This window comes from Moschus berezovskii, chromosome 22 (genome assembly GCF_049115385.1).
Source record: "Moschus berezovskii isolate FMDL1 chromosome 22, NW_MosBer_1.0, whole genome shotgun sequence".
NCBI classification, from domain to species: Eukaryota; Metazoa; Chordata; class Mammalia; order Artiodactyla; family Moschidae; genus Moschus; species Moschus berezovskii.
In genome coordinates, this window is record NC_142481.1 from 19,627,399 (window position 1) to 19,695,364 (window position 67,966).

At 56.0% G+C, this 67,966-nt stretch overlaps 2 protein-coding genes across 10 annotated transcripts; one reads left to right on the top strand and one right to left on the bottom strand.

The window, feature by feature from the left end:
• Nucleotides 1-26,440: 26,440 nt before the first annotated feature.
• On the top strand, nt 26,441-42,276 carry SLC7A10 (solute carrier family 7 member 10). 7 transcript variants are annotated; one of them, XM_088830260.1, is made up of 11 exons: nt 26,441-26,698; nt 35,899-36,103; nt 38,184-38,335; nt 38,794-38,919; nt 38,991-39,144; nt 39,845-39,968; nt 40,054-40,157; nt 40,498-40,594; nt 40,794-40,943; nt 41,161-41,690; nt 41,933-42,276. In XM_088830260.1, the coding sequence occupies exons 1-11, from the start codon at nt 26,548-26,550 to the stop codon at nt 42,261-42,263; spliced, it is 2,124 nt and encodes a 707-aa protein (XP_088686386.1). In that variant the 5' UTR covers nt 26,441-26,547; the 3' UTR covers nt 42,264-42,276. The 7 variants fall into 7 exon arrangements, with proteins under 7 accessions (XP_088686386.1, XP_055268283.2, XP_055268284.2 ...); XM_055412308.2 differs by having other exon boundaries at nt 41,513-41,690; nt 41,983-42,276; XM_055412309.2 differs by having other exon boundaries at nt 41,572-41,690.
• Nucleotides 42,277-43,402: 1,126 nt separating this feature from the next.
• Nucleotides 43,403-55,337, bottom strand: LRP3 (LDL receptor related protein 3). Of its 3 annotated transcripts, none has more exons than XM_088830195.1 (7): nt 55,111-55,337; nt 53,187-53,234; nt 47,719-47,857; nt 46,224-46,438; nt 44,686-45,802; nt 44,319-44,451; nt 43,403-44,052 (listed from the first exon to the last, which is right to left on the bottom strand). In XM_088830195.1, exons 1-7 carry the CDS (start codon nt 55,181-55,183, stop codon nt 43,465-43,467), a joined length of 2,313 nt encoding a protein of 770 aa, XP_088686321.1. In that variant the 5' UTR covers nt 55,184-55,337; the 3' UTR covers nt 43,403-43,464. The 3 variants fall into 3 exon arrangements, with proteins under 3 accessions (XP_088686321.1, XP_055268293.2, XP_055268294.2); XM_055412318.2 differs by having other exon boundaries at nt 47,719-47,893; XM_055412319.2 differs by lacking the exons at nt 53,187-53,234; nt 55,111-55,337 and adding an exon at nt 48,953-50,994 and having other exon boundaries at nt 47,719-47,893.
• Between the last annotated feature and the right edge of the window lie 12,629 nt (nt 55,338-67,966).

Sequence of the window (67,966 nt, forward strand, 5' to 3'; positions counted from 1 at the left end):
CAAATTAGCTATGGTGGAAGAGGGAACTGGAAAACACATCTGAAGAAATTTCATGAAATGCAGCACGGAGATATAAAAACAAGGAAAAATAAGATACAAAGTCTCTTAAAGGATAAAATAAAATGGTCCAAGAAGGTCCAAATTGCATTTAGTAGGAATTCCAGAAGGTGAAAGCAGGAAAAACTCAAGACCCAGTGGTTGAGAAATTTCTAGAATTAAAGAATAAGTCCTCACACTGAAGATGCACACTGAGTCCTAAGAAGCATAAATAAAAAGAAATTCACATAAGAGTAAAACTGCAGAACTTTAAAAACAAAAAATCTTAAAAGTACCAGAAAGAAATGAGGAATTACACAAAAGAATGACAGTTAGACTGACAACAGACTTCTCCTCAGCAGCAATGGATGCCAGAGGACTAGAGGATCAAATATTCCAGGTGCCTAGGGAGATAACTTTCCATCAAGAATCCTGTGTTCCACCAATGTCATGCCACGTATTAGTCTCTCAGTCCTGTCTGACTCTCTGCGACCCCGTGGACTGCAGCCCACCAGCTCCTCTGTCCATGGGATTCTCCAGGCAAGAATACTGGAGTGGGTTGCCCTGCCCTCCTCCAGGGGATCTTCCCAACTGAGGGACTGAACCCGGGTGTCCTGCATTGCAGGCAGATTCCTTACTGCCTGAGCCACTAAGTTGTGTCCATAGTCCACTAAACTGAAGTGAAATAAAGAACTGGGGTGCAAGCAGTGGGCTCGATCTATGGTGAAAAGACAGCATTCATGATCAGGAGTAGAACCGAGGGCCTTCAAAGCAATCGTGGTGGAGGGCAGAGTGGACAGATGGGCCAGTCTGGCCTTTTGGAGAATGGCTTACTTTTGATGGACACATGAGACAGGAAAGTGGTGAAAGGCAAGGTCAGAAACTATTCCAGGAAAGAACACGATAAAGCAGCAAGTGAAGTCCAGCAAGACAGCTGTGTATGTGGTTTTGACAAGTCATGGGGGTGAGGTCAAAAGCCACCAAGGACCCCTTTAGCGCTGGAGCCACCCTGGCTTCAGAGCGCAGCCACATCGTCCCTGTGGCTTCAGAGCGCAGCCACATCGTCCCTGCATCTCCACCTGACCTGATCTTTGTGCTCCACTCCATTGCTACCTCTGTTTCCCTGACCCCTCACCAAATGCAAATTCTCTACTCCATGAACTCCCTATGAAATATCTCGCGAGCTATGTCGATTCAGTCATGTCCGACTCTTTGCAGCCCTATGGACTGTAGCCCTCCAGGCTCCTCTGTCCATGGGGTTTTCCAGGCAAGGATACTGGAGTGGGTTACCATGTTCTCTTCCAGAGGATCTTCCCAACCCAGAGATCCAACCTGCATCTCTTATGTCTCCTGCATTGGCGGGCGGGTTCCTTACCACTAGCGCCATGTGGGGAGCTCATGAACTATTTTAGATGATTTTTTAATATTTATTTATGGCTGTGCTATACATAAATATTAAAAAAAAAAAACTGCAAGGAGATCCAACCAGTCAATCCTAAAGGAAATCAGACCCGAATATTCATTGGAAGGACTGATGCTGAAGCTGAAACACCAAATACTTTGACCACCAGATGCAAAGAACTGACTCATTGGAAAAGACCCTGATGCTGGGTCTGAAGATAGAAGGAGAAGGGGACGACAGAGGATGAGATGGTTGGATGGCATCACTGACTCGATGGACGTGAGTTTGAGTAAGCTCCGGGAGTTGGTGATGGACAGGGAAGCCTGGAGTGCTGCAGTTCATGGGGTCACAAAGAGTTGGACATGACTGAGCGACTGAACTGAACTGATGGCTGTGCTGAGTCTTTGATGCTGCGTGGGCTTTTCTCTAGTTGCAGTGAGCGGGAACTACACTCTAGTTGTTGGACGCAGGCTTCTCATTGCGTTGGCTTCTCTTGTTGTGAAACATGGGCTCTAGGGCACACAGGCTTCAGTAGTTGCGGTTCCTGAGCTCTAGAGCACAGGCTCAATAGTTGTGGTGCACAGGCTTGCTGCTCTAAGGCATGTGGGATCTTCCTGGATCTTTCTAGACATAGAACCTATGTCTTCTGCATTTGCAAGCTGATTCTTTACCACTGAGCCATCAGGGAAGCCCTATCTTAGATGACTTTTATCTGGACTTCTGTGTTCTTTCCTATGAGACACCCACCCCAGGATCAGTATAACTCACCTGTGCTTCGCACACCAGTCTTCCCTGGTTCCCTTTCCCTGGTGGGTGGCCAGGAAGTATGCCCCAGCTCACTCATCAGAAGTGGTACATAGGCTCAGCCACACCACAGCTGCCCTTGGACAGAGCAAGGCTTCAATAGAGCTAGAGGACCCGAATGCCTACAACTACCCCCCAGGACCACTCTGAGAAGCTCCCATCTCAGCACCTGTGACTCAAGGGATCAAGGGGTCTTGTAAGTCAGCCTGAAGCATAGAGGGAAATGGATAAAACCATCTATTACAGTGGAGTCATGCTCTCATCACTTCCTGTTATCCCTGGCCTGTCCTCCGGGAAGATACGGAGGAAAATTTCTAGTCCTCCACTGGTAAAAGCCAGTGGGGCCCTGGTGGCGTGGCTCCCAGGAGGAGTAGGTTTTTTCCTAGTCCTATGGGGCTCTTTCTAGGAATCCTCCAAGGCAAGAATTCACCCACTGTGAAGCCGGCACAGCTCTCCTGACCAGCAACACAGGGCTTAGAACAGATACCCACAGCCATCTGCACTGGGTGGTCAGGTCATCTGTATCGGGTGTTGGGGTGGTGGCCTACATCTTGGCACCACTGTTAACCTGGAACTGTCCTCTAAAGATTTCCAACCTGTTCCTGCCACAGGGCCTTTGCACTCCCTGTTCCTCTGCCTAGTATACCCTCTCCCCTTAGAGTCATTTTGTTGGCTCCTTCTTGTCTTACAAGTCTCAGCTCAAGGGTCACCTCCCAGGGAGGAGATCACCTCTGACCCCCTCAGCTAAAACCCCACGGCCACTCTCATCACCCTCATCACTCCGATGGGTGTCCTTCATGGCCTTTATCAAAAGCTGAAATTGCGTCATTTTCTTATTTGTTTACTGGTTGATCATTGCCTCTTCACAGAATGTCAGCTCTCCAAAGGCAGGGTTGAACACACCTTGCTCACCACTCAGTTCCCAGTGTCTGGTGCAACACAGAGCACATGGCAGATTCTCAACAGATGCTGAGCAGGAGTGACTTTAAAAACCCAGAGGGCACCGGAGGTGGACAATGCCAGCCCTGGACTCCAAGCCTAAGGCCACCCTGATGACTCTCTACCCAATAGGGCTCACTCGGCCTCACCCTCCCAGCTGCTCCCTGGCCCTGGCCTTGGAGGCTGGACCCCAAAATGGAGCCCTGGACCTAAACCATCCCAAGTTCACATCCTGGAGCTGCCAGTAGTCAGCTGTGGGACCCTGAACACGTGTCTGGGCCTTGGCTTCCTCATCTGTAACATGAGTCTGCCCAGCAGGGATCCTGGGAAGATGAACTGGAATAAAAGACTTCAACATGATTAGGTTCCTAATGGGTGCCCCAGCAGAGTGGGCCTTTGAGCCTCGGGGGAGTCCAGCTGAATGGCCGGCAGCATTTCCCAGAGGCTAGGCGCAGGGCTCCCAGCAGCTGACTGGGTGGCTGACTAAGGCCCTTCCTTCCCGGGAGCAGCCGCCCCCACATCCAGGAAGAATGGCAGGCGGGCACCCGCCTGGCACTGGAGACCACTTCCTATTTTCATCCTATCCTATGAACATGCCTCCTGCCAGAGCGGGCTGGACTGCCATCTTCCACAAGGGCCAGAGCCTGGCGCTGGGCAACGGTGGGCTGCTGCAGACCCGGATGAGGGCTGAGGTCCAATCAGATCCAGTCAGGGGGGCTTCCTGAGAGAAGGAGCCCCTCACCCTCAGCACTCCCCAGGGCTGCCTCCTCCCCTAGACCCTCTACTCAGCAGGCTGCTGGCAGTGAAGGCTAGTGGGCACTGACCGGAGCAGACAGTGATCACCCTCAGGGGTCAGTAACTGGTCCTCTGTGCGCGCGCGAGGACTCAGCACTGGCTACCCCTTTTGCTATCCTGTCACTGCCTTTCTGGGCCCCAGCCCAGGATGGGATGGCAGCCCGGAGGGTTTAGAACCCCACTGCCCACCACAACTGACCTCTGGAAAGAGCCCCACAGGACTAGGAAAAAACCTACTCCTCCTGGGAGCCACGCCACCAGGGCCCCACTGGCCTTTACCGCCCCACCCCCTCCAATCATCCGCAAATGGCCCAGGAGAGCCTTGGGCACTTTCCAGCAGAAAATCCGGCTCCAGCACTGGAATGTCAGGCAGACTCAGTGGGTCAGAGGTGTCAGAGGCCCTGCTCTTCAAGATGGGACCTCTGCTCTGATCAGCTCAGGCTCAGGGACCAAGACTGACCTGGCTTCAGGGTCTGGGAAAGTTCTCACGCCCTGGAGCGGGTAGGGGGTCGTGGCCCAGTCCAGGAGTGATACTAGAAGTCACGCCACTCGTTCAGGGCACAAGACATGGGCACCCATCCTTTTGAACTTCTGCAGAGTTCTAAGCCAGGAGGGCAGCAGGGTGGGGGCCCAGCTGACCCTGAGTCAACTGTGAAGGGGTACGGGTGGAGTCAGAGGCCAGGGCCTCTTTTGTGCCCATATACACCCCGGGGTGGCAGAAGCAGTCCCAAGGAGGGGACAGACCCTGCCCTGAGAGTGCAGGAAGCACGGAAGAGGAGGAGGGACATCCGTCAGCCTCAGGCCTCAGCATCCAGCCAGCCACCCCTGAAGGCACAACTCCCCCCACCCACAGGTCCCCGCCCTGCAGGATGTCCCTGGAAGCCCTGGCTCCCCTCTGAATTTCTCCCCTCAGGCATTTCGCCGAGAACACCCTGCCCTCTCCGGAGCTCTGGCTTCTGCCAAGTGGAGGCTGAGGAACCTCTGGGGTGGGGGAGGGCTGTGTGGCCCTCAGGCTGACATGGCTGACTCTGTGAGTCGGTGTGCCTGGTGGGGCAGGACATGTGGCAAGTAAGGGTAGGGTCGAAGCATGGTCTATGTGTGTCTGTGGGCTGTGTCGCTGAGTAGTGTGTGTGTCCGTGGGCCATATCGCTGTGGCCTGTGTGTCAGTGTGGATGGATGGCTCTGTGTGTGGTGCCTGTGTCTGTGATCTGCATCAGTATGCTATGTGTGATATGGGCATTGTGTGGTATCTGCGTTAGTGTGTGGGATAGAGGTCTATATGGTATGTGTCTGTGTGTGATGTGTGTGTCTGTGTGTGATGTGTGGGGTCTGTGTGTGATGTGTGGGGTCTGTGTGTGATGTGTGTCTGTGTGTGATGTGAGGTCTATGTGTGGTGTGGGGATCTGCAGTGCGATGGTATGTGTGGTGTGGTCTGTGTGTGGTGTGTGTGTCTGTGTGTGGTGTGGATCTGTGTGTGGTGTGTGTGTGGTGTCATGTGTCTGTGTGTGGTGTGGTGTCTGTGTGTGGTGTGGGTCTGTGTGTGGTGTGGGTCTGTGTGTGGTATGTGTCTGTGTGTAGTGTGAGGATCTGTGTGTGGTGTGGGGGTCTGTGTGTGATGGTGTGGTGTCTGTGTGTGGTGTGTATCTGTGTGTGGTGCGTGTGTCTGTGTGGTGTGGGTCTGTGTGTGGTGTGTCTATGTGTGGTGTGTCTGTGGTGTGTGGTGTGTCTGCGGTGTGTGTCTGTGTGTGGTGTGGGGATCTGTGTGTGGTGTGGGGTCTGTGTGTGATGGTGTGTGTGTCTGTGTGGTGTGGGTCTGTGTGTGGTGTGTGGTGTGTCTGTGTGTGGTGTGGTGTGTCTATGTGTGGTATATCTGTGGTGTGTGGTGTGTCTGTGGTGTGTGTCTGTGTGCGGTGTGGGGATCTGTGTGTGGTGTGGGGGTCTGGGTGTGATGGTGTGTGTGGTGTGTGTGGTCTGGGTGTGGTGTGTGTCTGTGTGTGGCGTGTGTCCGTGTGTGGTGTGTGTCCGTGTGTGGTGTGTGTCTGTGTGTGATGTGTGTCCGTGTGTGGTGTGTGTCTGTGTGTGGTGTATATCTGTGTGTGGTGTGTGTGTGTGTGTGATGTGTGTCTGTGTGTGGTGTGTGACTGTGTGTGATGTGTGTCTGTGTGTGGTGTGTGACTGTGTGTGATGTGGTCTGTGTGTGGTGTGTATCTGTGTGTGGTGTGTGCCTGTGTGTGGTGTGTGACTGTGTGTGGTGTGTGTCTGTGTGTGGTGTGGGGATCTGTGTGTGATGGGGATCTGTGTGTGATGGGGATCTGTGTGTGGTGTGTGTCTGTGTGTGGTGTGTGACTGTGTGTGATGTGGTCTGTGTGTGGTGTGTGACTGTGTGTGATGTGGTCTGTGTGTGGTGTGTGTGACTGTGTGTGATGTGGTCTGTGTGTGGTGTGTGTCTGTGTGTTGTGTGGTGTGTGACTGTGTGTGGTGTTTGTCCGTGTGTGGTGTGGGTCTGTGTGTGCTGTGTGTCTGTGTGTGATGTGGGGTCTGTGTGTGGTGTGGGGATTTGTGTATGGTATGTGTGTCTATGTGTGGTGTGAGGATCTGTGTGTGGTGTGGGGATCTGTGTGTGGTGTGTGTGTCTGTGTGTGGTGTGTGTGTCTGTGTGGTGTGTGTCCATGTGTGGTGTGTGTCTGTGTGTGATGTGTATCCGTGTGTGGTGTGTGTCCGTGTGTGGTGTGTGTCTGTGTGTGGTGTGTGTGTCTGTGTGTGGTGTGGTCTGTGTGTGGTGTGTGTGTCTGTGTGTGTGATGTGTGTCCGTGTGTGGTGTGGGTCTGTGTGTGCTGTGTGTCTCTGTGGAGTGTGCCCCGTCTGAGGGCCTGACAGCGGATGGGGTGGTGCGGTGTCTGGAGCAGAGTCTGCGATTGCACGGGGAGCCCGGGGCCCCGGGGGCGGTCACGAAGGCCCGCACGGGGTGCAGCGCAGGGCGGGCCCCAGAGGCCGCGGTGCCCGCGCTCTCTGCATCCACCCCCTGCAGATGCCGCCCGAGCCCCGGGGGCCCGGGGGCCGCTCTCTGCCCAGGCCCGCATGGCCCATGTGCCAGCCAGAGAGCGGTGGCTCTCACCGCAGGATTCCCCACTCCCTGCCTGGGGTTCGAGTCCAGCTCCGTCCCCCGGGGCGCCGCGTGAGCGCTTTTCTCTCCGAGGCCCAGCCGCAGCACCCAGGCAGGGTGAGCAGGCCCTGGAGCTCAGTGAAAGGCGCGCAGGGGTCACGCAGAGCGTGTGGCGCTGCCGCTCTTGTCCTCGCTCGTCCCTCCGGTCCAGGACCCTGTGGCCGGGTTGGGGCAGGCTGTTCCCACCGGACGGGTCGGGGCCCAAGCAGAGAAGGCAGTGCGGGCCGAACGGTGACCCCGGGCACGGCCCATGCCAGTGTGGGCAGTGGGCCTCCTGGATCCCCCCACCCCACCCACCACCCTCAGGGTTTACTGCCCACGCAGGCACCAGCCTGGGCCAGCACAGCCAGTCTTCCATCTCAAGCCTGGCCCATCCCTCCTGGCACGTGACAATGCCCCAGGGAGGCAACCTGGAGCCAGGCCCACTGGAGCCCACTGCCAGGTGCCCCTTCTCCCTGCCTCTCTGGCTCCCCAACTGCACAGGCTTCTCACCTGCGTCCCCCAGCTTAGAGGGCAGCCCCCGCTCATCCTCCCTCTCCACTCCTATCCCTCAAATTCTTTCCTCCTCACCCTCAGCTCCTGTTCTTCCTGCCCCCCTGGGGGGAGTCTCATTGCTGGAGTTCCTGGGCCATCCTTAACCCCTCCCACTACTGCAAACCCAGATGGACCCAGGACAGATGGCTGCTGGGCTCCAAGGCCCTCAGAGCAGCCATGTTGGAGGTGGGTCCCCTTCAAGAAGCAGGAGCCATTGTGGAGATACTCCAGGCGCCAAGAAAGGCAACCGGGTAAGAGTCACATGGTGAGTGACCGCCAGGTTCTGTTGTCCTGGCCAGACCCTCTGGGGGCAGAGCCTGGGGACAGCAGTGTCTGCCTGGGAGCCCAGGACTCCCCAGGGGATAGGGCTCTCAGCATCCATAGGGGGATTTCAATGGGACAGTGGGCTAAACACCCCCAGGCTGGTACAGGCTGGGTGAGGGGAACAGGGTGGCCAGGGCAGTGTCCCTCCCGGTTGAGTTGAAGGGGACTGGGCCCAGGTAGCTTGGGAGGAGCCTCTGCTCAGCCTCTACCTCATTCTTAGCTCAGGACTGAGACACAGATCTGGGACACAGATAGGTCAGGGAGATGGCTGCAGGGAGGGGACATGCTGGATAGGGAGGCTAGGGTCCCTCCATTCCCTAGAGGTTTATGGGCAGGTCCCCCAGCCATGGGGCCAACGTGGGCTACAAGCCAGCCATTGCTGCCCTTCCTGTTCCAGACCCCTTCTCAGCCAGGACCATGCTGAGCATCAGACGGTTAAAAGGTGGGGGTCTTGAGACTCAGGTCCTCCACCTGATGCACAGCAACTTGCAGGGGGCAGGGTAGGGAGATGCCTCAGATAGGAGACAGGACGCCCAGAATCCCTTCTCTGATGGCTGGACCTCCAAGGCCCCTGGGCCCCAGAAAGGAGCCTCTGACTCCTTCATCCACAGCCCTTGGCTGCTTGCCTATTGCTCCAGGGCCCAGCCGTCTTCCCCTGCCCAGCAGGGCCCCCTCCCAGAGCCGGCCACCCGCCTGCCCTGGGCCCGCCGCTGACCACAGCCTTGAGTGTGGAGTGAAAGGAAGAGGCTGAGCCTTGGAGACCCAGGGCCTCCAACTCCTGCCCCTCACAGCCAGGGTTGGAGCCAGGGGTCACCCCCTCATCCACCCCAGAGACCAGGGCAATGATTGGTAGAAAGGCTGAGAGGTTCAGGGGTCACAGTGCATCGCTGGGTCTGAGGTCAAAGATTTGCTGACAACAGCCTTGGAGGTATTGATCTGGTGGGGGAGGTGACAGAACTCTGTCCCCTGCCAAGAGCTGTGGGCATGGGCTGGTGGTCAGCAAGCTGGATGCAGCAGAGCCCACCCCAGAACAGGCTGCTGGGGACGAGGGGCAGGGGGCTACATAGCCCCTCTCATGGCGCCAAGTCCCTCAACAGGCAGGGGACCAGTGCTCATATCACAAGGGATTTCGGTTATCATGCCTGAGCTGATGGCCCAGCATGCCTGGGCCTGTGTGGCCAGGAGGACAGCAGGGACCTGGCGGCTATGTGAACACCCAGAGCTCTCACAGGTATGAGACGACAGGCCTGGGGGAGCTGGGAACCGAGGAGTCAAAAAACCCGACATCATCTTCAAGAGAACAGCAGGCCGAGGGCTGGACTGGCTTCCTGGGGGAGGGTGCACAGCTACAGTGACCCGCAAAGGTTTCCCCCAGTCTTACCTGCTCACTCGAGTCAGCTTCTAGGGGATGCAGGCATCATTCCAGCTCCGTCCCACCCCAGAACGATGTAGTGAATCCCCCTCACTCCCATTCCCAACTTGTGCCCAGAGACCACCCAGAGGTGGCCAGACACTCTGACTGCCCCTTACTCATCTGGCACACACCCACCCACCCAGCCTTGGCCCAGAAGGGGAGAGCCCCCATGACCGAGAGGGTGAAGGGGGATCTTGCCCAAATGAACTCACCCCAAACAGACTGGACCCAAAGGTGTTTCCTCTTCTTTTGGATTACATGAATATGTACCTATCTTTGTATGGAGGGGATTTTATTTATTTACTTCCTTACTTAGCTATTTATTTATTTTGGCCGCACCATGTGGCATATGGGATCTTAGTTCCCCAACCAGGAATCAAATCCATGCCTCCTGCAGTGGGAGCGTGGAGTCTTAACCACCGGACCACCAGGAAATCCCCCCAAAGGCGTCTCTGCATCTATCCTTAAGGGTGCCTGGGGAGAGAGAGGAGGGGAGTGTGCGTGCCTGTGTGTGTGTATCTGCACGTGTGTGCATCCATGGGCTTGGTGCTACGTGTGCACGTGTTTTTCCTGTGTGTGTTTGTGTGCATGGGGTGCGTGTGTGAACATGCAGTTGTGTGCATGTGTGAACTGTGTGATCATGTGCACGTGAGTGCATTGTGTGTGTATGTGTGTGCATGTACTCACATGTGTTTGGCCCAGGCCCGAGGCTGGGCTGGCCCCCTTCCAGGCACTGCCTGGAGAGACACTCCAGCTGTCCCTTGGAATGGCTTGATCAGGGTTTAGCCAGAAACCCTTACCAGTCCCTGTGGCCCTGGCCCTGGCAGCTGGCCCAGAGCTGAGGGCTTCTGATCAGCCCTGGCCAAGCTGGCAGCATGGCCAGAGGGCAGCTCTGTCCACTGGGAAGGCATGCGGTGGCCCCTGACTCAGAGCGTGCCTAGGTTCGAGGTCACTGGCACTGAGGCAGGAAGAGACACGTGGCCCCCTGGGGTCTGGAGCTCCCTGATGCAAATGCGGCCCCCTCACAGTGGCCCCTGCTGGGAACGTCAGGTATTGCAGACTGTCGTCAGGCAAAGGACCCCCTTCGCTGCAACAGATTCCGGTCCGCAAGGAGCAGTGGGTTGACATGTGGTTTTCAAACTGTGCTCTAAGGAAGCCTGGGGTTCCTCAGGTCTCTCCAGGGGCTCCCAAAAGTCAATGCTCCCAGCTTCTCACCTTCCTTCTCAAAAGAGCATTGCTTTTAAGTGTTGAGCTTTTGAAGCTATTTCTCCCAAAATACTTTAAATCTCCAGGCTAATTTTGACCTTTCAGTTCTGGGAGTCTATTTATGAGTGCGTCTCAGTCAGATCTGTGTTTAGAACAATTCATTGGGCTTTAACCCCATCATCTCCTGCCCGATTTTCAATGTCACTTTAGGTTGGGTTCTGACTTAAATACCTCTTGGAAAGCAGAAGAAGCAATAAAGAGAGGGGAGTTGACTTCAGAGGTGGGCAGCTTTGGGGGTCCCCTGGGGCCCAACCCTTTGGCAAGGGCCGAGTTCATGCCCTCCAACAAAAGGGTATGTATGTGAGGGGCTCTGAGGGAGGGGCTGCCTCACCACTCTGGCCTTGACACAGGAAGACCCTGATAAGAGGGCATCTCCACCCAACAGCCCTCTGGCTCCCCCCACCACTCCAGAGGGGCAGAACTGCCGGTTACTGCCGGTCTCCCCCTGCCACATGGCTTCTGGCATCCTCCCGCATGTCCCCAGCTCCTGCACGTAACACATGGGGCACACCACGTCGCCTGCATTCCACACCTTGCTGTGTTTGCCTGAAGCCATAAAATGTGATTTGCTAGATATAAAACATGGTTCACAGGGAGGTAAAGCAGGGCCAGAGGTGCGGTGGCCCCAGCCTGGCCCACCACTTCTAGCTTAGACTGGCCCCAGAAGCTCCCCATGGGGACCACTTCCCTGTAATTTCCTAGGGGGTGTGGTCACAACAGACCAATCAGAGCTTGACAAGGTCTGGGGACAACTGGGGCAGACACACCTTGTTCAGGTCTTTGACTTTGTTCCAGGGGGATGGGCGCTAAGGCCCAGGGTTGGCCCTCCCATTGCCAGATCAGGTTGGGATGGATGGGGGACAGCCTTGACCCACTCATCCCTATTCATTCATTAAGCAGTGGAGAGACTCCAGACAGGAACTTTGTTGCCCTTCCCTCTGCCCCACTCCCTCTGACTTTGCTCCCAGCCAAGAAGACACTATCCAGGAGCCTGGAGACAGACCAGCCCTGTCCTGCCCTGGTGAGCCCTCAACCAGCAGGGAAAGGCCCTCGAGGGTTTTAACTGCTTCTCAGCCTACAAAGATATGAGGACTGGGTCCTGATGGATCCACCACAAGCTGTGGCCTCCACTTCTCACCAGCCATTACCAGCCCCAGATAGAACAAGCCCTTCAGCCACATCCCAGCATGAAGGCTCCACTGCCTGGCCCCTGAGGGCCTCTCCATATTGCATGTCCTTGGGGAGAAGGCAGTGTAGCCTGAGGCCCTATGTAGTCTGTTTTCTCCCACCCTCCACCCTTTATCACTTCACCCATCCACACAGGCCTAGGTGTTTCACTAGTAACAGGTTCAGCTTGTTCCTGCCTCAGGACCTTTGCACATACTGTTCCAGGTACCCTGAATGCTCTTCCCTCTAGTGTTCACACGACTGATCTTCTTTATTACCTGTTCACAGAAGTGCTCCCTGGACCCTCCTTGCCCATGACCCTCCCAGTTCCTCCATGAATGATTTCCCCTGTGACAGGGTCCCCACCTCTGGTTCATTTACTGCTGACTTTAGTATCCTGTAGCTGCAGGCTCCATGGGGTAGAGTCCAGTCGCCATCTATGACCGAATCCCCAGCACTGGGCACACAGTGGGTCCCGCTCACTCTTGCTGAGCAGTGCACAAGTGAGGGCATGTCTAGAGGCTGGGAACTAGGCCCACGGGCAGCAGAGTAGGGCTGTGGGACTCTAACTGCTGAGCTGGACAGGGGCGGGCAGGTGCAAGTGGGACTCTACCCTCCTCCTTCACCTGGCAGGTAGGCCTGCCTGCTGGCAAAGTGCTCACCTGGAAGTGCCAGCAGGAAGGCGCTCCCTCCCCCGCAGCAAGGCATCTGGGCCAGGGAGGGGCCAGGTGGCCAGGAGTTAGCGCTGCCGCCCCACCACTCACTAGCTCTGTCCTCAGCCTGGATCTATATGGGCAGGAGGTGGGGATGGGCTGAATTCCACGGAGAATGTCTCCTCTTGGACAAGGCGAAGTCACCCCCATGGGCTAAACACAGCTAGTGGGTGCTCAGATGTCTTGACAGACCAGAAAGCACCCCTTGATCAAGGAAAGTGGGCCAAGCCTGGGGGGCGCGGATAAGGGGACTTCTTCTGTCCCATGGGCTCCTGATGACACCTAGTGGCCAGCATTCCTGATGCACTGTTCCCCCATTCCCTGAACTCTCTCCTGGGGGAGGTCGCAGGCAACAGGGGCACCCCAGCCCTCGGTCTCACCCACTCACGTTCTCACGATCCCTGTCTCTGGGCACACACCCACACGCTTACTCTCACACCACCCTCTCTCAAGGCTCTTCCCACCCACACACAGTCACAGAGCCACCTGGGGCCCCTAGGGTGTCCCTGGGCCCTCTAGGCAGAGGGTCTTCACCAGGGCCAGCTCCTACCCTCCAGCCTCCCCACCCCGACCTGGGTGCACCATGTTCAGCTAGTCGCCCCTGGGGAGGGAGGCCTCAAGGGGGAGGCTGCAGTGACACGCTGGGCTCCCTGCCCATCCCCTCCCCCTGATAGAAACAAACCAGCCCGGGGGCCCCAGACCAAGGTCGAGAAGCAGCAAGAACCCAGGAGGTCACCATCCTGACCAGAAGCCCAGGAAGAACCAGCCCATGAGCAAGGCCTGCATGAATGAGGGTGGTGACCCTTGAGGACACCAGGCAGGGGAAGGGACCTGGGAGCCAGGCCAGGCCCCGGAGTGGGTACGTCCACACTGGCCAAGAACAACCTCAGCTGAGCCGGGGCCAGGCTGCCTTCGTCACTGAGAGGAGCCTGAGGAACTGGGAGAAAGGCCTGGGGGGCGGGGTGTCTGAGCCCTACCAACTGAGGCATGGGGCATGCAAGGCCAGTGGTACAGGGCGGGGCCGGACCGGGCCCCGGAACCCCAGACTCGGTGGGCTGGAGGGACCCACTTCAGGTATACTGCTGGCCCTCTCCTGCAACAGCCGCCAGGAAAGGAGGGCAAAGGGCACTTTCCCCATTTTTTTTTCCCCAGTTGGGAGCACGAGACCCAATGGGAGCTGACAGAGACAGGAGTTGCTGGTGCCTCCCTTCCCAGACTGCAGAGTATCAGGCCCTTCACCTCCTATAGGGCTTTGCTGATGGCTCAGACGGCAAAGAATCTGCCTGCAGCACGGGAGATCTGGGTGTGTTCCCTGGGTCAGGAAGATCCCCTGGAGAAGGGAATGGCTACCCACTCCGGTATTCTGGCCTGGAGAATTCCATGGACAGAAGAGCCGGGTGGACCACAGTCCATAGGGTCGCAAAGAGTCAGGCACGACTGAGCCAGCAACACTTTCACCTCCCATATCCTCCCAGGATCTGGCATCCCTCAGCGCTGTGCACCCAGCTCAGCCAGCTTGGAGATGGCTTCATCCACCAGCACACCCTCCCTGAGCCCCCTCCACCCGAATCACACAGAGGAGGTGTCCTGGAAGCCAGAGCACCCCAGGGATGGGATGCAGTCTCTGCCAAGGTAGGGGTGCCCACAGCCCTTCTCTGCCCTGCCCACAGTCCTGGCCCACTTGCCAGGTACGAACCTTGCTCAGGGACAAGCAGGCTTGGGGGGAGATAAGGAGTGAGTTGAAGGCCACCCCAGGAGGTGCCCCATGCCCTGGGTACACCTTAAGGGCTGGAAGGTCTGGTTCCTCAAGGGTTAGATGACAGAAACTGAACTGGAGGCGGGGCCCTTTCCTCTGCCTCCCCAGTGCTCATCCTCAGCCCTAGCCCCACTTTGGGCCGGAGCAGACCTTCCCCAGTAGACACTTGTGGATGGAGAGATTCCAGGGTCCTGTGAAAGAAGGGGCAGAACTCTGGGCAGGGAGACTCCAGGTCCTTCCCCCACCCCACAGGCTGTAACCCACTGCCCTCCCAGAGCTGCCCCTCAACAGGCACCTCCTCCAGGCTCTGGGGGTGGCACCGGAGGCCTCAGCAGATGAACTGAGGCTTGAACTGAGTCACGGTCTCTGCCACGCCACCTTCTTGGGAGTCACACTCTGACAATGCTGGCCCTGGGGGCTGGGACCTGTGGAAGGAAATATTGGCCCAGGTGATGCTAGGGAGAAGCTCTGGTGGAGGGCTCCCTGGAGAAGACCCCTAGGCTGAGAAAGCTCCTCCAGACCAGGGAAGCGGATCGAATTCCAGGCTAATGCAGAGGAAAGGGCCCTGAGAAGAACGAGACTCCGAGCTGCTGGGAGGGAGAGATAGGAGGGGCAGGTGGGAGAGGCTGGGGCAACAGGGGTCCTGGGGGCCATGGGGTGGGATGGGTCAGCTGCCCCTGCAGGGGCCAGGGAGGCAGTGGTGACTGGGCCCGAGGGAGAAATCCGGACATAGGTCTTACAGTGTTTGCAGGAAAGTGGAAGGGGCCTCTCTTGGAAGGGGCCTGGCTGCCCTTCCAGATCACAGAACCAGCTGGGTGAGAGGCCCTTGTAGTTCTTGTGCTTGTCCCATGGGGTGTTTGAGAAACGGAGGGAGACCCTGGGTGTCATGTAATAGAGTGCTACAGGCATTGTCGGGGTGGGGGGTGGGGGTGGGGGCTGGGTGTAGGGGCCATCCTGCCCAGCGGCGAGTCGTCCTGTGCCCACACAGCGTCTGAATATCGCACGGGACACTCTGGTAGGGGTGGTTCTGCCCCTCAGGGAACCTTTGGCAATGTCTGGTCACGCTTCTGATCATCACCTGGGGTGGGAGTGCTTCTGACCTCTAGTGGAGGGAGGCCAGGGATGCTGCTAACATCCCACACACAGTGCACCATAGCACATCAGTAGCACCAGGCTGAGGAATTCCTGACGAAGGTGAAGACTCTCCTGGTAACGATGAGAAGTCTGGAACCTGGTTTCGTTTTACACGGTTTCCAAATATAGAATTTCCTAGGATGCAACAAGCATGACAATCCTGGGAAAATGTTTCCTTGTTTCGTTTGGATGTTTATCAAGAGTTCTTTGCCCTGGTGGTCCAGTGGTTAAGACTCTGACTTCCAATGCAGAGGGCACGGGTTTGATCCCTGGTCAGGGAACTAAGATCCTACATTCCATGGGATAATTGAAAAATAAACCTTAAAAACATTTAAATGAAACTGATGGGGAGCTGCTGTGCAGCACAGGGCACTCTACTCAGTGTTCTGTATAGAGCAGCAAAGAATCTAAACCAGAGTGGATACATGGGTGCGTGTGGCTGATTTGCTTTGCTGCATACCTCAAACTAACACAATACTGTAAACCAACTATACTCCAAAAAAAAATTTTTTTAATATAAAATAAAAAAAAACAGAGTTGTTTTGCCAATTTGGAAATGTGCCATCCCTAAGCTGTGGCTCCTGCAGCCATCTGAGCCTGGAAGGATGCTCCGAGCTCAGTCTGGTCTACAGCTGCCACAGCCTCCAAAACCAGTAACTGAGTCCTCTGAAGGTCATAAGCAAGCATTTTTCAAATCAACCACATGTTGTGAAGTTACAATTTACATCCCGTTTTATTTCTCTCTAGTTTTAAAGTTAGGGCATTGTGTTGATTTTTATCAAACTTGACTGTAGGTTACATTACCTATGAATTTTACTCTGGGGTGGCAAGAAGACATGATAACATTCTTTATAGAAAGGCCAGTCAATCAACAGGCTGGGCTGAATGCCAGGACGGACCCCAGGGAGCAGCTCAGGACCAGGAGGCCCATGCCTCCTGGGGGTCACAGTTTCCACATCTGACTATCCCAGCTCCCCACTTATCAGCTAGGTGACTATTTCCACTCCATGCCACAGCTCTTCCACCTTAAAAATGGGGAGACAACACAGTGCCGGGCCCACTCCCATCTCCCCACCACCAGACAACGCCCTGAACCTATCCCGTGGCCTGGCCCCCTCCCCTCCTGGCACGACTCACCCTAAGCCAGGCTGACCGAGACCCCATGGGCAGCCTAGAGTCGGCTGCGGCCCTGGGAATCCTCACTTCACACATCTTCCTCCCTGTGAGGTGGGCCCGAGGGAACGTGCCATTCTCCTCTTGGGAAAGAGTTCCAACAGATGCTGGTCCTGAGGTCCTCCGGGATGGTGCTGAGTGGGCCTGAGGCCCCAGCCCCACTGGTGACTCATGTCAGGAACAGAGTGGGCGGGGTCAGATTCAGGCCCTCCCCTAATGCAGATCTCAGTCCAGCCCACCCACAGTGGATGGTGCTTTGTGCCCAAAGGGGTGATCCCAGGAGGGCGACCCAGGGGCCAGGGGTGGGGAGATCCCTCTGACATTGAGACAGCTGCTCTCCAGATCCTTCTCTGTGGGCACCCAGGGTCCAACAGGCCCATCTGCACAGGGTCCTGGAAAAGCAGATGGACCTGCGTTTCCAGAGTGGATCACCCCTCACAACCCAGGGGAGACAGACCCCTACCCTCCTGCACAGGCAGAGCCTCCTAGGAGGGGGATACAGGTGGGGAGCACCCAGAGAGCTGTCCTGTCCAGGGTCCCATGTTTAGACTCTCTGAGGTCCCCCAGTGACATTCCACCATGTCCCCTAAGCTGCCTGCAAGACTGAGGACAGTCCCTGCCCATTAAATAATAAATTCCTGCAGTGTCCCAGGGGCTGGTGAGTCTCACATTCAGAAGTATCTGGTGATGTGCAAAGTCTTGTTTTCACGTTAAAAGCGTTAGTTTGTTTGTTACAAGTACATGCCTAGATTGCCCCAATATTTAGTAGTAACTGATTTTGACCTATCTCTGTGTTTTGAGGCACCAGGTCTCTGAAGGACCCGCTTAAGCGCCCAGGGCCACGATGCCCGCTCCCCTCCAGTGGCACCCACTCCTCCGCCCGCACCTTTCTCAGGCTCACTGCCTCCCTGCGTATTAGGCAGGTGGGTAGGCTGGGCCCACGGGGCCCACAGAGCCCCTGCCCACCAGGCTGTGGTTGGCCTGTCAGGGCAGCTCCACTCTGCTGTGAGAAAGGCCAGGGCCCATCAGATAAGGCCCTGGGCCCTTCCCACACCACCGCCACTGCAGAGGTTCTATCGCCTCCAGTCCTTCCCCAGCCCTGCCCCGAGGCAGGTGTGCTGTGCGGAATGAATTTCACTACGAGATCGTTCTGGTTTCACTATGAGTTTCCTGACCCAGGCCAGCACCCACGGCCCCTGGGGCCTCCCCTCCATGTCTAGGGCCAGGACAGGCAGCAGAAGAAGGAAGCAGGCACAGCCCTTGGGAAGGACTTCCCTGGCTCCCAGCTGACTCCAAGAGAGGCTAGGTCCTTTCCCAAGCAAGAAGCCTGGCCAGCCAGTCCCAACCCCTTAGGACAGGATTTGCCAGGGCCTGATTTACTTGATGTCTGAGAGGGAGGCAGGCTACAGGGTCCACCCCAAGGTCAGGAGGCTGCCCTCTGGTGGTGTCTTTTGGAATGGCAGGTGTCCTTGAGAGAAGGCCAGGGCGAAGGTGTCCTGGTCCAGGAAGCTCACCTGGACAAGGTTTGGGACTGGGACAACCAGGAGGGAGAGGAGAGCCCAATTCCAGAGCACAGGCCCAAGCCACAACTTCTCATGTCCTCTACTGGTCCCTGTTACCCACAGGCCTCACCACCTCCAACAGGGGGCTACACAGGGCTGTGCCTATAGGGGTCTCAGGGGAGAACACGGGTGACACAGGACGATATGAGAGTCCCAGGCTCCCCAGCAGGTCACCCTACCCCTCTTTTTCCCTCTTCCAACCAGCGGGCCCAGGAACCCCAGGCGCTGGGCAAGCTGCCCCCCAGAATAGCTGTGGCACTGGGGCATCATGACCCATTCCCACTCCCTCCCCTTCACAGAAGGTCAGTGACTCATCTAGCTTAGAAGTCAGGAGCAGGACTGGGTCTGGAAGCGGTATCTCTGAGTTCCCAGTCAGATGCTTGGGAACCCACATTGAGGACCTACTGTGTGCTGGGAATCAGGCCAGATTGCCTATGAGGAGCATCTGGCCCAGCAGGGAGGGAAGTAGTAAGCAGAAGTGCAAGGTGGGCACAGAAGAGGCACGTGGTCCCATCTGGGGACCAGGAGGTCTTCCTGGAGAAGGTGGTGAGCAACCCAGGAGCAGGAAAGTGTGCGTGAGGGGGTGTAGGCCAAGCAGACAGCATGGGCAAGGCAAGATGGGGACCGACATCTGAGCATGCAGAGCCTGGCACAGTGACTTTAAAGAAGGTGACCACACATTCAAGATTGCTCAGAAATCCAGTTAATGCCCTCTCATACTGTTTTAATTATTAATAGCACCCCCTTGCATTTTCAAAGGGTCCCAGTTTGGACTGTTAGTCAAATGGCCTCCCTGGATTTCCCTGGTGGTCCAGTAGTTAAGAATCCGCCTGCCAGGGGCAGGGGAATGGGCTCGAACCCAGGTCCAGGAAGATCCCACATGCCGTGTGCCACAACTACCGAGCCCACCTGCTGCAACTACCGAAGCCTGCTTGCCTAGAGCCTGTGCTCCTCAACAAGAGAAGCCACTGCAGTGAGAAGACTGTTCATCACAGCTGGAGAGCAGTTCCTGCTTGCTGCAACTAGAGAAAGCACAGCAATGAAGACCCAGTGAAGACAAAAATCAGCAAATAAAATTTTTTTAAAGAAAAAGAAACCTTTAAAATAAATAAATGGCCTCCCTGCTGAAACACCTCTGCAGGGGGTTGATCCATACCCCTACAGCTGCACTGAGCAGGGAGACTTTGGGATGGGGGAGAGAGATTTGATTTGCATTTTGGAGCAATCCTGGGGTGACGAAGAAGCTGCCGTCAGCCTGGAGGAAAGAGTGGGTGGTGGGGAGTACTGGCGAGGCTGGTGTGGAGGACGGAGGAGTCAGAGCTCCGGGAGTGGCAACTGAGTTAGGGATCGCAGAGTGGGCGAGGGCTTGTGTCCTGACACACCCTTCATGTGATCATTCTAGAAGCACCGAATGTGCAGGCCGAGCCCTCAGCTTTGGGCACAGGGGTCCCTGCCATGGACCCTTACACCGCAGAGAGCCAGAATGTCACCAGCCCAGAATACGAAGAGGTGGTCTTAAATTTCAGTCTCACAGAATATTTTAAAGTTTGGTGACTAGCTGAACAAAGGTGAACTGCGAGAGAGGAACAAGTGTAATACAAGGGCCCCCTCCCAAGGCCAGAGGATGTTGGGCTAAGGAGTGGTAAGTGTGTGTGTGTGTGTGTGTGTGTACCTGTGCATAGGGGGGCAGTCATAACCCCTGCCCCGGGAAACTAGAGGAGACAATGCTTTCACTTAAAGTGGGTTGCCTCAGATCACCAAGGACAGTGTCCTGGTTTCCCTCTAACTGTGCTTTCTTCATTGTCTATTCCATAGTGACCTTAGGAGCTGGGATTTAAACTAAATATTTAGGCATATGTATATGGAGCCTTTGTTTGGACTCCTGCCCTGGTCCAACCAGTGTTAGGGCTAGACATGGGCAGTGGCTGTCCAGGGAGGGTGCAGAGACTAGAGACAGAAAACATGGAGAGGCTGAGACAGCCCCGTGAGACAGAAACAGAGAGGTCCCCTAGAACCACCCACAAGGAGATGCTGGAGACTTAGGGGGTGGTTTGGGATCAGGATGGTAGAAAGCAAGGAGAAACAAGCTGCCTGAGCAGCCACCTAGGCTGGAATGTAAGTAGCAGGAGAAGAGGGATTAAGGCCAGAACAGGTATGGAGGTGCCGAGCAGGTTCAACACCCTTGAGGAGCTGGTGGAAAAAGAACTGGCCCAAGGACCCCTCAACTCAGATCCTGTCCCGTCCAGGGACGCTGCAAAGGACATGTTTAATGTCCTGTTCTTATTGAAGTGAGCAAACCTACATACAAAATATTGCACACACCCTAAGTGCTTTGCTTGATGAATTTTCTCAAACTGAATATATTCATCCAACCAGCACCCAGACCAAGAAACAGAACACAAACAACACTCCAGATTCTCGCCCTTGCCCCTCGCCAGTCACCACCTCCAAGGCACCTCTGTCTGAACTTATAGCATCATGCATTAGTTTTGCCGAGAATGTTATATCATATTCAGCTTCTTTTGTTCAATAGTATGTCTATAAGATCTATCCAGGTTGGGGCATGGTAATAATTTGTTCATTTCCTTTGCCATACAGGACTCCAGGTTTTGAACAGACTCTGACATATTTATCCATGCTACTAATAATGGTTTCCTGTCTGGAGCTACTGTGAACAGGGCTGCTATGAATAGCGTTATAGGGACTTTCCTGGCAGTCCAGTGGTTAAGACTCCACTTCTACTGCAGGGGACATGGGTTCTATCCCTGATCAGAGAAGATCCTGCATGCCCCACAGCATGGCCAAAAAATAAACACTAAGTTAGTTCTTTTAAAAATAATACCAATGTTATAAACATCTTGCAGTGCAGTTTTATCTTTGTTTCTGAAAGGTACCCGGGAGTGTATCTTTGCCTGGGCTCTCCAGAAACAGCCTGAGGCAAAAGCTTAGGTGGTACTTCTTAACCAGAGTATGAAATCACAGAGAATCAAGAGTGAGGGTAGAGACTCCCCTGGTGGGCCAGTGCTTAGGAATCCGGCTTGCAATGCAGGGGGAGTGGGTTGTAAGATACCATATGCCTCTCCGCCAAAACATAAAACAGAAGTAATACTGTAACAAATTCAATAAAAACTAAAAAATGAGGGACTTCCATGCTGGTCCAGTAGTTAAGCACCCACCGTGCAGTGCAGGAGATGTGAGTGTGATCCCTGGTTGGGGAACTAAGATCCCAGATGCCACGTAGCAATTAAGCCTGCCCTCTGCAACTACAAAATCCATACAGTGCAATGAAAGATCCCGCATGATGCAACTAAAATCCTGCGTGATGCAACTAAGATGCAGCCAAATAAATAGTTAAAAAAAAAAAAAGACTGAGGGGAAGGGAAGTGAGGCAGGGAAGGCAAGAGAGCCAATATGAGAGTGAGTTTCTGAACTGGCCACAGCTTGCCAAAAGCATCTGATTTCTGGGCCAGTGGGACCCTCTTGCAAGAGGCTTTATAATGAACGGGACTCACGCAAGTTCATCCAGGATGAGGAATGGCGGAGAATTTGTCCACTGGTTACCACCTGCCATCATCAAAAGTTAAGCCCAAATGTGTTAACTCCTCTGCATTTTGGGTTACAAATGTGTGGGTACCAGTTTCAACCCTCATGGTCTCAGACCTCAAGGGATAGCAGAGAAGACACGAGTAGGGGTAAGGGTGATGGGAGGTGTCAGTAGGTTATACTTGAAAAGAAAGTAGCCAAGGCCTTCAAAGCAAGGTGAGGCTGGAAGATCTGAGGTGGAACCTGGCAGGTGTCTGATACAGAACAGAGACGCTAGGCCATAGGGATTTAGTGCCTGCATGCGTGGGCAGTCAGTCGTGTCTGACTTTTTGTGACCCCAGGGACTGTGACCCACCAGACTCCTCTGTCCATGGAATTTTCCAAGCAAGAATACTAGAGTGGATTACCACTTCCTTCTCCAGGGGATCTTCCCAACCCAGGGATGGAGCAAACCTGCGTCTCTTGTGTCTCCTGCATTGGCAGGCAGATTCTTTACCAGCTGAGCCACCGGGGAAGCCCATAGCAGTTTAGAAATACTGCAGAAAAGGCTTCCAAGCTGGTGTACCAAGGCAGACTCCCTCCACATCCTTGGCGTCAGTGGTGTTTACTTTTAAGCACTGTGGTGGACGTGCAGCGGTAGCTCATTCTGGTTTTAATTTGCATTTCCCTGATGACTAATAAGGTTGAACACCTGTTCAAGAGTTTACCAGCTATTTGGACATCCTCCCTTGTGAAGCACCTACTTAAAGTCTTTTTCCCACTAATCTGTAGTTTGTTTTTTTTTTAAGATACAAGTCCTTTATCAGATATATGTACTGAAATAACTTCTCTCAAAGGTGGCTTACTTTTCCCTCTCTTAGTCATGACTTTTGATTAAGAGAAGGTTTTTATTTTTAAAGGACTCAAATATATCACTTCTTTACTGATCTTGCTTTTTGTGTCCTGGGTAAGGCAATGAATCTCTTCTTTCCCCTAAGTCTTCTTTTAGCAGCCCGGTTGTTTTACCTTTCACAAGTTCATTTAGCTTTCATGGGCACATCCATGGACTTGGTTTTAGGGAATAGTGTAAGGCAGAGATGAAGAGGTTTTTTGTTTGTTTTTCAATATGGATTCTTCATTGATTCAGCACCATTTACTGTAAAGTCTGTCCCACTTCTCTCCCCTGCTCTGTGATGTCAACTTTGTGGTAACAAAACAGGAGTCCAAAAATGAATGAATCTATTTCTCATTTTCTATTCTGTTCCTAGTTGATTTGTTTACCCTTGCACCTGTCTTCCTAACTGCAGTGTAAGTCCTCCAGCTTTGTTCTTCTTCATCTATGTTTTAGAATCAGCCACTTTGCTAAATTACCTGATTATCCTTAAGTTATAAACATAAATGTTTTATATAATATAAATGTTTTTGGATTCTCTATCCAACAGTGTTACATATAAATAACAGTTGTATGTTTTCCTTTCCTATCTTCATATCTTTTTTATTCTTTTCAGATTGGCTTCTTTCACTTAATAACATGCATTTAAGTTTTCTCCATGTCTTTTCATGGCTTGATAGTGCATTTCTTTTTAGTGCTAAGTATTATTCTCTCTTAGGAGAAGGCAATGGCACCCCACTACAGTACTCTTGCCTGGAAAATCCCATGGACAGAGGAGCCTGGTAGGCTGCAGTCCATGGGGTCGCTAAGAGTCGGACACAACTGGGCAACTTCACTTTCACTTTTCACTTTCACACATTGGAGAAGGAAATGGCAACCCACTCCAGTGTTCTTGCCTGGAGAATCCCAGGGACGCGGAAGCCTGGTGGGCTGCACTCTGTGGGGTCGCACAGAGTCGGACACAACTGAAGTGACTTAGCAGCAGCTTAGCAGCATTATTCTCTTAAGGGATTCCCTGTGGTTCAGACGGTAAAGAATCCACCTACAGTGCAGGAGACTTGGGTTTGATCCCTGGGTTGGGAAGATTCCCTGGAGAAGGGCATGGAAACCCACTCCAGTATTCTTGCCTGGAGAATCCTATTGACATAGGAGCCTGGTGGGCTACAGTCCGTGGCGTTGCAAAGAGTCAGGCATGACTGAGTGACTAAGCAGAGAACACATTATTCTATCATTCTAAACTGTGGATGTATCACACTTTATTTATCCATTCACCTACTGAAGGACATCTAGATTACTTCCAAGTTTTGACAGTTCTGAATAAAGCTGCTATAAACATCCATGTGAAGATTTTTGTGTGGACGTGAGTTTTCAACTCCTTTGGGTAAATATCAAGGAACACGATTGCTGGGTTGTATGATAAGAGTATGTTAGTTTTTAAAAAACTGCCAAATTATCTTCCAAAGTGGCTGTACCATTTTGCATTCCCAACAGCGACCAGTAAGAGTTACTGTAGCTATACATCCTCGACAGCATTTGGTGTTGTCAGTATTTCAGATTTTGGTCATTAAAAGGTTGTGTCTTATCACTTCTTTTTCTTGCCTTATTGCACTGGGAGGACCACCAGCCCAGTACTGTATAGAAAAGAGTGCTAACTAACATTCCTCTTCATCTCCAGTCTCATTGGGAAAGCAATCATTTCGCCATTGAGCACGAAGTTACTGAATGGGTTTTGTTTGTTGTTTTCTGTATCTTGGAGGGTTTGAGGGTTTGGTAAGATACCTTCATTATATTGAGAAAACTCTTTACTATTTCTAATTTGCTAAGAGTTTTTTGGTTTGTTTAAATCGTGGAAGATTGTTTTCTGAATCTTTTGAGAACATCCTATGATTTTCCTATTTTTTCCTCCTGTTAATGTGGGGCCTTATATACCTCTTGTCATTTGGATGGTAAACCAATCTTGCCAACTTGTTTTCCCATCAGGGTTTGCAAGTTCTGGTGTATTCCACTAAAATGACCTCCTGAACTGTGGGTCTGGAAAACAAAATGTAAATTCCATCCTGCGCAGTGTCCTAGGGTCACCCCACCACCACCACCTCCTGAAACACCGACTCCGCATTTCAGGGACCACGAGAGGCTCACCTTGGAAAACCACAGACCCCTGGCCCGTGAGGCTCATGCCAACCCCGGAGGGACCCTCTCCCAATCGTTGGACCTCATCGTTGCAAGGGCAGCTGGGTGCGGAGAGTCGAACAGGTCAGACCCCAGCCCCCATCACCCGCGACAATTAAAGAGTCCCGGAGCTCGCGCCGCTCGCCCTTACCCCACCGTCCGCGGGAGGCTCCTTTAAGAGAGTCCGCGCTGAACGCGTCTCTGGGGCGGGAGGCGGAAGGCGCCAAGAATGCGGGACTCCGACGGGAGCGCGAGGGCTGAAGCCCCGCCGGGCGGCCTCCCCGCCGCGTCCCGCCAGGGTCGTCCCACTCCTACTCCCAGGCCCCCACCCCCAGCTTCGAAGGTCCCCTCGCCGCCACCCCCGCGCGCCGCCACGCTCGCACCTCGCTGCCCCGCGCGCAGCCAGCCCGGGGCGCAGACCCCGTCGGAGGCCGCGGGCGGGGGAACACGGGTCGCCCGGCGCGGCCTCATCCACATTCAGGGGACAGCGCGTCGCGGCGGCCGCCAGGAAGGGACAAAGGCTGTTCCGCCGCCGGCCGCACCGTGCCAGACTCTCCCCTCCCGCCGCCCTGGTGGCCCCCGACGCGGCCGCCCTCGTGTCTGCTCCGCCGGGCTGGGTCCGCAGTCCTGACGGCTTCCGGGAGGAGGAGGAGGCGGCCACCTCTCTTGGACCCTGCACACCCGACCCCCGCCTGTGACCCCAGGGGCCAGGGCCCCCTTCTCCGCGTCTCCGGGGCAGTTGAAGTGGCCTCGTCTCCTGCTGCGGGCTGGACTGCGCGGGGCCTTCGCCAGAGTTCTGGTGCACCGAGCCCAAATCCTCACCTTTGGCCAGGCGTCTACGGGTAGAACCTGCCAGGCTCAGCGAAGAGCTGGGCTGGGCGGAGAGCGAGGGAAGGTGGGGTTTTGAGCCGAAGCCCTTCCAGGCCCCCCACGAGGCACTGGCTCCCCTCTGGATGGCCGTTGAGGGCTCCAAAGTCTTCACCCCGACCCCGTCTCCCCAGACTTTTGATGGTGTGGGCTTAGGGTCTCCTGACCCCCTCGAGGGGATCCCGGACACAATCTATACCCCTCGGAGAACTGTAGCTCCTACGCCCTCCACCCAGCGTCTGGAGGCCAAGGCGGCCAAGGCGGCATGGGAAAGGGTTTGCGCCTCGGCGCAAGCCACTCGGTCAGCTCCCTTTACTATCCCGGGAGCTCAGATTCCACCCGGAGAATGGGCCCAGCCTCCATCCCTCTCCTGGCACTCGCGCTCTAGGGACCCGTGCCAGGATTTAAGGGGTCCGGCAGCGCTGGCGCACAGTGGATCTCAGCACACAGACGGCTATGATGTTGGCCAGCTTTCTTCAGTCTCCTTGAGGGCAGGGACAGTCCTGCCTTTGAGCCCTGCTCCCCTACCCCCACCCCAGGAATGGCTGTAACTCAGGCAGCGGGAAGACCCACTTCTTAAGCCTTCTTGGGTCTGGGAAGTTCTTCCTAAGTCTGCCCCAAGTCCTCTCCTTCCTTCCAGGCCCGGGTTGGGAGGGGGAGAGCCATGGGGAGGGGGGGAGAGTTCCCTTTAAGGAAGGTGGGGGAGGGGGCTGCCGGCCGGCCTTGCTTCCGCCCCTCCCTGGCCCGCGCCGCCGGGGCTCAGGGCCCGGGCCCCGCGCCCGCGCATGCGCCCGCCTGTGGGCGCTGTCCCGGCTGCGAGGGCGGCGCGCACCGACAGCCGGCCTGACGGACGGACAGGCGGCCGGTCGGACCGACGGGGCAGCGCGGGGAGCGGGGACGCGGCGGGACAGCGACATGGCCGGCCACACGCAGCAGCCGAGCGGGCGCGGGAACCCGGGCCCTGCGCCCTCGCCCTCCCCCGGCCGGGGTCCCGGCCCGGGCGCCTCGGAGCGGGTGGCGCTCAAGAAGGAGATCGGGCTGGTGAGCGCCTGTACCATCATCATCGGTGAGCGGGACCGGGGCGGGCGGGTGCCTGGGGCGGTGAGGCCTGAGGCGGACAGCGGCTGGGCACAAGGAACACCCCTCTCCGGGTGCGCCTAGCGGTCCGCGACGGTGGACCATGGATGAAGGATGCACGCCCGCGGGCACATGCAGCGTCTCCCTTCACACGGCAGCCGCAGAGTTCCCAAGTGCCCTGAATTTATGCGCTCGAACGAGGTGCAGGTCCCATCCACCGCTGGAATCCTCTTGCTGTCCTTATTTCTTTACTCTAAACTTCTGCAGGGCAGTTACCCTCAGTCTTATCATCTCTAACATGTGGTCCTGCCTTGAGTGCGGGAGCCTTGCCAAGTTTGCGGACTCTGTAAACTGGCCTCCTGCTAAAGCCCCCCATTTCTGGGTCTTGTGGCTCAAGCAGAGTTCCTACGGTGTGCAGGGTCCAGGCGCCATACGGTGTGAATGATTTCTTCTTCCAAAGCAGTAGGGACTGTGGGTAGCTTGGACAGGTAGAACCAGCCCAGAGTGGAAATGGAATCAGAGTGTGTAATTAGTGCCAAGATTGGCAGCTGGACACTGGTGCAGGGGGTGGAGCAGCAGTAATGGGGCGGCTGAGTTGGGGTGGGCAGACACTGCCTGCAGAGATGCTTCCTGGGCTGGGACCCCACTGGCATCCTCTCTGGCCCAGCTTCCCCACCTGAGACTGAGTGCATACATCCTGCCCCCATATGGGGACTTCTGGGTAGGCAGAGGGCTCAGGGCCCAGTGAAAACAGTGGTGGGATTTTCTTCCTTCTGTCCCAAGTCATGAACACTGACACCTCAAGAAGTGGCTAACCCAGACCTGTGCCTGTGTCCACACAAGGTGTCCCAGACACCCTTGTGGGAGGAGTCTGTTCCACCTCCAGTGTCCCAGGAGACAAGGGCTGGAAGGATGAATGGAATGGATTGTGATTGCTCTCCCTTTATCACCTGCTCGTTCTTTCCATCCCTAGTCAGTGGGAGCTGCTTGTTCATCCTCGGATCCCTGGAGATGGAAAAAGTTGGGGGCTCAGGAGGACAGTCTAGGGTCTTCACTTCCTCCTCCTCTGCACCCCCACCCCCCGCACTGTCACTCCTGGGCCACGGCTGGGGTCTAGCTCTTGGTCAACCCCCACATTCACACTGAAAGTTGCCCCAGGACACAGCCCCTGTGCAGGTACCTCTCTGTCTCACCTCCTTGCACCTGGAAAGGTATCTTCTAGGAGCTGATCCTGACCTGGTCCAGAGCCCTTCTTGACCTCGAGTGCCCCTACCTGTCTGCTGGGAGGACAGGCTCCTTCCAGGGATTCAGTCAGGATACTGGCTAGAGCTTTGCCCTGACCCACACCCTCTCCAGGAGCTGTGCCCCCAGAAAGAGGAAGCCCACACATCATGGGTGGACCAGGGAGTCCAGAGGCTGACCAGCTACAGTGCCCAGAAGGGGCAGAGAGAGACGTGATTCTTCCTGGGCTGCCTCAGCTAAACCCAGCATCCTCGAGCGTAGACCTACTCTGCCTTCTCCCTGTATCCCATCCCCACTCCCCTAAGTCAGGCAGAGGCTGCTGGCTCATCTCACCTCCTGAGGGGGCCCTGGTGGTGATGGTGGGAGCAGATGAGGCTAACTCAGCAGGAGTTTTTCTGTGCAACACAGGTCTGCCCTCACAGCTTCCCCACCTTTTGTGCCATTTTTGCTGTTCCAGGGCCACTGTTCCCTAGGCCTCAGGCCTTGAAGACTGAGCTGGGGTTTAGGAGTGACTTAGCCAAGGTTGGCAGACTCAACAGCAGAGCCCAGATGATCTGACTGCAGCCCCAGACACTCAGGGGTGGTCCTATAACCCTATTTGGGGAGTTTTGAAGGGTTTCAGCAGGCGGGAGGCTAGACTGGGCAGAAAACAGATAAGGGGAGAATGGACCTGTTCCAGAAGGTGACAGACAAGGCAGGCGTGGGCTGAATCACTGCGCTACCATCTCCCTCCTGATACCCTGAAGGTCCCCCTCTTCACTGTTCCAGGGGCCCCATCTCCCATATCTTATCCCACTTTCCTGCTCTGGGGAGCCTGGTCAGAGTAAAAAATATCTTCAAAGTGTCCTATTTTAGCCTAAAAAGTCTTGAGAACTTTATAGCCTTCTTCGTAATCTTTCTTGTTTGTTAGCAGCTACTCTTCTTATCTCCAAAACTTCCAAATAAACTCTCTCAGAAGAACCTGTAATTCTCTCCCCTTGCAGCCCCTACCTCAGGCTGAGTAGGGCTTTGGGTTGGAAAAAGACTCCACCTAAAATGTGCTTAGGACCACTGAAGCAAGCACAGCTGGAGGGGAATGAGCCAGCCTGGAGGAAAAAGAGTCCTCTGGGGCCGGAGCTGTGCAAGACGTCACCACATCCATCTATTCAGAAAAACACGTCTGGCTACAGTATGAAAACACAGTCCCCCTTTATCTCACATGATTGCCCACCTTGCAAGATGGGAATTTTCATACCCCCTTTATAGATATAGAAACTGCTGTTGAAAGTTAAATGATGCTGCTGCAAGGGGTGGACTTGCTATTTGGAACCAGAATGGGACTCTTCTCCCAGTCCAGCACGCTTCTTCACACTGCTCTGGTGCAGAGCAAAATCGGAGCCAGATTCAGAGCCCATGATAGGGGAAGGTTGAGGATTAAGCTGGGAGCTCATCCAACCAAGATTTACTGAACTCCTCACTCTACTAAAAATAGACAAACAGGTGGAGAGAGACATCTCCTGTGACTCCTCACCCCCACCCAAGGCTGCATGTACAAGATCCCTTGTCCTGACTTAGGGACCACAAACAGCTACCTCCCCAATTAATGCCCAAGGAGGGACTGTGCCCAGGTTCAGAAGAGTGAGAATCACTTGGGCCTTCTGACCAGGCTGTCCTGGCCTCCACTGTCTCCCTTTGACTCAAATATCCAGCCTATATTTGTGGATCAGGCTGAAGTGTGTCCTGGGACTCTGGGGTCTCTTTTTGACCCCCATCTCCTTAGGAGCCAGTACCTATGCATCCAGCCGTGGCCAGGTCCCTCCGTTGTCTCCAGGGCTGAAGATTCTGGGCTGCTCAGGATAGCCTTCTTCAGAACCCTCGCCCACCAGCCTGTCTTTGCTTCACCATAGCCCCAATTTACAGATGAGGGAAGTAGGGACCTGAGGCTGCCACCAGCCCAGGGTCAGATGCTTTTGATGTCCTCCGGAACACCCTTGGGGGCTGAGGCAGCTCCAGTCACAAGGATGGGGCTGGCCAGCGCTGGTCATGTTCATGCATCTATTCAACAGTTAGGTACCAAACAGTGCAGGGACCTGTTCTCGGTGCTAGAGAGCTGAGGAGCTGACGTTCCAGCATGAGAAGTCGAAGAGTGAACAAGATAAGCCAGCTGAACGTTTAAGTGACAGGTCATGATTAAGTACTAAGGTGAGAAGATGTTAGAGAGAGATTCGTAGACAGGAGATGAGTCAGGCATGGGATGGGCTCAAGTCTGTGTGGGTCTTGCAGCCACAGTAAGGACCTTGCCTCTTTTTCTTTGTCAGATGGGAGCCCGAGGAGGGCTTTGAGCAGAAGAGGGATGGCGTGGGTTGGAGTAGGATGGAATAGAACAGGATGGCATGGCATGACATGGCCTAGGGCTTACTGTGGGGGAGAGGCTGCGGGCAACAGGGGCTGAAGCCGGAAGTCCAGTCCGGAGTCACACGGGTAAGACATAATGGTGGCAGACAGCCGGGTGCTGCTAATGGAGGTGCTGAGAGGAGGTTCAGTCCTGGGCATGTTCTGGAAGATTGAGCCAAAGGACTTGTGATGAACTGGATGAAAGATGTGGCCAAGTAGAGTCCAGGTGATAGCGAGTTGGAGCCTGAGCAGCTAGGGGCCTGGTTTGTCATTCATTGATCTGGGAAGACTCTGAGATGAGTAGGTCCAGGGAGGAGAGTTCTGTCCTCCTGCTCGTCACTCTTCCAAAAGGAAAGTGGGTCAGTCTGGTGGTACACACTGGCTGATTGGCAATTTCCGGCATGTCTTGGAAATGTCCCCGCTCACCTCCCTGGAGTTCTGCCACGACTTCAGCGGGCACTTGTGTCCCCCAGAGGGGTGCCTGACACGTGCCCACCACCAGGACACTGGGAGGCAGAGGCTTCACCCAGAGCAATAGCAAGGCCCCCAAAGTAGGTCTCTGGCTGCTGACCCCAGAGTGTTGAGGTCCCAAGGGGCTCAGGTCTCCATAGGCCAGCTTGGGTGGCTGGGTGTCTCCAAAGTAGATGGCAATAGGGACTACCCATGAACACTTCCCAGGACCTCTGAGGTAGCAGACGGGATGAGTACAGACCCACTTCACTCCCTCATCTCCCCATCTTACATATAAGAAGGTTCAGAGAGTGAAGCACCTTGTCCACAGCCCCCCACCGTGAGGGATCCAGGGTCTGAATTCAGATTTAGGGGTTCTCAACTAGTCATTGGCCCTGCCCATGGTCCCAGGACGCTTGGGACTTACCAGCGGGAATTTTGAGTTCTTCCCTGGAAATCTCACGGGTCACATCCTAAAGGGGAGGTGCTGAGACTCATTGCCCAGTGCAAGGGAAGGAGGCCTGGCCCATGGCCAGTCCCTGACAGGGCCCAGGAGCCCCGGAGCTGCTTTCTGTCGGGCCAGCAGGCCAGTGTGACAGGAGGAGCCCCCGTCATAGCCATGCTCACTGAAAAGACAGGCATGTGTGAGAAGACCTAGGCCCTAGGGGTTCCCTGTCCTTTTAGGGAGCTCAAACTCCTCATCTCAACGGGTCAGGGCATAGTCCCTGCCCTCTGGGCCCTGTCCACCCAGGATGGCAAATAAAGTAATCACTTCCTGGCCATTCTTCAGGTACTGTGGGAGAGGAGGAGGGGCCATATTATAGAGATCATGATGGGATATCAGGGAGGGCTTCCTGGAGGTGGCATTGCTTCTCGGAGGCCAGTGAGCTGAGAAGAGACCTGTCACAGGGGAGGACAGAGGGCCCTGAGCAGACCATGTTTCCTCTGGCAGCTGTTCAGGACACATCCATCCTGCCCAGCAGTACCCCTGCCAAAGTCAGGGTTGCCCCAGCCCTCTGCTACCCCCCTAGCCCCATGGCCCTTCCTGGCAGAAGGGGAAACTGAGGCTTAAAGGGGGCAGCACAGGCCTGAGGTCACAGAGCTGACTCCTGTTTGGGGATGGGGGTGGTGGTGACAGGACCACCCCGACCCCTCCCTGAATCAGAATCTGCACATTCCCCACACACACACCCAGGGCAGCCAGCCCCTTCCACCGGCACGACCTTCGCGGTCTACCCCGGCGACCTCCATAGTCGGCCACTGCCTCCCAGAAATAGGTCAGCACGCACTGCAGCAGCCGGGGGAACAATGGCCCTTTCTTCATTCCTCCACGGAGCCGGGTAAGCCCCATCAGGCCAAACATCTTAATGTGATAAAAACCACCCAGCTCGGGCTGAGGGAAGAGGGCGGGAGGATACTGGAGGGGGGCCCCCTCGTCGGGGGGACTCGTCCTCACCACCCTCCTGGGAGCTCTGGCCCCACCGAGGACCCATGGGGACCACAGAGCAGCCGTCCATTGGATGGATGGGAACGTGGAGGCCTCGGAACACACATTCCTCCAGCCCACTGTCGGTGAGACACCTGACCAGGCGCTCAGCAGTATCTCCCAGCCCATCCCACCTTCCATAGTCCCTGCCCTTCCTCCGCTTCCTCCAGAGGAGGATCCCCCAAAGGTCAGACTTGTCCACTGTGCTTAGTCACTCAGTCGTGTCCAACTCTTTGCGACCCCATGGACCGTACCCTGCCAGGCTCCTCTGTCCATGGGGATTCTCCAGGCAAGAATACTGGAGTGGGTTGCCATGCCCTCTTCCAGAGGATCTTCCCAGCCCAGGGATTGAACCCAGGTCTTCAGCACTGCAGGGAGATTCTTTACTATCTGAGTCACCAGGGAAGCCCATGAATGCTGGAATGGGTAGCCTATCCCTTCCCTGGATCTTCCCGACCCAGGAACTGAACCGCGGTCTCCTGCACTGCAGGCAGATTCTTGACCAGCTGAGCTACCAGGGAAGCCCAGACTTGTCCACTGCTGTTCACCAAATCTGTCAGAGCTGATTCTGCCGGGCCTGAACATGGGGGCTGAGAAGGGAGGCCTGGACCCTCCACCACCAGGAGCGATAGGCAGGCATCCCTTATGGCTCGGTGGTCCCTTTTCCACACCCCTAAACATCTACTGCTGGAGGCGCCCACCTCAGCAACATCCCTCCTCCTTGCCCTCTGCCCCTCATCTAGTCTTTTTGCTCCTTGCATAGCCCCGTCCCATCCACATGGTACCAAGAGCAGCCAGTGGACTTTGACGGGGTTTTCTGCCACCTTCCAGCGCAGACCCAGGGCAGAGGCTGAGGAAGAGGCCCCCAAAGACCTCAGAGACACCTGCTGGCACACGTGTCCCTTTGAGCCTTGTGGGGAGAAGTCCTGCACTGTAGCCTGAGGCCACATGTCTAAAACAATAGCAACCTCCACCCCTGGCCCATCCCCAGTTCCCAGCATACAAGTCTCCAACCAGTAGGCAACGACTAGGGATATGTCCCTTTCAGAACCCAGCCTTGGGAGACAGGTGCCAGGTGTGGCTTCCCCAAGAGCAACCCTGGTGAGGCCTTGTCAGGCTGAATTGCGCAGGGTGGTGGGGGTCCCCACGGCGGGGGAAGGGGACACGTGGCTCAGGGCCCTGGATGCACCCAACTCCTTCCAAGGCCACCCAACCCCCGCTGGCTTCCAACCTCCCTGGCTTTTGGCAAATCCTGCTCCACCAGGTCCTGAGAACAGAGGCTCTACTGCTGGACAGAGTGAACTCAAAGACCCTTTAAAAACCTGAGAGCCCACCAAGGCCCCAGGCCCCATAGTGGGTGAAGGAGGTGGCCCTTCTCCCCCTGGAAGCAAGCTGAGGACACAGCCTACCTGGGGGGAGGCTGGGAGACAGGAATTCTTTCCTCCTTATCTGGACGTATTTAGGGCTCCTGGGATGTGACTGGAAAGCCAAGTGGGGCATCGTGGCTGTCCAGACTGGAAATCTGTGTCGACCGGGTGGGGGTGGGATAGGACTATGAACAGGGAGTCCATGGAGATGGGTGGCCCCAGCTGTGTCCTCATCCAGACCCGCTTGTGAGCCCTGCAGGTGGAGCTGGCAGACTCTGCCCTCATGGTCATGCGTTCCCCACCTGGGCCCCAGCAGATGGGGCCATTTGTGGAGGGGGCTGAGGCCCAGGTTCCAGCAGCGTGACTTTTTTATTCATGTGGCCTGTGGGTGTGTATGTGCTCAGTCGTATTTGACTCTTTGCAACCCCTTGAACTATAGCCCGCCAGGCTCCTCTGTCCACGGGATTCTCTAGGCAAGAATACTGGAGTGAGTTGCCATTTCCGTCTCCAGGGGATCTTCCTGACCCAGGGATCGAACCTGTGTCTCCCAGGGATCGAACCTTGGTGGCCGGGTTCTTTACCAGCTGAGCCACCAGGGAAGCCCATGCCCTGTGGGTTCTGGGGTTATCTCCTCTTGGGCAGGCCCTAGTGTACATCACCGGTGATATGACTAGTGATTCATTAGCACAGATGATGAGGCCCAGGTCACCCAGAACATTATCCTCTTTGCCCTAACTGCCAGGGAGCTCAGGGTTAAGTGGGAGCTCAGCATTTTGCTCATTCTGGGAGCCTGCCCTGCAGCCCACAGCTTGGCTCTCTGAGGGTCTCCTATTGTTCTGCTCCCAGATCCCACCAGTCAACAGAGAGTCCCTCCCTGACCAGCGACCGTCCTTCCAAGACTCAAGAGTTGGTCCAGGGCCAGGCCAGGCTTTCTGTGACCCATGACCTGCCAGATTCCACTGGCACCCAAACCTAGAAAGCAAGCCACCTCCTCTGCTCCTGCCTTCTGGGAGGGCCGAGTGGAGATGGCTGTACCCACTTCACAAATGAGAACACTGGTCCCTCACCTCGTGGCACGGGTGCCATTTTGGATCTCAGGCCATTCACTCATCCCATAGTTTGCTCAGCAGATGTGTATTGACCACCTACTATGTGCTGGAGGCCCCAGATGAGGTTTCAGACAGTGCACACAGAATCACCGAAGATGCAAAGAACATCTGGATGCAGCTGTGAATGAGCTGAGGCTTCCCATACAGTACTTCACTGAATCCTCACAATAGCCCTGTTGTGCAGGCAGGACTCGAGAGGTGAGCTGAGCTAGGAGAGATTCCTGGCTTTCTGAGCCCCTGCCAGGATTTCCCACTGTGGTCCTGGGATTTGAGCAGTAACTCCTGTTTGCTACCAGTGGGCTGTTCCCAAGGGAGAGGCAGCTGCGCCCAGACCCCAGGCTGAGCCAACCAAGTCCTGCCAGCCTGCCATCGTCCACCCCATCCCTGAAAATGCACCAGGTCCTCTCCCTCACCCCACTGCCCTTTGCCCAGAAGCTGAACCATTTTAAGAACACCAGGAAACCAGATCTCTTCTGAGTCTGTGTCCACAGGCTGGGTCCTAGGTCAGGAAGGAGCCCAGCAGGCAGAGGGCTCTCTGACAGGGAAAGAGGAGATGGAACATAAAGAGAGAATGGAGCAGGGTCTGGGGCTGTGAAGTGGGAGGAGGAGCCTTACCAGGTGGTCAAGAAGGGCTTCCTGGAGGAGGTATCAGTCCCCAAGACACTGTGAGTTTGGATTTCGGCCAATAAGAAAGTGGCAACAGTATCATGGTCAATGTCTTGCTTTAAGTGACCGGCTCTGCAAGCAGGCTGAGAGGAAGGAGGTGGCTGGAGGCTGACAAGCCTGGAGGCCTTGGCCAGGGTTGAGGAGCTGTGCTTGGGCCCTGTGGGGAGGCACCAGAGTGGCTGCCACTGCTTGGGCTTGGCCCACCTCGTGGGAGTGAGAGGCAGAGGAATTTGGAACAGGATGCATCTCTGGTAGGGAGCCTGTCTGGACAGACAAAGGTGTCACTGCCCATTGTCAAGGCCTGGGGAGGGGAAATGGGGCAGCCAGAGTGGCGCTTGCAAGGTTTGAGGGGCCCGTGGCATCCGCATGCCTCCAGGCCCACCTCCCCGGAGCAGCCCAAGCTCCTCTCCTCACTGCAGCGTCTAGAGCTACACAGAGAGCCTGGCCTGCTGGGGGCACCCCAGACCTGATGCCTCCCTACCTTTCCCCACTACAGGGAACATCATTGGCTCGGGCATCTTCATCTCCCCCAAAGGGGTCCTAGAGCACTCTGGCTCCGTGGGTCTGGCCCTCTTCGTCTGGGTCCTGGGTGGGGGCATCACTGCCCTGGGCTCACTCTGCTACGCGGAGCTGGGAGTGGCCATCCCCAAGTCTGGAGGGGACTACGCCTATGTCACTGAGATCTTTGGGGGCCTGGCTGGGTAAGTGTGGGGCTCCAGCAGCTGGGGGTGGGGACAGCCTCTCCAGAACCGATGGGCTGCTGGGCCCCGGACCCCAGCATCCTCTTCTGCTTCTCACATTCTGGGGAGGTCATGGGAGTGGGTGGAGGGAAGGAGGGAGTGTTGGATGGCCTTCCAAGGCGAGGGTGTGTGGGACCAACACCCACACCACTCCAGCCAGACACTAGCTGGCCCCTGACCTCTCTGTGCTTCCTTTTAAATAAGCCTCACCTCCCTCCCAGGTGAGAAGGGCCTCACTATGGAAACCTCTAGATGCTGTTAGCATCCAGGCAAGCAGTGAGGGGCATGATATTCCTATTAACGCTCTGCAAGAGCTTTCCTTTAAGTAACTTCTAGAGTTCCTTTAGTCACCGTGAATGTTAGCTAAGCACCTACTGCTTGCTGAGGGCCGGGACGCAGTGATAAGACAGTCCATCCCAGTCATCAGGTTGGTTACAGTGCAGAAGGGAAACCCCTCAGATGTGATCAGGACCAGGAGGAGCCTCGCTCTGAAAGTGTAAGAGGTAGCTGCCCAGTAGCCAAGAGAATAGCTGCCCACCACCGGGAGAAGGCTGCCAGAGAAAACACGTTTGCGCTGAGGCTTGAAGGGGGAGGTAGGGTCTTTTTTGGCCGACCAGGGAGGAAGGATAGGGTGCACGTACAGAGGGTGGTGGCCTGGTCGAGCTCAGACTGTCTTCCGCAGCCAGAAGCGAGCTCACATCCACGGCAGACACCAGGGCTCGGTGGGGACCAGGCAGCCTGTGGGTGGAGGTGAACCCAAGCTCCATCTAGCTAAGTCATGCTGAGGGCCTGAACAAAGGCTCAGGAAGATTCCAGAACCATTTAGGAGTCCAAATCGCGGAGACGTGGTGGCCGATGTGGCATGAGGGAGGGGTTTAGCGAGACTCCACTGATGGGGGTTCCTGATCAGGAGGGGGAGATTTCAGGCTGGGGTTTGTCACTTGGGTGGGATCTTTGTCACACCCGGGAGACGTGCAGTCAGGCCTTGGGTGGGGGATCTGGAGCACAGAGAAGTCTAGGCTGAAGAATTTAAAGTGTGGTTCTGAGCGATGTGGTCAAGGGCCTTTAAGAGGATGGAGTGTGGCAGAGCGTGCACACTCCTCTGGGTGTGTCTGGGGGTGTTCTTCTCTGGGGAGGGGGTCCTCAAAGGGGCCTGGGACCCACGAAAGCAGAAGAATCATGTTGTGTGGCTGGAATACTTGAGAAGATGGGAAAGGAGGGCCCAAGCGCCACCCCAGGGACACCTAACATCGAGTGGGTGGGTGGGTGGGTGGGCAGTATGAGAGGGGGGCCAGGGCGCTGGGATGTCCCAGAGATGAAAGGAGTGGGGGGGGGGGCTGTGGACAGCAAGGAGCAAGAAAGCAGGGCTGCAGAGCAAAGGTGAGGACCAGAGGAAGCCACTGAGCTAGGTGCACCAGAGGCCACTGGTATCCTCAGATAAGGCAGTGCCCACCCTCAAGGTGGGATGGACAGGGGGCCAGCACCACCCCCATGGACAGGCGCTCCCCTGGGTGCAGCCAGAGCCCCCAGGAACAGAGCCTCACTCCAACGTGGACACCCTGCAGAGGGGAGTTTCTGGCAGAAGGAACCTGAATCCTTCCCACCCTACCAGGGTACTTTGCAAGGTCCGCCCCCTCAGGGCTCACAGGTCAGCCATCTGTAGCCACAGGGCTCTGCTGGGGACTACTTCTGGAGCCAGGACTGGAGGTCCCAGGAGAGCCCAGCCCAGCTCAGGAACAGCCTGTGGCCAAGGACCTGGTGCCCTTAGAAAAGGGGTTGGTTCCCTAGTCTCCCTCCACGCCTGCCCAAAGGCAGCCCATAGCTGTGTGTGCTGAACAACCATCTCTGTTGAAACAGTTCACCATAGAGCAGAGACCTCGACAAGGTGGGCCCTGCCTCCCTGGACCGAAGCCGGCCTCTGGGTGCCCGCAGCAGCCCTGGGTACCGGGGCTCAGGGTGCAGCCCCACTCCCCACACCTGGGCCCACTTGGCCCAGAGGGTCCTGGGAGGCCCGCCCCACTCGGGCCCTGGCTCATTCCAGCTTCCTGCTGCTCTGGAGCGCCGTGCTCATCATGTACCCCACTAGCCTGGCCGTCATCTCCATGACCTTCTCCAACTACGTGCTGCAGCCCGTGTTCCCCAACTGCGTCCCGCCAGCCGCCGCCTCCCGCGCACTCTCCATGGCTTGCCTGAGTGAGTGCCCAGTGGTGGGGTTGGGCAGGGCTTCTGTCCCCAGGACCCGCCCTGCAGGGAAGACTTGAGGGTTTGTCTTTTTTTTTTCCAATGTGGACCATTTTTAAAGTCTTTATTGAATTTGTTGCAATATTGTTTCTGTTTTATGCTTTGGCTTTTGGTCCTGGAGGCTTGTGGGATTGTAGCTCCCCATCCAGGGATCGGACCCACACCCCCTGCGTTGGAAGGCAGAGTCTTAACTACTAGACCACCGGGGAAGTCCCCTGCTGGAGGACTTTGGGAGGGGGCATCCCTTCAGCTGCCAGCCCCCCGTGAAGCTGGCCTCAGGGGGTGGGCTTCTGGCTGCTGCACGGGACACCCCGTCCTACCGCTGGGGCTGGACTTGGCCATGGCCCACCACGAGGGGCTCGGCCTCGGGTGCCTGCTCACCCACCTGCCCTCCTGTCCTTCCTCCGCAGTGCTCTTGACGTGGGTGAACAGCTCGAGCGTGCGCTGGGCCACGCGCATCCAGGATGTGTTCACCGGCGGGAAGCTGCTGGCCCTCTCGCTCATCATTGGCGTGGGCTTTGTCCAGATCTTCCAAGGTAGGGCCGGGCGTGGGGCTGGGCGCAAGGCCAGGGAGACGACGCTGACCCTTGGCCTCCGGACCCCCCAGGACACTTCGAGGAGCTGAGGCCCAGCAACGCCTTCGACTTCTGGATGACGCCGTCCGTGGGCCACCTGGCCCTGGCCTTCCTCCAGGGCTCCTTCGCCTTCAGCGGCTGGAACTTCCTCAACTACGTCACAGAGGAGCTGGTGGACCCTCGAAAGTGAGTGGGGCACTGGCCCAGCCCTGGGAGAGGCAGCCTCCCCGCACAGGCCCGTGGTCAGCTATGGCCGACCGGGCTGGTCATCGGCCTGGCTGCGCTACTGATCCCCATGAGCGGCTCTGGAAAGGGAGCCGGGAGGCCTGTGTTCCAGCCTGACCCTACTCGGTATGGTCGTGGATGAGTCACGGCCCCTCACTGGGTCTCGGAAACACTGAGCCTGTCTCCCTGTAAACGGATCCAGTTATGTGCTTGGCCAAAAAAATCACACATATGCACACAACCTGGTCCCTAGCAAAGAAGCCAATGGCTCTGTCTGATGCTCGGCTGGGACCTTGAGAATGAACAGTTACAGCTGGGGCTTGGGGCGGTGCTGATGGGAGTCCCACGGGACCCTGGCCTGTGGACTGAGCTCTAAGGACACTCAGGATCTTCAGAGCTGACTTTGGCTGTATGCAACGTTCTTTTCATGTGCAGACATTAGAGCCGCCCCCTTCCCCAGGATATTAGTGGCTCCTCCTCCTACCAGGCTGTGCCAAGGCTCGGCTGCGGACTGGTGGGGGGACAGACAGACAGATTGCAGGGCTGTCCTCTTCCCTGCCCCAGGGTCCCCCAGGAGGTAGGCTCATAGCCCTATACCACCCTGAGGCCCCACCTCAGCCCCCCAAGGACCAATGCTGACACGCTCCACCTCTCTCCCCAGGAACCTACCTCGTGCCATCTTCATCTCCATCCCCCTGGTGACCTTCGTGTACACCTTCACCAATGTTGCCTACTTCACTGCCATGTCCCCCCAGGAGCTGCTGGCCTCTAATGCCGTGGCTGTGGTGAGTGGGGGGCCCCCGCCTGGTCCCTGGCTCCTGCCCGGCCCTTCCCCACCTCACACGCCTCTTCTCCTCTGTGCCCACCCAGACCTTCGGGGAGAAGCTGCTGGGCTACTTTTCTTGGGTCATGCCCGTCTCCGTGGCACTTTCCACTTTCGGAGGGATCAATGGCTACCTGTTCACCTCTTCCAGGTGACTGGGCTAGAGGGAGGGTGGTCAGGGTGAGGCCAGGCAGCCGCCCTGGTGCACGGGAGCTGTGCTGGGGGAAGGGAAATCCCGCCTGGTAGAGCCTGCCCAAAGGTGGGGTGAGGAACTCCCGGGGAACAGAGATCTGATCCCACTTCTGAGGAGCAGGAAGCTGGGGCCAGGCAGGCTGGATGAGGGGAAAACTGCCCAGTGGAGCTGCTGGAGCAGGCGGTCAGAGGTGACAGCTCAAGAGGGCCATCAGGTCCAGAGCGGAGGTCGGGATCTGGCCAGCGGGGAGGCCCTGGGCCAGGCTCATGGCCCCCAGCCATCTGTCCCCATCCCCCAGACTGTGCTTCTCTGGAGCCCGAGAGGGGCACCTGCCCAGCCTGCTAGCCATGATCCACGTCAGACGCTGTACCCCTATTCCCGCCCTCCTTGTCTGTGTAAGTTGGGGGACCAGGCTGGCAGGGCAGGGAGCCAGGGCCATTCAGCAGCCTGGGTGGTGGCAGGGGGTGAGGCCTGGCCCTGTGGGAGGGGAGGGCCGGGCTCACCAACGTCCTGGCCCGAGCTGGCCGGCCCAGGGCCCCTCCTGGGCTGACAGGAGGCAGGTGGGAGCCAGCCCTCAGCTCGGTCCTCTCCCAGTGCGGGGCCACGGCGGTCATCATGCTCGTGGGAGACACGTACACACTCATCAACTACGTGTCCTTCATCAACTACCTCTGCTACGGTGTCACCATCCTGGGTCTGCTCGTGCTGCGCTGGAGGCGGCCGGCGCTCCACAGGCCCATCAAGGTGAGGCCGGGAAGGGCTGGCTGGCTGGCTCACGTGCCAGAAGTAGTCAGGGCCACCCCTTTACCCATTTGGGCACCGGGGACAGCGATGGCAGCAATGGGGAGGCCAGACGTTGCCATGTGCCCCGCCCTGCCTGGGGCCCTGTGTGCACTGGCATATTCAGTCCTTAAGCAGCCCTGTGAGGTGGGTGCTGTGAATACTCCCACTTCACGGACAGGAAAATAAGGCTAAGACATGGTCACAGAGGATTCCACGAGCCCACACCAAACAGAAGCCCCGAAAGCGAGCTAAAAGAAAAGCCCTCCCATTTGCATCTCAATCCTTGAGCTGGAGAAGTGCTCAGTGCCTGAAATGTGGAACACTGAAAATCATTCACCTCCAGCCAAGTGTGAGCAGCCAGTCCACATACAGTCGCTGTGGGGAGCTCAGAGCCGCTGAAGTTGACAAACCCTCAACAGTTGGGCCAACTGGGCTCCTCAGGTCTCAGCTCCCAGGAAATGGCCCGAGACCCCCAGGGTTGGGGGGTGGGCAGGAGAGCTGGGGGTGTGCTGCTGCTTGCTGTCCCCCAGGTGAACCTCCTCGTCCCCCTGGCGTACTTGGTCTTCTGGGCATTCCTGCTGGTCTTCAGCTTCATCTCGGAACCCATGGTGTGTGGGGTAGGCGTTATCATCATCCTCACGGGGGTGCCCATCTTCTTCCTGGGAGCGTTCTGGAGAAGCAAACCAAAGTGTGTGCACAGACTCACAGGTGAGCTGGGCAGCTCCCCGAGGGCGCGGGGCCTGGAGATAGGACCCTCTTTGGGGTTTGCCCTAGAGTAGGGATCTCCTGGCAGCCGAGGTGGCCACACAGGGCCCAGCCACCACCAGACGTCTGCCCATGGCGTGGCTCAAGTGTCCAGGTCCCGCGTGCAGAGAGCAGCTTCCTGAGGACCCCTATTCCACGGGGTCAGACCCCAGCGTCCATGTGTTGGTCTGTCTGTCTGTCCTCAGAGTCAGTGACACGCTGGGGCCAGGAGCTGTGTTTCGTGGTCTACCCCCAGGGCTCCCCAGAGGAGGAGGAAAATGGCCCCTGCCAGCCCTCCCCACTGCCTGCCACAGACAAGCCCTTGAAGACACAATGAGACATTTGTGGAGCCTGAAGCAGCTGTTTCTGTTTACATGTTGTTTATTGAGGAGGTGTTTTTGCAAAAAAAAAAATTTTTCCTGGGGAAAAATAAAAAGAGCTCTGACTCTTAGAAGGGCTTGTAAAGGAAGCCCTGAAGCTGTGGACTGGGTCCCCTGTCAGCACTGCCCTGCTAGCGTTTCCTGGAAAGATCTGTGAATAAAACAGGACTGGTGGTACACCTGTCTCAGGAACTTGTTGGGTCCCCCTGGGTGGTCGGGCACGTGTGGAACTGGCTGGAGTAGGTGGCCTGGTTGGCTTGGGAGGAAGCTCTTGACTTTTGGGGGGTTCTGATGCTTGAATCACACATTGGAGAAGGAAATGGCAACCCACTCCAGTGTTCTTGCCTGGAGAATCCCAGGGACGGGGGACCCTGGTGGACTTCTGTCTATGGGGTCACACAGAGTCGGACACGACTGAGGTGACTTAGCAGATGCTTGAATCAGACACTCCTTCTCTGGGGTTGGCACCTTGGGGTCCGGGGCCAACCCTGCCCTACAGGGACGTGGAGGACTGAGAATTGGCTGGGTGTGCCCCTCTCCCCCAGACCCTGCTGGAGGCTCAGACACCCAGAAGAGCATGGGGTTCCCACCAGAACTGCCTTTCTTCCCATAAATCCCCACGGAGTGAGTGTCAGGACTCAATGGCCTGGCTTGGTTTACAGGTGGGGAAACTGGGGCTTTGAGACGGGATAGCATGGGTTTGGCTGCTGTCAATTGGTACCTCAGCCTCTGCCCTCTGAGAAAGCATCAGGCACCATCTTCTGGGGGCCTCGGGGCCTGTAAGAGATCCTGTGAGTTTTCTCTACCCTGTGCCTACTTTCTCAGCCCAGCATCAAGCTGATCAGGCCCACACTGACCCCACACGCATGAGGTTGGGGGCAGAAGCCTCCTGGCCCAGCTTCTCCGGGGCCTGTGCCACCAGAGCGCTCACCGTGGACTTGGTCTGATGCACCCATGGCCACGTCCAGTCCAGGGACAGCTCTGGCGCCCCACAGAGTGAATGGAGAGAGAAGCCACAGGAAACATTCTGGGGAGCCCTGGCCTGGCCCTCCTTCTTCTCTGGAAAAGAATTCCCAGAATGGAGTCAGGGGAGGCAGAGAGAGACCCCCCCAGGGGTCTTGTGTACACTGGGACCCTGGAGAGGGGCTCACCACTCCACCCTCTTCCCGCATTCAACCCCCGGCAAGTCCCTCTTCCCACCATGTCCACCCGGGGGCCAGGGTGCTGACACAGGAAGCTGGCAGGGCTCCCGGGTGGGCCTCTCCAGTAGAAAGAAGGACACAGAGGCAGGGTAGAAACGACTGTGTATTCCCTGGTTACAAAGCGGGGCTGTGGCGGTCATCAGCGTGTCCGGCGGGTCAGCAGACCAGCAGGGCCTCATCGTCACTGGCCTCCAAGGTTGGGGAGCAGGGTGGCGGGGGGCTCCTGCAGACACCCAGTGGTTCTGATGGGTGGGGGCCGAGGGTGCTACCGGCAGTGAGGGCCGGGGGGTGAGGGTCCTGGCCCGAGCAGGACTCCTGAGGCACGTCCACAGGGGCTGGGCTGTCCACCAGAGGGTCCCTGCCAGCCTTTCTGTCCTTGTCAGCCGGCCTGGACTCCAAGGGGTTCCGCAGGCCGGAGGGGGGCGGCACGGAAGGTTCCACCTCCGAGGCGTGGCTGGGGACGCCGGGGGACCCCTCCCCTGCTGCCCCCGGGCTGCTTGAGTCCGTTAGGGGTGCCGGGGCATCCCGGGCAGCCCCCGGTGCCGGCTGGAGGAGCCCGTCACCCAGCACCGTCTGGGAGGTGCGCGCGGCCGTCAGCAGCGGGATCTGCCCGCGCGGCGCCCGCGGCCGGTGAAACAGCCGGTTCCAGAGGCGGCCGAGGCGGCGGCGGGAGGGCCCGCGGCGGGAGGCGTGTCTGCGCATCTGTCGCCGCATGGCCGTGCGCAGGTTCTGTAGCACCGAGGCCTGGAGGGTGGGGCGGCGGCTGAGGGGGCAGAGGTCAGCACGACCCCCCCCCCCGCCGAGTGGCTCCGTGTCCCGCCCCCCCCCCGCCCCCGCCGGCCGTTCACCCTGCCGAGGCCTCAAGGCCTCATCTCCCCCCTCCCTCAACCCCAGGCCCAGCCGGGCTGCACGCTGTCGCACCCGGCCGCTGGGCCTCCCTGTACCCGCGTTCTCGGAGGTCTGGCTGGGCGGGTCGCGCGGGGGCGCCGGCCTCACGCTCTCCGGCTCACCTGGGATGCACTGTAGACCGGAAAGTCCTCGACGGGCGGAATGAGGCCCTGTGCGATGAGCTGCCCGTAGGACGGGGGTGCCTCCCGCCGCACAAACTCAGCCTCCAGGCGTGTCATCTGGGTCTCAAAGGCCCTGAGGGCAACGGCAGAAGGGCAGCATGGCAGGCCGGCCAGGCGGGGGTGGGGGTGGCACTTCCCGCTTCCCACGCGGGCCCCCCCACCCCCGGGCAGGATGTGCGCCCGCCTCCCTCCATCCGGGCCCAGACCGGAGAAGGCCAGGGTGGGTGGCCCACAGCTGCAGGAAGCCTGAGCCCAGGCCCTCTCTCCAGGAACAGGGAGGAAGCGAGACTCCGGCCCCGGCGCCCACCTGTACTCCTGCGTGCGCAGGGAGTAGAGCTTGAAGGCACAGCCCAGGGCGATGACGAGCAGCAGCCCGCAGACCAGGCTGCCGATGAGCGCGGCGGTGATGACCTTGCGGGGCACGGCTGCCAGACAGCCGTGCTCATCGCTGCCGTCCTGGCAGTCCTCTTGACCGTCACAGCGCCACGTCTCGAAGATGCACAGGTTGGTGCCGCAGTGGAAGGTGCCCGGCTGGCAGGAGAAGCAGTTCTTCTCGTCCGCACCGTCGGGGCAGCTCTTCTGGTTGTTGCAGCGGTCGGCGGGCGTGTAGCACAGGCCGCTGCCCCCCTCGCAGGGGTACTGGTCCGCAGGGCAGGCGGGGCAGCCCTGCTCGTCCCGGCCGCTGGCGCAGTGCCACCAGCCGTCGCAGCGCTGCGGCTCCGAGAAGCAACCTTGCTCGCCTGGGTCCTCCGCGTCGCCCTCGTGGCTGCTCCCGCACGGCTGCTCCCACGGGAGGCAGTAGCCCTTCACCTGGTAGGTGGCATTGAAGCCGTGGCCGGCGCTGCGGGCGCGGGCGTGGTAGGCCACGGTGAGGCGGCCCTGGGCGGCCTCCAGGCTCACAGGCCGGTGGTTGCTGCGGTAGGAGAGCGTCTGCAGCAGGCGGTCCCCGCGCTCACCCAGGCCCTCGTACACCTGCACGTAGTCGTCGTAGCCCAGCCGCAGCTCCAGCTGCAGCAGCACGCGCCGCGGGTCCTGCGTGTCCACCAGCCATGTGCAGTGAAGGTCCGAGGGCCCACGGGCAGCGCCGAACAGGTCTGGGGAGGCGAAGGAGCCGTAGAAACTGCCCAGCCGCCGGCCGCAGGCCAGGTCGGGGCAGCCGGCCTCGTCGGAGCCGTCGCCACAGTCCTGAATGCCGTCGCAGCGCCGCTCGGCGGGCAGGCAGCGTGTGGAGCGCTTCCCGCTACAGGGGAAGGTGCCCCCGGGACACAGGCTGCCTGGCGGCTCCGAGGCGGGTGCCGAGCAGTTGCCCTCATCAGAGCCATCACCACACTCGTCCAGGGTGTTGCACTGCCAAGGGCCCGGCAGGCACTTGCCGTTGTCACAGCGGAACTCATCAGCCTGGCAGGATGCCTGGCCCAGCTTCCCTGCAGGGCGAGGTGTGTAGTGGAGACAGTCAGGGGCGCAGAACCACCCTCCTCCTTGGGGACTGGGGCCAGCAGCCTGCGGAAGGTCCCCCCACCCCGCCATCCCAGCAAGGCCTCTACAGGGTCCAGGGAAAGGCAGGACCCAAGGAGAAAGGCCCTGGACTCTCTCTCTCCCTGGCCACCTGAGGGGCCTCGAATGCCAGGGAGTCTCAGTTCCTGACCTGAGCCAGGGTCTATAAAGTGCGGTCAGTGATCTCAAGGGGTTCCAAGGCACCCCGAGGCAGCAAGTTGACCAGTTCCTGTCCCAACACTGGGACCCAACTGTTGGGCTACTGGGGGAGACCCTGAGGGTAGGGGGCAGATGGAGAGTACCACCCCCACCCCCGGGGAGCCCATAGGTGCGCCCTGCCATTGGTGTTACCTCGGATGTAGGAGAGACGGAAGCCCTGGGCCTGGCCAGAGCTGGAAGCGTCGGAGTGGAAGAAGATCCAGACGTGGTCCCGGGCAGAGATGAAGGCGGGCGGGATGGCAGAGCCACAGAACCGGAAGGCGTCCTGGCGAGGCGGGGCCGGAGGGCCCAGCATGAGCCAGTCCAGGGAGCACTGGTGGGACTCCTCCACGTCAAAGTTGCGGAAGCTGCAGGGGGTAGGGAGGACTGCAGACGTGAGGGAGTGGCCAGAGACCAGCAGGTCATGCCTAAGCTCACAGCAAGGACAGCCAGCCCAGCATGCCTTCTCTCCTCCACTCCCAGCCGCTCAGCAGGCCCCCAGGGGTCCAAGAGTGGCTCCATGAAGAATCAGGACAATGTGGACAACGAGGAACATGTCAGCCCCCATGCAGCTCTGTGAAGGCCTCCTCTCGTGCCTCTCCACCCTCCATCAGGACACACATGGTGCCCCAACCCAAGGCCACATGGAGGTGGAGACAGGAGTCCCCTGGTAGGCAAGTCCCTCCACATACACTCTCCCCTGAAGGACAAGGTCCAAAGGTCCAGAACCCCCTACACTGGCTTTGCTTTGACAGACCCGGCACAAATTCCTGGCCAGGGCACTGAGGGGGCCTGTGTGCACAGGGTGGGCCTAGGCTAGGGGACAGTTCATCCCCTGGGGAGCACTTGCCCAGGCTGTGGATGAGCAGGGCCGAGGAGGACTCCAGAAGTGGCCAAGAGGGCTGGCGTCCTTGAAGAGATTCCCAGTGGCCACAGGGAAACAGGCACAGACCCTGATGTGTTCCCATCACACCCCTGGCCTTGGAGACGTGGAGCGACGGGGTCTTCCAGGCTTTGCATTTACGGGAGTGACACCCCAGCCAAACTCCAGCCTCGGTTCCACCATCCGCTCGCCTCACCCCACTTCCCTCTGCACATCCCCGCAGCTTGAGCACCTGGCTCCTCCCTGTTTCCCTCTCCTGCTGAGATGGCCCCTAGGGCCTGGGGGAAAAACTGCTCTGGGCTCAGTGCCAGTCTGGCCTCAAGCCACCCCTGCAGGACAGACAGGACACCTCTGCCACCTCACAGACGACTGGGCCATGCCCTCCAGTCCCAGGGCTCCCCTCCCTGGCAGGCCTGAGGTGACACACAGCCTCACAAGCCCATGAGAGAGGCCCAGGTCTGGGTAGCCAGCCCCAGAGACCCACACCCACATATTCACATACACACACACATATTTGCACACCTACACATCTCACACACATGCCCTCCACGCCCACACACACGTGTGCTCACAAATGCACATACCCGTGTCCTTCATACCTGGTCAGGTTGGGCTCACACACACACACAAGCACATGTGTGTTCATACACACGTACACACACATCTGGCCACTGTCCTTGTCACAGGCACTCACATACACACCATCACACATGCAGAACGTGCAGGCCGGCATCGAGTCCCTCTGACACCCCCGTGCCCACGCACCTGATGGTGATCGTGTCCCCACGGTCACCCTGTATGTACCAGCTGCAGTTGGCGCCCGGCGGGTAGTTGAGGGGCCAGGCTGGGCTGTAGATGACGCCCCGGCGTTCAGTGCGCTGCTCCAGCTTCCCGCTGCAGGCGGCTGTCAGGAGAGGAGGCTGAGAGGCGCTGGCTTCACCTTTGGGTGGGAGGGGGCAGTGAGGGTGGGGGACATTGAGCCCCGCACCCCATGACCTGAGCACAGGCCTTCCCCAGGTAGGATCAAGGCCAGCTAAGGTGGTCAAGTCCAAGGGCATGGGCGCGCCATGAGACTTCAGGGAAGTGGTATGTATGGAGCGGGGAGAGGAGGACCCACATGGACTCAGGACAGTCCACCCTGTGCCCCAGAGCCCAGCTCTTCTCCCCTACCCTCCGCGGGGCTGGGAGCCAGCCCACCAACTCTCCTTGGCACCTCACAGGTAAGGCCTCTAGGCCTCGGGTCTCAGCTCAGTGGAGAATCCTGCAGCCCTAGGCCTCTTGGCCTAGCATAAGCAGACCCACTATGGTTCCCTGCCTGCCACCCCACCACCCCAGGGCTGGCCTAATACAGGCCTCACCCAACACATGCCTTTTGAGGACCTACTATGTGGCAAGCACAGTACTAGGCATGCTCATAAGACAGGTAAAAGTCTGGCTCTGTGGGGCTCACAGACCGGGGGAGGAGCAGACAGACAGTGCAGATTCCCTGGGCAAAGTGAAGTTTATAAAACGGGCCTGAAGGGAGGGGCCGATATCCTGAGGTGGCTGGAAACACAGGCCGGGTCTGATGGCATCTTGTGTGGCATCAGATTTTATCCTGAGTGTGAGTGGGAGGCCACCAGGGGGGGATGGCATAACCAGATGAGGAAACCAAAGTTCAGAGAGGATCAGTGAGTTGCCCATGGCCACACAGCGGGTAAGTGGCAGAGTCAGGGCCCACCCTGGTCCTCTAGTGGGCTGGGCATCTCATTGATAAAGTGTCAACCGTCCACTGTGTCAGTGAGCACAAAGCATCGCCCTGGCCAGCACGGGTGATGAGTGCCTCTATGCCCAGCCCTGCAGGCCTCATTGTACCCACTTCATTGGTTACACGTGCCCTCTGCACCCAGCCAAGCTCACCTAGCCTAAAGGTGGCAAACCCTGCCCCAGTGTGCCCTGGCCTTTGCAGGACCAAGCAAGGCCCCACACTTGGTTGCCCCTGCCCCTCATAGCCCCTCACCGTACTTCTTCATCTGATCTTCACAACAGCCTGTGGCACAGGCAGACCCATCATACAGATGGAGAAACTGAGGCCTGGGGAGACAAATCATAGTGCTTTTCCCAAGCCCAGTGACACTACCTACCTCTTCACTCTCCCTGACCCCTGACTGTTGCCCTGCAAGCAGGGTCTCTCTGCTGGCTCTCAAGAAGACTCTTTGGAACCCCAAAAAACTCAGCTGCAGAAAGAATTGTGAAAGCCCTCCAGCAGCCTCCCATGCTCCACCTGTGGAGGTCCGGGTGATCCAAGGCTTTGACCTACAGGGGATTAACCCCCAGCACTGGCCCACAGGAGCATCAAGGGCTGGAAGAGAAACACCCACACTGACCCTAAAGCAAGGCTGACCATGTCAGGTCGCCGTCAGAGCCTTGACAGCCCCAGGTTGGTGAGATACCAGCCAGGGCTGCCCACTTGGCACTCACCAGGGCCTGGGAGGTCAGCCTCCCTGAGCCTCAGTGTTCTCACAACCCAGGAGGGTAAGGACTAAACAGGTGATCAGGGGCCTGAGCAACGTGTTTCCTTGGCTGGGTGAGGCTTTGTGGGTTTCACAGAGATGCTGACCTGGGGACACCCTGGCAGGTGTGAGGTCAGGGCTCCTCCTCCTCCAGAATGCTGGGTGGGGGGTCCCTAGGCAGGGTTGGGAGCACATCCTCCCCCAACATTGAGTCTCTAAAGCAAATGTTACACCTGGAGTCAGATGCTCCATCAGCCAGTGTGGGAGTCACCCTGTCCCCTCAGCCTCCAGGACAGGCCTGAGGCAAAGCAATACCCACTGTGGCATAGAGGCTTTCCCCACAGGATGAAGCCTTAGTGGAGGCTGAGTTTCTTCCCCACACTGGCCAGAGAAAGCCAGGCCTGCAGGGACCCAAGTCTGGCCCTCTTTCATGACAAGGGGAAGCCTGTCTCTCCAGACCACCAGCCTAGTCAGGAGCAGATAACCAGACACTGCTTCTCAACAATCCCCTGACAACATGTTCCCCAAGACATGCCTCACCCCAAGTGCCCCTTGGATGCCCCAGACATTTCCCCATTGGGGGCAGCAATGTCCCTGAGTTGCTGTTAATTCTTCTGCAAGCGGGGTTGGGCAGAGAGACCACGGTCACTGCAGCCGTCGGCCTGGCCCGTGCAGAGTGACCGTGGAGGAGGAGGGAGGCCAGGGTCCCTGCAGGACCCCAGACTGGACACTGCCTGGCCATGGGCCTGGAGGGCATCACCAGCTCAGACGACCAGCCCCAGGCTTCTCTGTGACGGCAATCTCACTCCCATCCCACCGCCACCCCAGCACTCAGGCGCAGGCAGGAGAAACAGCTTTGTGAATCCAGTCCAGTCCTGGAGTCCACACTGCCGGTCGCACCCTAGGCCCCAGCTTGCCCATCAGTGAAATGGAGTCAGAGGGTGCTACTCATCTCAGGGTGGCTGGGAGCTGTGGGGGAGCAGCAGTCTGTGGCAGCCGTGCGTGTGGGGTGAGCCGGGGGGAACACCTGTGGGGGGTAAGGGCAGAGATGGCGTGTGTGATGAGGGGTGGGCAGTGAGGGCAGCTGGGAGATACTGATGCAGGATGGAGGCTCTTGGGGGTTTTTAGGGGCCGTCAGAGAAGTCTGTCTGAGCTTAATTGGAAATGACCTGTGTTCACTTGGACAGAAGTTTTACTCAGGTCAAGGTGGTCTGCTCAAGGGAGCAAGGGGTGACTGAGCACTTTCAGACCAGCATCCTTCTTTCCTGCTCCAGAGAAATGTCAAATACTCCCGAGAGGGCATGAGCAAGCCTGAAGACACACAGCTTGCCAATCCGGTTTCCAGGCGCTGCCAGCACTCTGGACAACCTGCCAGTGTGCTCGATGACTGGGAGCCAGGAGCCCCAGCAGAGCACCTGGGCGAAGCTGCCAGATGAGCGGAGAACACCCTGAAGACCCTGCCCAGGCTCACCCCCTGGGTCACAGTGGCCAAAGTCTGGGATGCAGGGGTTGAGTTATCCAACCCAGTTAGTGCCTGACAAGCTGGGGCAGGATGGGGGCTGAGAGGCAAAAGCCTGTGAGGTACCCCAGTGGCCCAGCTGGGCCCTGCGGAGGGACTGAGCCCAGTGAGGGTGGGGAAGCGGCAGGCGAGACAGTGATGACCCGGGCTCCTCACGGTAGGAATCACACAGAAACCCTGCAAGTGCAGAGGCACGGAGCTTTGGGTGGGAGGAGACACTGGCAGCCAGAAGCTGGTCTCCACTTCTCTCAGCAATGCTAGAGGGTGAGAGACAGGCTCTAGGACAGCCTCAGCTCAGCCCAGCCCCTGTGGCAACACAGGCTCTGTGTGCAGCTTCAGGACACGGCGGTGGGGGGTGGGGGATGGGGGCAGGCACAGACAGCTTGAACCCTGCTGGTAGTCAAACAGGAGGCTGAACCTGGATGGATTTCTCTCCTGGCTCTACAGATGGACTTTGTCCCCGGAGCATCTCTTTTCAAACCCGGGACAGACATGTTTGGAGCCACATGCCCGCCCACACACCAGCAGGGGGACTGGCCTGGTACTCACATGTGTAAGACCTGCCACCCCCTTGCCCCCTTCCCCCTGCGCCCACTCTCTACCATGGCCACAGACACCTGACCCAGGTGAGGCTAGTCTGTCTGGTCCTGGAAATTGGGGTGGGGAGACTGGGTGGTTAGCTGCGGGGGCCGTGACATCAGGCAGGACTGAGGCTGGCTCAGCGCTGAGCAAGGCCGGGCCCTGAGCCAGCGCGGTCAGCAGCGGAGGCCAGGCTGCAGGAGCAGGAAGGAGCTGGTTGAAGGGAGAATGGGAAGAGAGGCTGAGAGTATGCATCTAACATCTAAGAGACAAGCCTCTGAGAGCAGCTTCTGTGAATCCGGAGCCTCCCCATCGCAGGGACAGCGACCAGGAGACACCCACCCCGCCCCACCCCTCCGCCTCCCTGAGCTGCCTCAGTGGGCCCCTGCTGCCAGCCAGGCCCTGAGCAGAACTACTAATAAAAATCCCAGGTACCTCCTGCCCCACGACGCAGCTCAGGACACAGCAAACAAGCCCCCAGCCCCCAGACTCTAGCTCCCGAGGCCCTTCTCAGATGTCTCCCCTGGCACCAAGGGACCCAGGGCCTGGGCCTATGCATTCGCCAACCCCTGGCAGCCCCCTCAGCAAAGGGCAAATGCCCCTGATGGCCTCAGCCCTGAAGGCTCCCACTCCTGGCGGCCTTTGCTGTGCTCGGCACTAGGCCCAAGCATGAAGACAGCCAGCGGATGGACAGACCCGCTCTGACAGGCAGGAGGCAGCCACGGAGTTCAACTGTGTTTTCTTAGATCCCGTGTGTCTATTTGGCACCTGCTTATCACAGGGCCAAACTATCAGCCAAAGTGTTTACGTCTCTCCTGCAAACCGGTGTCCCTGAAACTGGTCTTTCCCTGGCAGACAGGCTGATGCGAGAATGAACCCCTACAGACTTCTTACCTAATTCACACACCAAGCCAATATTTCATCCCAGGGTCAGGTACCAGGCATGGAGAGACCACCCTCCTAGCCCAGAGCCCTTGGGGATTAGCCAAACTAGCCAGCCTTAAGATGTTTACTCTGCCCTGTCTTGCCCTTCTCACCGAAACTTTGATCAAGGCTCTGGCCAAAGCCTTCCCCTCACTTCTGTCTGCCTTGACTAGACCTGGTGTTCCCCAAGGGACCCTAAGTGGCATGGCATGTCCCTTCCTCGCAAGACACGTAAGTAACAAATTTCTCCATCAATGGCTTTGGCCTCTCTGTGTTGTCACTCAGTCATACCTTCATAAACTAAATCCCAGGTATAATTTTAAAGCAGGCAGGCATCTTATGGTGCTCTTTGGTTCTCTGGGATCCCCACTGCCTGCACGAAGCACAGTCTGCCAAGTGTGCAGGCCATGACAGTTTCCTAGTGGTATGAGGCTACCACGTGCAAAAGCTGTGCGGAACACCTTACCTCACTGGCCCATTTAACCAGGCTTCATGGTTAAAGGCACCCATTTTACAGAAGAGGAAACTGAGGCTCAGAGAGGTATAAGCTTGCCCAATACCAAAAAACTCCTTTATGATGCAAAGATGCCCAGGAATTGAGGTGGAAAAAGTCCAGGTGACCTCAGGGGTGGAGCCAGGATCCTGAAGGTTGGTACTCAGCGGTCACTAAACCAGGAGAGCAGGGAGGAGAGGAGGAAGGGGAGAAGCATGCTACTCACCTAAGGCAGGAACGGCGCTGCTGAACCGCCCAGTGAGAACAATGTTCACTGCGGAGACACAAAGCAGGTTCAGTGGCGTGAGGGAGGGGAGGAGAAGAGAGGGTGGCTCTTGGGGCTTAAACACTTGGGGTGCAAAACAACACAGCCCAAACTCCAGGCTGATGCTCCTCATCTCAAAGGGTAAAGCCTAGAGCACTGTTACAGTCCTGCTGGGATGGGCAGAACGAGAACCCCAGGGGATCTCAGGACTCATGCAAGCACCCATAGTGGGAGAGAGCAGGGTGCAAGCCTGGCTGCACCAGGCCACTCCCGCTATTCCCCACGCTTGGGAGTTCTAACTCATGTGGGAGGGGGTTTGCTTGTATCTTCTCAGGCTTGGGACCCACGGGCCTTGACCATCCTTCAGGGCAAGACCTGGCTCAACCCAGGCAGGGGCCCTGCTTGTGAAGGGGGCTCCTACCACACTGTAGGGCTTCCTCCCTCTGAGGGGCCTTGCCAGCCAGCCAGGGAGGGAGGGAAGCAGTTCTGATCACCTCCATTCTACAGGCACTCACAGCTACCAGGGTTCAAGGTCCTCCTCACTGCGCCATGCTGACCTTTCAAAGAGAGGCAAAGAATTTGCCTGCCACCTACCCCTTCAAGTACCCACCACCATGGGATCTGCCCTTTGCTTTCACCGAATGTTTTCCTGCAGCGGTTATGGGAGCAGAAGACGTAGGCACACTCAACTTCCTGAGGTTCACGGTGCCCCCTTCCCCAACATCAAGGATGCGAAGGGAAGCAGAGAACATCTCTACAGGGGTCAGCCCACATCTGGTGAAGAAGAGAGCCAGTTGCCCCCTCGCAGGACACCCAGGCTCTGCTGGGTGGGGAGGGCCTTGGGGGAGGCCAAAGGGTCTGTGTTTTGCCTTGTACCCCGGGGGAAGCCAGGCACTCAGGAGTAAGGGACCATACTGATAGATTGGGGAGTGAGTTCTCTGGGGGCCATGAAGCTTACTAAGATCTGCTCACGCAGCTAAGGCAGGGGCCTTCCCCTAGCTCCTAGATTCTTGGGGACAGAGGAGATTGCACCCTAAAATGAACAGTCTTCTTTTTTTACTTGGTCATTTCAGTGGCTTCAACAAACCTGCTGGGATTACAGAGCCTTCACTGACGACACCATAGGGTGTCCCCTAATGACCCCGGGCTTGGATAATGGCCTCCCTCCTTCATCATGGTAAATAAAGGAGCCATGTGGCTACAGGATTTAACCCCTTGCTCCCCCTCTCCCGCACACAAGGCCCTGGAAAGGTGGACAGAAAAGCTCTGGCAGGGCTGGATGGGTCCCTCGGCCCTCCCCAGACAGATCACCCTGGGCTGCTGAGGCCTGCCCTGCTGGGTCCGTGAAGACACAAAGGGAAGACAGGAGTCATTCTAGCAAGTGCCTCCTGCCGCGCATCCTGATCCCGGCTCCGGCTGGCTCCCGCCCCCAATCCACTCCAGGCAGGAAATAAATCCTTGTTCAGGGGACCACCGGCCCCAGCCCCGCTGGCTTCGCCTTTGTCCGCAGCTCCGGAGGCCCGGATCCCCCATCGCCGCCAGGCTAAGCGCGGGGAAGTCAGGCAGAAAGCCACTGCCCGCCAATCCCAGGCGCCCGCACAGCGGGCCGCCCCGCACGCCGCTCACCCGGGCTTCCGGACGCTATTCTGAACCCTGCTAGAGCCAGGGCTCGGCGGCCGGAGTCGCCCTCCCAGGCCTAAGACCCCAGCAGGCCGGGGCGCCGGGGAGCCGCAGTCTCTTCGGCCTCTGGCGGGAGCTCTCGCCGTGCCCGCTCCGGGAACCCCAGCCGCAACCAGGAGAGAGCGGCGCCCCGAGTCCGACCAGGGCGCGGCGCGGAACTACGAGGCAGGGGACCGATCCCGCCGCGGCCGCGCGGCCCACTCACCCAGGCAGACGACGGCGAGCTGCGCCCGGGCGCCCGGCGCCCCCTCCGGCCCCGCGGCCGCCCGCTTCTCCATGCCGGGGCCGGCCGGCCGCCCGCGGGCGCCGACTCCCGCCCCGCGCCTGCGGCTCCCGCGGCTGCTGCGGCCCGGATGCGGGCGGCGGCTCCGGCGGCGTCTTTGTGAGGCGGCGGTGCAGGCCCGCAGCGCGCGCGGGGCCACATCGGCCGCGGCGTCACGGGCCCCGCGGGGGCTCAGCGGCGGCCGCCAGGGAGGACCCCCGCCCGCCGCTGCCCCCGCGCCCCGGGCCCCGCGGCGCGGCCGGCCCGTGCCCGGGGGCCCCCGGCGCGCCCATGCCCCGCGGCGCGCAGCCCGCCCGGCCCTGGCGCCCCCCGGCCGCCCCGCGCTGCGCCCAGCCCGCCCGGCCTGTGCCGCCGGTGGACGTCCGCGGGTCTGTGGGTCCCGCCGCCCGGCCCCTGGCCCGCCCGAGCCCGGAGACCGCGCCGCGCCAGCCACGTGACGCGCCCGCCGAGCCGCAGTGGCGCTGGCAGGGCGGGCGCGGGCGGCCGGGGCGGGCGGGGGGCGCGCGCCCCGCCTCGGGTGCTGGACAGCTCCGCGCAGGCGGCCCCCGGCCAGTGCGCGCCCTCCCGGCCCGAGCCGGGCGCTCCCAGCAGCCTCCTCCCCGCCCAAGAAGCGGTCCCTCCTGGAGCCGGCTGAGACGGAGGGGAGGGGAGGGGTGATGGGTAAGGGGAAGCAGAGAAAGGGGCTGCGAGGAGCTGCTAAGGGGACCTGAGGGCAGACCGCGCCTGGTGGCGCAGGACTAAGGCCTGTCTTCTGTGTGAGGACCTGCCCCCCTCATTGACCACGGCCAAGCAGACCCACCACATCCCTGAGATGAATCGCTCTGCGCAGAGCGAGGCCTGTGAGGGGACACTGCTGACCAGGTGACCATTCTAAGAGGCCTCTGGAAACCCACCCCTCCCGCGGGCCCCAGAGCCCACGGGGTCATCCCGACCGGCACTGGGAAATGGAGAAAAGGCCTGTTTTCCAGCCTCTTCCATCCAGGAGTGTTGTCAACCAAGGGACTGGGCCCAGTAGAAGCTGAAACCCTGGGAAACAGTTTGAGGAGACCACCTAAGGGACCAACCCTCCTTTCTTGAAAACCTTGTGAAATGGGAGGTCCCCAGAGCGTCCCTCCCCGTCCTGGCTGATGGGTATAACCTTCCCTGCCTGACTCCCCAAGCCAAGGCTCAGGATTCGTCTCCCCTTGATGTTCCCTGTTTTGCAAAGAAGGTAGAGAGAAACCGGTGTTATGTTAGTGAACATTGTAGACATTGTAATTCAACTCTCATTTTCACAGTGCAGGCCAACTGGATTTTAATTTTTAAAAATCTGGGGGAAAAAAGAACTTTTAGGTTTTTTGTCTTCCCTTGTTCTCTCTCTCTTCTAATTCTTCTGGTGATATCCAAAGATTCTTCTGGTGATGTATTAAAGGATTTAAGAATCAAATAACAGGATAAATGACTCATTTATGGTAAAGAGCACTAGCCTGCTGTAATTCGGTTTCAAAATTTCATCAGGCTGCTGACCACCCTGTAATGGGTGTTTATGCTTGGCAAAAATGTTGAGCAGAAGTAGGGATAGGCAGAGTCTGCAGTTCTGTTTCCATCTGAAGATGCTTTCTGCCTCAGTGTATGTTTTGCAAGCTATGTAAAGAATCCAGGGTTGACACCAGTGCCCTGGGGAGTGCCACTGGAGCTTGTGGGGAATGGAAAAATAGCCCCTATGTACACTTCTCAAATACAAAATATGTTTAACCAAGTGGGAAAGCATGGTTAGATAAAAAGCTCCAATTTGCCCAGTGTGTTCACCCTCACTGTCAACCCTCATAAACCCACAGACCAGAGAACAGACAGCCTGGGACCCTTCGGTCAATTGGGAACAAGTCTTCCCACTGCCCAGTAGAGTAGGGTCAGAAAACAGCAACCACCTAACTTGATGTAAACTTTTGATAATTTGTTCAGCATGAATTTTTTTGCATTTATATACATTTTAAAAAATATAACTTACCTTGGACTTCCCTGTTGGTCCAGTGGTTAAGAATTTACCTACCAATGCAGGGGACACGGATTCAACCCCTGGTCTGGGACGATTCCACATACCACAGAGCAACTAAGCCCGTGTGCCACAACTACCGAAGCCTGATCGCCTAGACTCCATGCTCTGCAACAAGAGTATGCGTGCTAGTTGCTCAGTCGTGTCTGGTTCTTTGCAACTCCACAAACTGTAGCCTGCCAGACTTCTTTGTCCATGGGATTCTCCAGGCAAGAATACTGGAGTGAGTTGCCATTTCCTTCTCCAGGGGTTCTTCCCCCCACCCCCCACAGGGATCAAACCTGAGTCTCCAGGGTCTCCTACATTGGTAGGCAGATTCTTTACCACTGAACCACCTGGGAGAAGACACCACAGTGAGAAGCCCACGCATGAAAACTAGAGAGTAGCCCCCCCACTCACTGCAACTAGAGAAAACCCACGTGCAGCAATGAAGACCCAGCACAGTCAAAAAATAAAATAAAAAATAATAATCAATGAAATTTAGAAATATATGAAGAGAAAGGCAACCCACTCCAGTATTCTTGCCTGGAGAATCCCATGGGCAGAGGTGCTTGGCGGGCTATAGTCCATGGGGTTGCAAAGAGTCAAACATGACTGAGCGACTAACATAGAAATATATGTGACTTATCTTGATTACTGGGGCTTCCCAGGTGGCATTAGTGGTAAAGAACCCACCTGCCAACGCAGGATACGTAAGAGACTAAGTTTTGATCCCTGGGTTGGAAGGGAGGAGGAAATGGCAACCCACTCCAGTATTCTTGCCTGGAGAAGCCCCTAGACAGAGGAGCCTGGTAAGCTACAATACATGGGGTTGCCAAGAGTTGGACATGACTGAAGCGACTTAGCGCATACACACATCTTGATTACTGAGTCTTCTGGCACAAACGTAGTCTCTGCCTATGCTGCTGCTGCTAAGTCACTTCAGTCGTGTCCAGCTCTGTGCGACCCCATAGATGGCAGCCCACCAGGCTCCTCTCCCCATGGGATTCTTCAGGCAAGAACACTGGAGTAGGTTGCCATTTCCTTCTCCAATGCAGGAAAGTGAAAGTGAAGCCATTCAGTCATGTCCGACTCTTCGTGACTCCATGGACTGCAGCCTACCAGACTCCTCCATTCATGGGATTTTCCAGGCAAGAGTACTGGAGTGGGTTGCCATTGCCTTCTCTGAACCCTGCCTATATTGAGACCTTAACTATCTGACATCCCCTTCCAGTGTAGTCTCATGGTGGCCTAGTGCCCTCTAGAGGCTACTGCCCCAGGCAGGGCCTCTGTAGGGGTCTCCAGTGTAGCCCTGACCCAGTCTTCTCCTGTAACCCTTCTAACCACTGCTGGAGCAGTTTCTGGCAGCCTAATCTCTGCTGCAAGACTTGACAGTCTGGTTGCAGTCACCAGGTCCCCCACAACTTTTTAACAAACATCCCACCTTGGCTTGATTGTCTCCAGGAGGTCTGTGTCCCTCACAACCAAATCTTGCAACTAATGGAGAATTTAGTACTGGAAAGGGGTGATACAAGTAACAAACCCCGAGACCCTGCAGACCTGCTGGGGCAGATGAGGACGCAGTGGGGTGGAGGGACCCAGGCAGGGATCAAGGTCTTCCTGGCAGGAAGCTGACCTTCCTAGTTAGGAGGAAGGGAAGTTGCTGTTCCCTCCACATGTCCCATGAGCTTCAGCATGTGGCCCACTGAGGCCTTCGGCAATCTTCTCCAGGAGTGAGGTGAGGAGGGCAAGTAGAGAGACAGAAGGGGCTTGGAGGCATCCCACATAAATCCCCTTCTGGAACAACCCCTCACCAAAATGTGGGCACAACTCAAGCCTGCTCTTACCCAATGGTTGCCGGACTCTATGTAGAGGACGCCAAGTTGGCTGCTAATTGTCTTTCTCAATCTCACAGAGTGAGCATCGTTTTGAAGAGCAAAGGCCAAATGTGGCTTTGGCAAGTCAAACTGAAAGAAGGGCTTGTGATCACTTGGTCCAGGTTTACTGCAAGTGCCTTTCAGGATAGGGGGCAAGCTCTTCACTGTCCAGACACTTCCAAATCTGCCGTCTGTACCTTCGCTACTGTGTCCATGAACCATCAGTTCATGGTGGCATCATTTGCTGAATTGATCATTTCTACTCCAATCCCCCAGAGCCATCCATCACTAAGTCCTGATAGCTCAACCCCACAATGTGGGTGTCTCAAATCAAATCTACCCACTTCTCTTCATTACCACAGCCAGCTCCCTGGGCCCAGCCACCATCTCCTCTCTCTTGGGCCTCCTACATGGTCCCCTGCCTCCCAGTTAACAGCTCACATTTTTAACATGCAAAATGAATCATGCTTGCTACAGAAAATGCACCAGGCAGACTTTGAAGTTTTTAACCTGAGCTTTGTGATCCTGTGGGACTAGCCTTGCCTACCACCCTCTCCAAGCCCCCCTCTCTACCAACTCATTCTGGCCTCAGAATGTTTCCACCTTAGCCAGAGCTAAGGTCTACTTTTCCTTCTTGGCCAGAAAAGCAGACAAGAAGCAGAGAAGGAGAGCATTTGGAGAGATGCTCTTAGCCTTGTGAGCAGCCCCTCCAGTGTGTGGAGGTCCCAACCGTTGCTACATGTCCAGGGCCACCTTGGAGAGAAGCGCTCCAAGCCCCTGAGGATGGCCACTCACTGGAGCCAGCAGTGGGAGAGTTGTTCTGTCTGCATTTAAGTCTCTCTTTGGGCACAAACAATCCTTGAATGCTTTATAAGATCCCTCTGGGACCCAGCAAAGGAGTCTCACAAGACAGCACTTTCTCTATTTTGCTATTTCTTCGCTATTTTGCTCTCATATACATCAAAACCCATGTTTCTCAAATGATATTTTAAAATCTCAGCCTTTTAGGTAGAAACTAACAGGAAAACCTGCAACTATGGGACTTCTGAATGGCAGCTAATGTTGTACAGCTTTAAGATAAGATGGTAGAAGGACAGGAAAGAAGCAAGAAGAGAAAGAATAGCCTCAGAGAAAGAGAGTTAAAGTTTATTTGCCTTAGAAGTACTACAGATATCAAAACCACAATGAGACACCACTTTATATCCATTAAGATGGCTATTATAAAAAAAAAAGAAAGAAAATATCAAGTGTTGGCAGGAGTGCAGAGAAGTTAGAACACTTGTGCATTTCTGATGGGAATGTAAAATGGCACAGCTGCTGTGGGAAACAGTTTGGCAGTTTCTCAAAAGGTTAAATATAGAACGACCATATGATCCAGCTATTCCACTTCTGAGTATGCACCCAAAAGAATTGAAAGCAGGAACTCCAGGAAATGTTTGTACACTCATGTTCGTGGAAGCATTATTCACAATAACCGACAAGTAGAAACAACGTAGGGAAAGTGAAAGTGTTAGTCCCTCAGCTAACGACTGAGGTGACCACCACGACTCTTGGTGACCCCCATGGACTGTAGCCCACCAGGCTCCTCTGACCATGGAATCCTCCAGGCAAGAATACTGGAGTGGGTAGCCTTCCCTTCTCCATGGGATCTTCCTGACCCAGGGATCAAACCCAGGTTTCCTTCATTGCAGGCTGGTTCTTTACCATTTGAGCCACCAGGGAAGCCCAGAAACAACATTCAGTTCAGTTCAGTTCAGTCGCTCAGTCGTGTCCGACTCTTTGCGACCCCATGAATCACAGCACGCCAGGCCTCCCTGTCCATCACCAACTCCCGGAGTTCACTCAAACTCATGTCCATTGAGTCAGTGATGCCATCCAGCCATCTCATTCTCTGTCGCCCCGGTCTACTCCCGCCCCCAATCCCTCCCAGCATCAGAGTCTTTTCCAGTGAGTCAACTCATCGCATGAGGTGGCCAAAGTATTGGAGTTTCAGCTTTAGTATCAGTCCTTCCAATGAACACCCAGGATTGATCTCCTTTAGAATGGACTGGTTGGATCTCCTTGTAGTCCGAGGAACTCTCAAGAGTCTTCTCCAGCACCACAGTTCAAAAGCATCAATTCTTCAGTGCTCAGCTTTCTTCACAGTCCAACTCTCACATCCATACATGACCACGGGAAAAACCATAGCCTTGACTAGACGGACCTTTGTTGGCAAAGTAATATCTCTGCTTTTTAATATGCTGTCTAGGTTGGTCATAACTTTCCTTCCAAGGAGTAAGCGTCTTTTAATTTCATGGCTGCAATCAGCATCTGCAGTGATTTTGGAGCCCAAAATAATAAAGTCTGACAGTTTCTACTGTTTCCCCACCTATTTGCCATGAAGTGATGGGACCAGATGCCATGATCTTTGTTTTCTGAATGTTGAGCTTCAAGCCAACATTTTCACTCTCCTCTTTCACTTTCATCAAGAGGCTCTTTAGTTCCTCTTCACTTTCTGCCATAAGGGTGGTGTCATCTGCATATCTGAGGTTATTGATATTTCCCCCAGCAATCTTGATTCCAGCTTGTGCTTCTTCCAGCCCAGCGTTCCTCATGATGTACTCTGCATATAAGTTAAATAAGCGGGGTGACAATATACAGCCTTGATGCACTCCTTTTCCTATTTGGAACCAGTCTGTTGTTCCATGTCCAGTCTAACTGTTGGTTCCTGACCTGCATACAGGTTTCTCAAGAGGCAGGTCAGGTGGTCTGGTATTCCCATCTCTTTCAGAATTTTCCACATAAGTGCCCATTAATAAGTGAATGGATAAGTAAAATGTAATATATAGTTATAGGTAGAGATGTAATGTTACTCAGTGAAAAAGGAAGGATGCTCTGATACATGCTTCAACATGGACGAACCTTGAGAACATTATGCTAAGTGAAACAAGCCATTCACAAAAAGACAAATACCATGTGACTCCACTTACATGAGGGACATAGAGCCATCAAATTCACAGAGACAGAAAGTAGGAAGGTCGTTGCTAGGGACTGGGGGAGGAGGAGCCAACCAGGAGTCATCGATGAACAAGCAAAGAGTTTCCCTTTGGGAAAAAGAAAGTTCTGGAGATGGAGAGTGGTGATGGCTACACAACATGACTGTAGTTAATGCCACTGAACTGTACACTTAAAAGTGCTTAAAACAGTAAATTTTGTGTAACAGGCATTTGACCACAAATAAAAAAACCTGAAAATAGGGACTTGCCTGGCGTTCCAGTGGCTAAGACGCCATGCTCCTAATGCTGGGTACCTGGGTTCGATTCCTGGTCAGGGAACTAGATCTTCCATGCCGCAACTAACAGTTTGCATGCTACAACTTAAAAAAAAAATCATGCATGCCACCATGAAGACTGAGGATCCTTTGTACCACAGCTAAGAACTGGCATAGCCAGATAAATAAATACTTATTTTAAAAAGTACTAAAACGGGCAAAATTCCGAGTTTGTGACATTTCCACCTGGGCTCTGTGGGGTGAGGTAGCCAGCCTAAGTGGCTGCTCTGGATTTCTGGATTTAATGTGTTTCCCAGCATCCCTGCCCTCCCAGAACCTCACAGAGCTCAGAGAAGAGTGCCTGCTCCACCCTGTGCAGCCCAGGGACCCCGCCTGCCGCATCTGCAGGCACATTGGCAATGGGTTCAGTGCAGCAAAGTGCATCTACCTATAGACACTCTCCAGGCCGCCGTTGGTTCTTCCAACTTTAATAGACCAACAGCAGTAAAATCATTTTACCTTCAGTATTGAGCAGTAATTTTCAAATTATAGCCCTGGAACAGTGATCGTATGCTGTAAGAGCCTCATTCCAAAAAAAAAAAAAAAAAACAGGCTTTTTACTGCAATAAAAATGTTAGTGCCAGGTCACCCCCTTGGTTTACATAACCCTCCCCACAGTAATTTTGAATAAGGACTGCAGTTTCAATTTTCAATCAACAATCTCCCCCTTGGCCTTGCTGAACCACGCAGAAGTACCCTGAAACAGTAATCATTTTGTATATTGATTTGGGGGGGGAATCAATCCAATTCAGTCCACCTCACTAAATTATTAATGGAGCAAAGTACATCAGAACCCCGAGGTGAGTAAACAGGTACTGTTTGTTCTTTAACTCCATTGCTGCCGCAGGAATGAAGGTGACAGGTTGAAAGCCTGAGTCCAGAGGCAGGTGTACAACTCTGGGAAACCCAAGGGCAGAGGGAGAGACAAGGAAAGCCCTGGGGACAAGCCCTCACAAGCCAAAGTGTCTCCTTCATGGTCAAAGTCAAGAGAGGGGAGACTCAGCTCCCTTCCAGCATGCATGCGAGATGAAAGCAGCCTGTTGAGGAGCCCCAGGTGGCTCCTAAGGAGGCCACTTTTCCGTGTTGAGTTCAAAGGACTCCTGGGGGACAATGGGGAGCCTACTGCAGTGCTGCCCGGGCTAGGAGGACCCCTCCCCTACCATGGTGGATTGTGAGCCTTTATTATGGACTTAGTAGTTGTATTTAAGTCAGCTCATTCTAAAATAAGAAATGTACTTAAGTGTTTCTGCTTCAGGAAGAAATCTTATATCATTACCCTGAACATAAATCCAGATCTCTAGCCATAACTTAGGAACTATGATCCATGATCCAAACAAAACATTGCACTTTTTTTTTTTTGCCTACATCCCTGTTTTCTCCACCAAGAACAGTTAAGAAGTAATCTAGAGAATTGAAGATGCACTAGCTTCAGGACTTCCCTGGTGGTCCAGTGGTAAAGACTTCACCTTCCAGAGCAGGAGGTATGAGTTAGATCCCTGGTCGGGGAGCTGAGATCCCACATACCTTGTGCCAAAAACAGAAACAAACAAACAAAAAAACTAAAACATAAAACAGAAGCTATCTTGTAACAAATTCAATAAAGACTTTAAAAATGATCCGCATTAAAAAAAATTTTTTTTAAAAACATACTACCTTCAAAGCAAAGATTTTCTCCTCGATCAAATGAGAAATGCTGGAGAAGAATGAAGAGAGAGGAGCAGCCTAGCATTGTGGCTCAATAGTGTTTATGGCCTTCGGACAGCAAGGAGATCAAACCAGTCAATCATAAAGGAAATCAACCCTGAATACTCCTTGGAAGGGCTGATGTGGAAGCTGAAGCTCCAATACTTTGGCTACCTGATGTGAAGAGCTCACTCACTGGAAAAGACCCTGATGTTGGGAAAGACTGAGGGCGGGAGGAGAAGGGGTCACAGAGGATGAGATGGCCGGATGGCATCACCGACTCAATGGACCTGAGTTTGAGCAAACTCTGGGAGGGAGTGAAGGACACGGAAGCCAAGCATGCTGCAGTCCTTGGGGTCGCCAAGCATCGGACATGACTGAGCAACTGAACAGCAAATATTTATGGCAGGATGCAACAGCTCTGATCAGGATCATCCCAGTCACACTAGAAGTCATCCCACGCATCCCACATCCCACAAGCAGGAAGATGGACATGTACGGAGTCAACCTGTGGAGAATTCAACCTATCTCCCCATGGACTCCCCATGTGAGCAGGTGTAACTGCTGTGAATCTTGGTTTCCTCCTCTATAAATACGACCACAACAGTACCTACTTTTCTAGATGATGGTAAGAGCTCAAAGCATTAATACCTGCAATACACTCACAACAGAGCCTAGCATAGAATAAGCACTCAGTAAATATTAATACTAGCCATTATCCAGCTGCAACTCCCTTCAGAAAAACTGCTGTTCAGTTTTCAGAACCCAGGCCAACGATCCTCTGTCCATCCTCCCAGAGGAAGATAAAACTCCCTCCCACCTCACTGCTTCTTCTATATCTTAAACAGGGTTCTGGGACTGAGCACATCCTCCTCTTGTAATTTACAAGGTTATATTCACAGCTATCTGTGTCCTTAAGCTGTCAGTTCCTTCCTAGAGATGTTAACTACTTTTTATATCCTAATCATCCAGGGCAATTCTGCCCACACTTACCTAGTAGGTGATTAGCAGGTGTTGACTGACTTAGGTTGAAGCAGGTGACAGCCTGGCTCAGGCTGCCTGCAGAAATACTGTCTTCCATCATGTCTCCAATCTTTGATTCCATAAATCACACACCCCCTCCCAGAGGAAAGTGGTCCACCCAGCATCCCTTGGAATCAGCCATCACCTCCAGAGAATTCTGCCCCATCCCATTCTCCTTCACTAACCCAGCCTGAGTCTGGTATACATATTTAGTCTTCATTTTTATACTTTCACTACATAGTATATACCCATGACCAATGTATCATATTGGGGTTTTTTCTGAGTTCTTTTTTTAATTGGAATATAATTGCTTTACAATGTTGTGTTAGCTTCTGCTGTAGAACAGCGTGAATCAGCCATGTGTATACATACAGTCCCCCCTCACTGAGCTTCCCTCACACCCCCACACCCCACCCCTCTGGGTCATCACTGAACCCTGAGCTGAGCTCCCTGTGCTATGCAGCAGCTTCCCACTAGCTAGTTTACACAATAGTGTGTATATGTCATGCTACTCTCTCAATTTGTCCCACCCTCTTCATTTTGTATTTGACATAAGTGACTATTCTCTGACAACTTGCTTTTTACCCAGTGTTATATCTACAAGATCTATCCACACTGATATGCTCAGACCTAGTTTATTCACCTCGGAGCCATAAAAATGGACGGGTCCCATGCCACACTTCCTGCACACTGGTCCCAACCAGGGGCTGATGGTAGTTGGGATGCTAATGCTAGTCCTCTGCTGCAAGATGCAGTGGGATGAGGGCTCCTCTAATGGGCAACTGTGACTCAGCCTGGCCAGACTGAGCCTCTTGCCACCCACCCACTCCTCCTCCCCAGGGTAAGGTCTGCATCTGACAGGCTGCCCCCCCCTTTCTCCAGCTCCCTCCCCTTTTATTGTCCATGCATTTTCCCCAGTAATTATCTTGAAGATCTAATATCATCTTTTATGGCTGCTTCTCAAAGGACCCAAACAAGCACAATTCCTTTTAAGTTCTTATTATTCTATATATATTTACGTATGCATTTCATGGGCTTCCCTGGTGACTCAGTGGTAAAGAATCCACTTGCAATGCAAGAGACTAGGTTCGATCCCTAGGTTGGGAAGATGCCCTGGAGTAGGTCATGGCAACCCACTCTAGTATTCTTGCCTGGAGAATTCCATGGACAGAGGAGCCTGGTGGGCTACAGTCCATGGGGTCACAAAGAGTTGGTCATGACTGAAGCAACTTGGCACGCATGCATGGGCATTTCATACTAAGGGACATCCAGGCTGTTAAAACAGTGTTCTGCTATTGCCAAGAATGCTGACACCTGTAATGGTTTCTAAATGGTGGGGGATGAACAATGAGAGTTTCCTCCTTAGCTTGGCGTCAGGGTATCTGTGTCCACAGTGGTCCCCAATGATCCCAGATTCCTGACAGTCATGCTCCTCTGAGTGTCCCCATCCCTGCTCCCTTTGAAGGTGATTCTCTTCCATGACTAGCAAAAGCGATGATGCCACTTCCAAGATTATGGCCTTCACGCATCTTGGACTGCTCTCTCCCACCCTCCTCCTCGGAGGGAAGCTGTGAGCAGACCTGCTGACACCTTGATCTTGGACTTCCAGCCTCTAATACTGTGAGAGAACAAATATCTTTTGTTGAGTTTCCCCAGTCCATGGTATTTTGTTACAGCAGCTCTAGGTGACAAACACAAGGACCAACGGAGAGGTGACCCTAAACATGCAGGTAAGTGAATACAACACCATCAGGTGAAGATATGTACCTCAGAGAAAATGAGCTGTGGGATCAGGATGGAGGAATCTTCAACGGCCTGCCAGAGGGATGCACCAAGATGGCCTTCAAGCTGAGACATGAATACAAGGAGGTAGTGAGGCAAAGGTTTGGAGACAGATTGTGGCAGGCAGAGGGAATAGCTTGTGAAAAGTTTTCAGGCTCTGGAAGTTTGCTGCCAAGTGGGCGGCTGCCAGGGTTTTAGATGGTCTCCCTTCCTGGTCCCAGCCCCAGTCTCCTTTTGAGGATGCTCTGCCCCGGCCATTGCTAGAAGCGCGGAGGTCTGTTAGTGATACTCTCTTTTCCAGTCGTGCAAGCACTGACATGCACACAACCAAGATCAGCCAATCACCACACTCTCAGGCCCTGGGCCCAGGGCAGGGAGGGTGGGGGGAAGTGGGGGAAGAAGGGTTGGTGTTACCAAACCAAACTGGGTCCCCTCACCTGTGCTCAGTAAAGCCAATCTAGTGACACCAAGCTGTGGTGAAGAAAAGCACAGCATTTTTGCAAGGCATTCAACATGGGGCCAAACAAAGAGAATGGGCAGCTCATGCTCAAAAGATCCTGAACTCCCCAAAGTCTCCTAGGGAAGGGTTTCAAAGACAACACTAGGGCTGAGGGTCGCAGGGTACCTGATCAGCTGGTGGCCATTCTTCTGATTGGTTGCTGCTGAGATAATCAGGTTCATCAACCTTCTGGTTCCAATCAGTCTGGAGTCTGCGTGCTTGTGGTCAGCATGCAGTCAACTTCTAGCTGGTAGTGGGTACTGAGTTTATGGCTCAGGATATTACCTATAACCCTTGAGGAGGGAACTAAAGGTCCTTGACTTTGTTCTCTGGCTAAACTCTTATTATTTTGTCTTGCTAACTATTTTCCTTTGTTTCTGTAATTTTTTTCATTTCCCTGATTCAATTTGCTCTTTGGAACTCAGAATGGGTCCAGGAGGGTAAAGCTTTTCTACAAATGAGAGGCATGAGACACAGAGGGTTCTGTCCCTGGAGGGGCCCTACAGGACCCTGCTTCATTGCAGTGGGGAAGAGGGGTCTGGTGGCTGATTCCTGGGACTGCTCTGCCAGTGAGTGCCAAGCTGGTGTCCATG

Coding starts and splice junctions, on each gene's coding strand:
- LRP3 (XM_055412318.2), bottom strand. CDS start 55,183: ATGGAGAAGCGGGCGGCCGCGGGGCCGGAGGGGGCGCCGGGCGCCCGG. Junction 47,894..53,186: donor CAGCGCCGTTCCTGCCTTAG/GTGAGTAGCATG, acceptor TCCCACCCAAAG/GTGAAGCCAGCGCCTCTCAG. Junction 46,439..47,718: donor GGGGACACGATCACCATCAG/GTGCGTGGGCAC, acceptor TACCCCCTGCAG/CTTCCGCAACTTTGACGTGG.
- SLC7A10 (XM_088830260.1), top strand. CDS start 26,548: ATGGCCGGCCACACGCAGCAGCCGAGCGGGCGCGGGAACCCGGGCCCT. Junction 36,104..38,183: donor ATCTTTGGGGGCCTGGCTGG/GTAAGTGTGGGG, acceptor GGCTCATTCCAG/CTTCCTGCTGCTCTGGAGCG. Junction 40,944..41,160: donor CGCTCCACAGGCCCATCAAG/GTGAGGCCGGGA, acceptor CTTCACGGACAG/GAAAATAAGGCTAAGACATG.